The sequence below is a fragment of the Vombatus ursinus genome, unplaced genomic scaffold (genome assembly GCF_900497805.2).
Source record: "Vombatus ursinus unplaced genomic scaffold, bare-nosed wombat genome assembly UNPS02014780.1, whole genome shotgun sequence".
Taxonomy (NCBI): domain Eukaryota; kingdom Metazoa; phylum Chordata; class Mammalia; order Diprotodontia; family Vombatidae; genus Vombatus; species Vombatus ursinus.
The window spans coordinates 754582-826670 of NW_020954558.1; the positions used below are offsets into that span (position 1 = coordinate 754582).

The 72089-nt window shown below is 36.9% G+C and overlaps 2 protein-coding genes and 3 pseudogenes across 2 annotated transcripts; 1 reads left to right on the top strand and 4 right to left on the bottom strand.

Annotated features, from left to right (window-relative positions):
• Nucleotides 1–10844: 10844 nt before the first annotated feature.
• On the bottom strand, nt 10845–11900 carry LOC114046035 (olfactory receptor 52I1-like). Its single transcript, XM_027866255.1, has one exon. It carries the CDS (start codon nt 11883–11885, stop codon nt 10845–10847), a length of 1041 nt encoding a protein of 346 aa, XP_027722056.1. The 5' UTR covers nt 11886–11900.
• Nucleotides 11901–33835: 21935 nt separating this feature from the next.
• Nucleotides 33836–38781, bottom strand: LOC114046036 (annotated as a pseudogene).
• A 20-nt stretch (nt 38782–38801) lies between these two features.
• LOC114046037 (olfactory receptor 52I1-like) lies at nt 38802–44241 on the bottom strand. Its single transcript, XM_027866256.1, has 2 exons — nt 44199–44241; nt 38802–39871 (listed from the first exon to the last, which is right to left on the bottom strand). Exons 1-2 carry the CDS (start codon nt 44239–44241, stop codon nt 38802–38804), a joined length of 1113 nt encoding a protein of 370 aa, XP_027722057.1.
• Nucleotides 44242–46358: 2117 nt separating this feature from the next.
• On the top strand, nt 46359–46892 carry LOC114046082 (annotated as a pseudogene).
• A 12221-nt stretch (nt 46893–59113) lies between these two features.
• On the bottom strand, nt 59114–60093 carry LOC114046038 (annotated as a pseudogene).
• Between the last annotated feature and the right edge of the window lie 11996 nt (nt 60094–72089).

A 72089-nucleotide genomic window follows, 5' to 3' on the forward strand; every position in this document is an offset into this window, starting at 1 on the left:
TTTTTTTTTTTAGGCAATTTTGGTTCAGTGACTTGCCCAGGGTCACACAGTTAGTAAGTGTCAAGTGTTTGGTCTGAGGCTGGATTTGAACTCAGGTCCTCCTGACTTCAGGGCTGGTGCTCTATCCACTGTGCCACCTAGCTACCCCTCTAACATCTTTCTTGTATGACCAATGAGGCAGCTCTGTTGACTGGTAGTATCTCTCCTCTGTCCTAAGACCTCATTGGGAAATGGATGTATTGATGTAGCTGAGACAACAGACAGATTTCTGTGATCTACGCCACTGAATGGCTAGGACAGATACCTTCATCCTAGCATGCTGCCTCTTCCCCATTGTTCCTCTAAAGATATTTAAAATAAAACTATGAGTGAGGCATGGTTAAACAACAGTTCTAAAAAAATCTGGGGATTTCGTGGACGTCAAGTTCAATATGAGTCAACAGTGTAATATAGAAGTTAAAAAGGTTAATTTCATCTTGGGTTTCAATATGAGCGAGAATAGAGAATTATAGGAATAGGAAAGAGATAGTCTGACTGTAGTCTGCCTTTGTTAGACCTCATCTGGAGTAATTTTGTTCATATCTGAGCACCACCATTTAAGAGGGAAATCAATAAGCTGGAGAGTGTTGAGAGGAAGTCAAATTGAAGGTCCTTCAGTCCATGTCATCTGAGGTGAGGTTGAAGCAACTGGATATGGTTAACTTGGATAAGATAAGAAGAAGGAGGGATATGATAGCTGTCTTCAAGTGTTTGAAGGACTGTCAAATGGAGGAGCAATTAGAATGTTTTGTTTGCCCTGAAAGGGCAGAGCCAGTTGAAGTGAGGGGAAATTACAAACATCAATTTATCCTTGATAGGAGGAGAAACTCTCTAACAATAACAGGTAACCCAAAGTGGAATGGGTTCCCTTCATGTTCCTTATCTCAAAAAGTGATGGGTTCTCCTTTCTTGAAAATCTTCAAGTAAAGTCTGCATAATCACTTGTCAGGCATATTATAGTGGGAATTACTTTTCTATAAGACATCAGGCCCAGACAGATTTGCAAATGAAACAAAAAGACCATCAGCTTACTCAACTCTTTCTAAAGTTAAAAAAGTATTTTAAATTCACAAAATGAACAAATGCATCTGAGAAATAGACTAATATATTAATGAATGTTAACACAAAATGTTTAATGAAGCATTATATTTTCTATCATAACTATCTATCATAACTAAGCAGAATTTATGAATGGGACATAAATACTACTTGTGTGACCTTGGAGGATATGACTTAATTTTCCCAGGACCCAGTTTCCTTAACTGTAAAGTGAAAGGGTTGAACTAGATGACAGCTAAAATTCCTTCCAAGCATAAATTTATGATTCTATGGTCCTTAATAGAAGGGAAATAATCAATGTAATAATATATAGTACATGATCAGATGATAAATTTCATTAATAAGATAAAAAGAAAAACTAAATGAGCATTTTGTGAGATGCAGAGAAAGTCATAAAATATAATATTATTTATGTTGAAATGATAATATATATATACACATACATATACATATATACATATAAATATATATATATACATATATGAAAAGAAATATTTTTCCCAAAAATATGATTGGAAAGTATATATTTAAAACCATAAGCTAATACAATGGAAAAACATACAGAGCACTCTTTCTAAAAAGAACATATTAATCAGAGGTTTTGCCACACACCTAGCAAATCAGAAAAGTTAATAAAAAAGATGAGAGTTGTCATGGCATAATAGATATAGCTTTGAAATTGTAGCTAGAAGAGCTGCATTTAAATCCTACATTAGACACTTATTAGCTTTGTTAACCTGGGTAAGTCACAACTTCATTGGGTCTCACTTTCTTCTGTAAAAACAGGCATTAATAAACTAAAGTTCATTCCAACTTTCAATCTACAATCCTATGACAGGTTTATTAAATATAAAATGTCATGAAACTATAAATTATTCCAACTCTTCTGGCAAGCAATTTGAAACTATGCTAGGAAATTGACTAAAACATCCATACCCATTGCCTCAGAGATCCACTGCTAGACATATACCCCAAGTATATCTATTACAAAAAAGAAAGGTCCAATATATACTAAAAGACTTATAGTAATCTAGGTTGTGTCAATTAAGATTTAGGAGAGTGAGGGGAGAGGATAAGGAAGGGGTTCTTTTTTAAAAAGTGTGGATTATGGAGGTAGTGGTTAAAAGTAAACTAGATATGTGAGGAGGGGATGGGGCAAAAAAAAAGAGGCTGAGAAGGACAATAATGAGGAAATATTGACTAGAGGAAAATACACAAACAGTAATTATAACTTTGAATATGAATGGAATGAGCTCACCTATAAAATAGAAACACATAGTGAAATGGATTAAGACTCAGAATCCAACAATATGTTGTTTACAAGAAAAACATAAAACATTTAGAAGCGAGAGATATGCACAGAGTTAAAATAGAGGGTTGGAGTAGAATTTATTATGCTTCAGCTGATAAAAAAAGAACAACAGGGATAGCAATCATGATCTCAAACAAAGTTAAAGCTAAAATAGATTTAATTAAAAGAGATAAACAAGGTAACTACATTTTAATAAAAGGTATCATAGACAATGAAGGTATCCTAGACAATATTAATACTAAACCTATATGCACCAAATAATAAAACATCTAAATTTTAAAAAGGAAAGTTAAATGAATTATACACAGAAGTAGATGGCGGCACTATAACATTGGGGGACTTTAATCTTCCCTTCTCAGAACTAAACCAATCTAACCAAAAAACACATAAGAAAGAAGTCAAGGAAATGAATAGAATTTTAGATAAGCTAGATATCTGGAGAGAACCAAATGGGAATAGAATAGAATACACCTTTTTCTCAGCAGTTCATGCTACCTTTAAAAAGAGATAAGCTAGATATAATAGATATCTGGAGAGAATTGAATAGGAATAGAACAGAATAGACCTTTTGCTCAGCACCTTTACAAAGGCTGATCATATGTTGGGACATAAAAATTTTACAGTTAAATACAGAAAAGCAGAAATATTAAAAGCATACTTTTCAGCTCATAATGTAATATAAATTATATTTAATAAGGAGTCATAGAAATATAGATTAAAAACTAATTGGAGACTGAACAACCTAATCTTAAAGAATGAGGGGGTTAAATAACAAAGCATAATAATCAATAATTTCATTAAAGAGAATGACAATAATGAGACAACATATCAAAGCCTATGGAATATGGCAAAAACATTAATCAGAGGAAAATGTATATGTCTCTAAATACCTACATCAATAAAATACAGAAAGAACAGATCAATAAATTGGGTATGTAATTTAAAAAACTAAGAAAAGAATAAACTAAAAATTCTCAATTAAATAGTAAAATGGAAACACTAAAAATTAAGGGTGAGTTTAGTAAAATTGAGCTTAAATAACATTGAAATAATAAATAAAACTGGGAGTTAGTTTCATGAAACAAAACTATAAAATAGATAAACCATTGCATAATATGATTTTTAAAAAGAGAAAAGAAAGTCAAATCACTATTATTAAAAAGGAAAAGGGTGGATACACCACTAAGAAAGATGAAATAAAAGCAATTATAAGGAGTTGTTTTGCCCAATTATATGTCAATAAATTTAACAATTTAAATGAAATGGAAAATATTTACAAAAAATAAACTGCCTTGATTAACAGAAGAGGAAATAAAATATCTAAATGGACCTATTTTAGAAAAAAGAAATTGAACTGGCCAAAAATGAGCTTCCTAAGAAATAAGAACCAGGACCAGGTAGATTTATAAGTGAATTCTATCAAACATTTAAAGACTAATTATTCCTAATATTAATAATATGAAATAATAGGGAAAGAATGGGTCTAAAGAAAATCCTTTTGTGAAACAAATAAGATTTATAGTAGCAAATTTACAGTAGCATAGAAATGGAAAGTAGATGCTCATTAATTGAGGAATGACTAAACAAATTGTGCAACAGTTATCACCCCTATGCAGATAGTTCATGTATCTCTCTGCATAGATATGTATCTATCTATACTGAATAGCTCAAGAGAAAGACTAAGGATACATCTCCAGCACTAGCCTGTCCCCTGACCTACACAGTCCCACATGGCTTTTGGATGTGTCAAAATGGATGTCTCATAGGCATGCCAAACTCAATGTGTCTATTCAATCTGTTAGAAAACATTTATAATATGTTTATTATGCTCTAAGAAATGTGCTAAGCACTAAGGATCCCTAGCTTGTAAGCCTGGGTGACTGGGTAAACAGTGGTTCCCTCAACAGTAGTAAGAAAATTAGGAAGAGGGGAGAGTTTGGGAGGAAAGATAATAATCTGGGTATGTTGAGCTTAAAATGTCAGCAGAAAATCAGTTTAAGATGCCAAATAGTTAGTTGGAGATGTGACATAGGAGATCAGGAGAGAAATTAAGGATAGACAAGTAGATCTGGGAATCATTAGTATAGAGATGACAATTGAACCTATGGGAGCTAATAAGATCACCAAGAGAAATAGTATAGAGAGAGAAGAGAAAAAGACTCAAGGACCAAGTCAACAGTCAGTCAATAAACAAGCATTTATTAAGGCCTCACTATGTACCAGGCACTATGTTAAACACTGGGGGTACAAATACAAGCAGAAATAGATAGTCCCTGTTCTCAGGGAGCTTACATTCTAACTGGGGAAGATAATACATAAAAGGGAGCTAAAAAGCAGGTGTAGGATGGAGGGATAGGGGAAAGGCAATCCCCAGTTCTTTAGTCATGGGCTCTGTTTACTTTGTGGGGGGAAGCTAGCCTGAGCTTCCATCCTCTTAAGTCTTTTTATTGTTTTTACAGCTGAGTATGGGTACCTGCAAGCTCTCAGTTCTCCTAAAGTGATATGATCTGTGATGAGGATTGCTTACTGGTCTCCTGGTCTGAGCTCAGCAAGTTCTTACCCAGGTTTGGGTCTTTTTACTTGGTGGTATCTAGGAGTTTCAAGAGATAGTTGCTGGCTTGTTGCAGCCACTATTAGCCCACTGGAAGGTTTTACAACTTCAGAGGGACTGAACTGCAAGCTCACCTTGATCTGGGACTCCTGACCTGGTTATTCCACTGCAGACTTCCATGCTGAACTGGAGGTGTTAAGTGTGTTCCTGCTCTGCTTCTGAGATCAGAGCCACACAGCTAGTTTGCTTCTAGAACATGTTCCTTGCTCAGTATTAATATACACTTTTCTTGTCCATTCTCATGACCATAGTAGATAGACTCCTAGTAGATAAAGTTCTATGGAGATGAGTTATCAGTACAGCTTAGAGAAGAATGGAGATGATATTAGACTGAGCCTCTTCCTTAAGTTGAAGATTTTGGGAGAAACCAATCCATTGGGGGTGGACAGTACTTCTACTGGGAGAATTAGTCCAGGAATGGAGTGAACTTCCAGAGTGAGGAAAATTCTAAGACATAGTAGACAAAGTCCTATGTAGATACGTCTGTAGATAATGAAGCTTGGAGATGTCTAATTTAAAAAAAACATAAATGTTATTAATGTTTTCTGTTTCTTATATCACAAAAATATCCCATGTATCCCTCTCCCTCACCAAGAGTCATGCCATATACAAATAGTATTGTTAAGAGAGAAATAAGAAATCAGCAGAAGTGATGGATATATTGACAATGTATGAAAACATGTGCAATGTATAATACCTGTGGACCTCTCATTTTCACAGAGGGGCAGGTTAGGGGTTTCTTCTCATATTTCTTCTTTCAAATATTACTTAACCTTTATAATTTTGTTACATTTACTTTTGCATTTACTTTTGATTTTTTTTTGGTGTGTGATTCTTTCCATTTGCACTATTTTAGTTACTGTATATATTGTTTTCTTGGTTCTGCTTACTTTATTCTGCATCAATTCATATAGATCTTCCTGTGCTTCTCTGTATTCATCACACACATAATTACTTAGAGCACAGTAGTATTCTATTACATTCGTATAGCACAATTTGTTTAACCATTCCCAAAATGATGGGTATGTACCAATTCTTCACTATTACAAAAAGTGTTGCTATAAATATTTTGGGAGTATATAGGGATGCTTTTCTTATTGATAGTAGCCTGGGGAAGAATAAGGAGGAAACAGCCTTGTGGAACACTCAGTTATTGGCCATGGTTTCTAGCTGAAAAGGTAGAGGAAAGGGAAGTGATGAGGGATTTGAGAAGGAATGAAAAAGTATATAAAGGGTGCTGTGGGAAGTGGGATAATGAATCAGTTAAGGCTGTGTAAAAGGATTGCCTTACTACAGTAAAGGCCCACTGAGATTATGAACAAATTTGTAGTGGACTCAGTCAACATGGTTTTATGATTTTCTCTAGCTTCATTTAATACAAATGAAGGCAAAAGCAATAGGTATTGTTGATAGTAACCCAAAGTCAAGACTTGATAGGATACGACTGATAATAGGATACGGGGGTAAGACCCTGAAGAGAAAACAGTATAGAATTGAACTCTTTGACTAAGGGGGGAAAAGATGGAGAAGGGGAAAGAGGGTAGGCAGTGCATGAGGTGATGTCCAGAAAGAGAACTGAGGGGTTGAGATATTCCTGATCATGGTGAAGAGGAAGAAAAGGGTTCTGAGGTTGCAAGACAGAGGGAGAGGTGAAAAGAAATAGACACGTGATCAGATAAGAAAATTTCAGAGTTCATGAACATGAAAAATACAAAACTTGTAGGTAACAGTAAAATCAAGGGTATGATCCACTCTTTGTGTGGGTGAGGCAGAGTGAAGAAGTAGATCATGGTAAATTGATAAACTGGTAATTTAGGGTATTTGAGGAAGCATCTCAATATATGCATTGAGAGCAAGAATTGTGGAGAAGAGAAAGACTGCATACCATTAACTAAACATGTTGAGCAAAGAAGAGTGTCCTGAGGATTGGTAGATAACAGCTACCAACATCTTGATTAGATTTTAAACATGGAATGAGTAAACCTTAAAGAAGGAGAAGATACTGTGTAATGGTTTTTGAGGGAGAGTCTGGAAGTGACAACGGAGAGCAAGGAATATTGCAACTCCTTCAACTCGACCAGTCAGTCAAGGGGTATAAGGGAAAGTGCTGCAGGGTGTGGCTAAAGAAGTTGTCATCACATGGGAGCCAGTTTTCAGTAATAACAAAAAGTGCAAAGAACTTGGAAAGGAAAAGGTCTTAGATAAAATCAAGTTTAATAACTGTGGAGCAGGCATTCCAAATGCACAGTGGAAGTGGTCCAGAGAAGAACTTGTTATCTTCCTCCTTCTCCAAATCTCCTTCTCTTACCAACTTTTGTCTTCCCACCTCCCTCTGTCCAATATCCTCTCAGCCATCCAGGCTCATAATGGCATCCTCAAATTCTTATTCACACTCACCCTACATCTGGAATCTATTGAAACTTTTCCTTTCTACCTTCACATCATTTCCCATGTATGCTCTCATCTCTACATTTACATGAGTACCACCCCAGTTCAGGCCCTCACCACCTCTGGAATATTGCAATTTCCTTCTAATTGGTCTCCCTGTCTCATGTCTTCTCCTACTGCAATTCTTCCATTCAACTGCCAAAATTATTTTCCTTAAGTGTAGATCTGATCTTGTCATCCCCCTACTCAATCAATTCCAGCGGTTCTCCATTATGTCTAGGATCAATTATATAAATTCCTCTATTTGGCATTTAAAGCTCTTCACAACATGGCTCTTTCTTGAGTATCCAGTTTTTTTTTTTACACTTGACTCCCCTGCATGCGTTTTATTGGCCTACTTGCCATTCCACATGCAAGACATTCTGTCTCTTGTCACCAATTATTTTGCACAGGCTGTCCCCCATACTTAAAATGTTCTTCCTCTAGCTCTTGGTTACACTGGCTTCTGTAACAATTCAGCTCAAAACCTGCCTTATGCAAAAGACCTTTCTTTTCTCCTAAGTTGTTAACGCTTTCCCTTTTAAGAGATTACTTTTCATCTATTGTGTATATATTTTGCAACCTCTTAGTTATATTTATATTTCTTTCCCTAATTGGAATATAAACTACTTGAAGGCAACTGTGTTTGCCTTTCTTTGTATACCCAGTGTTTAGCTCAATGCCTGGTACATACTAAGTGCCTGATAAGTAATTATTGATGAATTTACCTAATCCTTGTCAGACTAAATTTCACTACATGGAGAGGATTGAGAGCTAGGAACTAGACCTGTATTTTCACTGATACAGGGTTCGCTCTAGTGATAAAATGTCCTATATGTCAGAATCTTCTCTGCCACTTAACCTTGTAGTATTCTAGGCAACTATCTAAGACATTAAATGACTTGTCCAAGGTCACACAGTCAACTACACCATGCTGCTTCTCATACTACATAAATGCAAGGAAGTATTCCTGCATTGCATGAAATGATAACTATGAAGAATAAACAGTATCATAAGAAGACTTAAATGAATTGTTGAAATGTTGAAGTAAATAAGATAAGAAAATTAATACCCAATTATAACAAGGTAACAGAAAGAAAAACAACAACAATGCCAACAACAAGATCAAAACTAAAGACTGTGAAAGTATACACTAAGATTATTCCCAAAGAAGGAATAGTAAAATGAATTTATACCTCAAGGATTCCATTGACAAGAATAAAGTTTTCATAAGCACAGAGATATTTATAGTAGCCCTTTTTGTGATAGCAAAGAATTGGGGAATAAGTAGATGCTTATTGACTGAGGAATGGCTACACAAATCATGGCTTATGAACGTCATTGATTATTAGTATGCTATAAGAAATGATGAATGGAATGAATACTGAGAAGCATTGAATGATATACATGAACTGATACAAAGTGAAGTAACCAGACCCAAGAAAACATACTCAATAAGTATAACAATGTAAATGGAAAGAACATGCGCATGCCCTGCGCACAACCAAATGTGAACATAGAAAAATAATAAATATTAAAGCATGACATGAAGGAAATGATATGATGCTCCCAACATGCCCCTTAATGGAAGTGAGGTGTGTGCATTGTATATGTTTTCATAGTTTTTCACTGTGTTGATAGGTTAGCTGATTTTTCCTTCTTTTTTGCCTTAAAAATGTTATTTATTTTATGACATAGCTCTTGAGGAAGGGTAAGGAGAAGGATACTGAGGAAAATTATGAAGATGTTAAAAACAAAAGACATTAATAAAACCTTTTAAAAATAATTATAGCTATAACTATGAAAGATAAAAATTAGAAAGGAGGTATATTACTATCAGATATGTAATTATACTATAAAGTAGCAATTAAAGCATAAGCTTACTACACTGAGTCAGCTACAGCCTTCTAACCATGATGTCTTCTTGGCACATTTCTTTTGCCCCCTGATATGCACTATTTCAATTTGATATCCCATCCTGACGCCATGCTGATCAATATATCACTCACTAAATCTCAGCAGTCCTAACTCTGACCCTGATTTTCTACCTCTTCTTCCGAGTCAAGGCTATCATTGCTTTGTGTCTCCATTTGACATCCATGTGACTTCATCTTTTTTCTGGCAACAACTACCCTATATGTGGGACAGTTAGTATACCGTTTATGAATTCTGGGAATCCTTATCCCAATTTCCGCTTTCACTGGTTACTCAGGTCCTTGGTAAGACTACATATCATCTCTCCCATTATCAGTAGGGCTGTGCTGCAGGAACGAGTTACTCATCTTGAATGGCAATGGCTCAAGTCTTCATTCCAGTGTTTCCGCAATATCAAGTGCAAATGATTAGCACCCCAGTTTCAAGTAATCAATTAACATCATTTTTTTGCTAAGGGATATTTGCTGAAAAGACATATGAAGAACAAAAGTATACAAACATTTTCCCCCATACCTGAAGGAAAACACTTTTCCCCATACCACTTCAGTCTGTAAGGAGAGTGGACTGAACTTTATTACAGTTTCTATATAATAATTACAGTACTTTTGATTTCAGTGGAGCAGATGGGAGAGTCTCTGTCATTCCCTCTTGACCACCTTTGATCCACTTCAATGCTGTGTCAAGCAGGTCACTTCAATCCTTACCAGGATGAGCTGTATATTAGATCTGGCATGAATTCCCTTCACACAAACATAGCAGATCACTTTTCTGACTTTTCAAGGCTTTCAAAACCACAACTTAATTCAATACTTCACCTAAGAATAAAAAAAATAGATAAAACAGAGACAGAAAAAATAGCATGACCAAGTACACATAGGCTACATGGAGGCAACATGAGAGAGGAGATAAAGGCCCAGGGCCTCTCTCTATACCCAGATGCCTATAGCAATCCTGATTTAAATGTAGCCAGACGTGAAAGAGATCTCAATCATTTGGCTAATGCCTTGTGTCAGCAAATTCAGTATTGGCTCAGCACTCAAATAAAAGGCTTCCTGCTCTTTTGCATGAGGAGACCAGGAATGGTATCTATGCTTGCTCTGAAGCTCACATGGGGTGATGTCACCAAAGCAGATTGATCATACTCACAAGGTCTAATCTCATTGACCAATCCCAGTTCCCCATTACATTAGAATGTTAGCCCCTTGAGGGCAGAGATTTCTGGTTTTTTTGCATTTGTATATTATAGCATTTAACAGTGACTGACACATAAATGCTTACTAAATGCTTATTCATTCATATTTAATGTTGAATTTCAGAAACTGTTAGGAAATGAGACTTAACCCTTTGCAGCAACCCTGAATCTATACTAACCATACCTTACCAATATGAGGCCAGCCTAGTTCTACTGATAACTTTTATATCAGGAAAGACATAATTTTAATATTTCTACTTACCCGATGGTCAAATCTCACATGTAGGTCTTATGTCACCCATAACAAACTCTTGCTTATCTCTTCTTTCCTTTTTGGAGTTCACACAGTAGTGACACAGGAGGCTGGTAGCCATTGTGTTCCATACACCCTGCCATATCTTCTTAGACCTCAGTCCATAGATGAGGGGATTTAGAGTGGGTGGGATGAGAAGGTATAAGTCAGCTAGCAGAACCTGAGTATGCACAGGAACCATATCTTGACCCCACCTAACCACATAGACAGATATCAACCCAGGTAGATAGAAAAGTGTCATGACTCCTACATGGGAACCACATGTACTAAGTGCCTTGTGCCTAGCATTTTTAGAGGAAAGATTAAATACTGCCTGAAGGATTAGACTGTAGGAGGCAGAGATGAATGTCACATCCATGCCTGCAACAGCAGAGGATCCTATCAATGTGTAGAGATTACTAAGTGTGTGGTCAGCACATGCCAAACTGGCCACAGCCATGTGCTCACAATAGGAATGAGGGACTGCATGTGAGCCACAATATGGCAGATGGCTCACCATCCAGCTCAGTGGGATCACACCAATGGTACCTCTTACCATAATTGCCACATTGATGCCCAGGATTTTCCGTGGTGTAAGGATGGTATTATAGTGCAAAGGTTTGCAGATGGCCACATAGCGGTCAAAAGCCATGGCTAGCAGTAGCCCTGACTCCATGACTGTGGCAGTATGGACAATGTACATCTGGGTGAAGCAGGCAGTGAAGCCAATGATACCATTCCCTGACCAGAAGACACTCAACATCTTTGGGGTCACAGATGTTGCCATGATGAGGTCCACACCAGCCAAGACACACAGGAAATAATACATGGGTTCATGTAGTGCAGGGTCCACACAGATCACAGTCATGATGAGGCTGTTCCCCACAAGGACCATTGTATACATGGTGCTGAGGAGGGCTGTTAGCCAGAGGTGAGTCTCCTCGAGTCCTGGGATACCCATGAGGAAGAAGGTAGCAGGAGGTAATGATGTGTAGTTGAAGTGTAATTGTAACATCATTGAGATTTCTTTCCTATTAATAAAGCCATAGAAGTCAATAGTACCCAGAGAAATAATGTAAGGAAATAAACCTTCCTTTGCTACCACTGTACATATTCTGGCTTATTATTGAATGTGTAAATATCTATCTTAGAACACTATACACAAGATTAACCCTTGCATTTGGGAATTTCAGACTGTGCCTGGCTTTCATATCAAAGTCCATAAAGAACACAAAGGAAAATCTAAATGTTTTCAAATGAGTTCAGTGTAAGAGAAAATGGAAACTCTCAAAAATGAAGTTATTTTGACACAAATGCAAATTATCACGGTGAACAAGAAAAGTTGAGTTATCTAAAAAGATGCTGTACGGGGTACTCACTGAGCAGCATGTTAAACTCTTCCAGGCAGTGAAAAATAGCTCATAAAGAAAAAGTAGGAGAAGATCACTGAAGCCTTTGAATGTTATAGAAATGGCTCCAAGTAAAAGACATTATATGCTGTGGCCTTCCCTATAGACACATGTAAGATCTAATGGAAATCCATTAACTTACTAGATATGATTTAGTCTAATCTAATTTATTTCTTGATTACTAGCCTATAGCTGGCATTTTGAAATACTTTAGGTTAGTCAATCTGGGGCCTGGAAAAGGTACCTGGGAATCATTGTAAACTTCTTTACCTTGGACACAAAACTAAAGTATTCTTTAGAATAGGGGCAGGTAGGGGTTTTATATCTAGATGTTAATTAGTGCAACCAAAATGGTTTACCAGGGTATGACCACTGCACATGCTACAGCTTCTTGGAGCCACAAGTGAGAGTTAAGTGAAACAGGTGGACACCAAGGGTGGAAAGCAGCCCTGAATAGGGCTCAGCAACCTTCACACCAGAGGTACTAGTCTTCCCTAAACACACCTTACACCCCAAAACACAGGTTCTCCATCAGCCACCTCCACATCACCCATACGCAGAACCATTAGTTACAGCAAATGGAGAAGTTTTGAATGCTGTGAATAAGTTCACTTACCTTGGCAGTGTACTTTCCAGGGATGCACACATAGATCATGAGGCTGACACATTCATTACCAGAGCTAGATCAGTGTTTGGGAGGTTCCAAAGGAATGTATGGGAGAGAGGAGGTATTAGACTAACTACTAAACTGAAGGTCTACAGAGCCGTTGTGCTGACCCTCATTGTTGTATGCCTATAAAACCTGGACAGTATACCAGAAACATGCCAGGAAACTGAATCGCTTGTATTTGAATTGTCTTAGAAAGATTCTGAAGATCACCTGGTAGTCTAAGATACTAGACATTAAGGTCCTTTGTTTAACTAAACTGCCAAGCATTCAGATTCTGTTTCAGAGAGCACAATTCTGATGGGCTGGCCATGTTGTTCGAATGCAAAATGTACTTTCACCAATAAAGACTATTTTATGGAGAACTCACACAGAGCAAGCCCTCACATGGTGGTCAGAAGAAGTGATACAAGGATACTCTCAAGTTCTCTCTTTAAAACTTTAGAATTGATTTGTGACATGGGAAACACTGGCACAGGACCATTCAGCATGGTGTATCCACATCAGAGAAGGTGCTGTGCTCTATGAGCAAAGCAGAATTGAAATAGGTCAAAAAACCCCATGAGATATGCAAATTTAGAGAATCCACCCCAAATGTTCACATGGATTATTTGTGCCTGACCTGCAGTAGAACTTTCTGAGCTCATATTGGTCTGACCAACCACAGTGAGACACACTGAAACGTGACTGTAGCATAGAGATGTCATTTTGGTCCTCTTCAAGAACGAAGGACAACAACCAACTAGATACAATAATATTATTTGAAGATTAAACAGATTTCAGGAACAGAGTTCCAGAGTTCCAGAGTTCCTTTGCCTTCCAAAGTGTGTTCTCATTTGTGGGCTTCAGAAGCAAGGCACCTTACCTCCTCCCACCTCAGGCCCCTGACCCCATCCTGCCTCCATTTGTCCAAAGATAAAGGGAAATCTGCTGACATATAAGCCTGTGGTAGAAATGCCTGTCAAAAGACAAAGAGTCCTGCAAGTGGAGATTACAGCAGCCCAATGCCCGAGCATCAAGAATAGTAAAGGAAAAGTTACCTTATTTTATAAAGGATTCCTAAATGGCAACACATGTACTGAGTCCACCAGAGAACATCCAGTGTTAGGTAATCAGAAGCTGAATGGGATCAGAAGAGTTTCAGAAAATCAAGATGGGGTCAGTCAGGAAGGGTAGGAGGATAGCCAAAGGCCTTAAAGACACTAAATTACTTCCTGTTAACCTAACTTTTCCTTGAACTTGAATCAAAAGAGAGAAAGAAAAGAAAGGAAGAAAGAAGGAAAGAAAAAAAGAAAGAAGGAAAGAAAATAAGAAAGAAGGAAAGGAGGAAGGAAAAAAAGAAGGAAGGAAGGAAAGAAGGGAGGAAAGAAAGAATTGAAGTATTCAAACAGCCTGAAAGAGTATGATCACGGAAAGTATGTCGTGGGTGTGAGAGAAGGGAGAATTCCTAGGGGAAAAAGTGGAAACTCACATTTAAATGCTTTCCAAATTCCTTCCCACATAGAGATCTGTGGCATTGGGTAAAGAATCAGGAGATTTAGCCAAGTTTACAAGGCTCTTAAACCCTATGACTTATTGCTCTAACACTTTCATTCTATGACTGAGGAAACTGAAATTCAAAGGGAAAGTAACTTGTCTAAGGTCATTATGGCTACTAATTGTTCTCTGTTAATCATAAATCAGATTCTCAGAGTTGAAAGGGCCATGTAGTCCAAACCTCTCATTTTTCAGTTGGGAAAATTGAGATTATCACCAGTCCTCTATTTAAATAAAAGCCTATTCCTTCTTACACTGTAATTGCTGTTCTTTCCCTGAGTCTCCAAACATTTCTCTGGAGAATCTATATTCACAAAATATTGGAATTAGAATAAAAGAACCTGGGTTTGAAACGTAGATCTCCTTCTCACTATTTAAGTGACACTGGACAAATTACCTCATCTCTCAGCTTCAATTTCCTCATCTGTACAATGAAAGCATCAGACTAGATGACCTTTAAGACCATTTTCAGATCTTCATCTATGACTTTAAGAGCTTTCTTGAGAGATAACAGTTCAACCCACCCCCAACAGTATTCAACCTTATCCTCAACAGAGGTACCCACCTCATTCATTGTCCTGCCCCACCTTTCTGCCAAGAGGGGTCTCCTACAGACTCCCTGTAGGACATGCTGGTCCACTCTGTGTGAAGGAAGATTTATATAATCTTTCCAAATAGTATTAGGGTGGGGTGAGGGATGAGTGGAACATAGATGGAGTCTGTACTCTTTACTTTTAGAGAAATCTCCATCTAGGAGGTTTGCTCTTTGTGTGACATGTAGATGCTTTTGGGAGACCCTTTCTCCAAACCATTATCCCAAGTTCCCTTCTCCCCAGAGAGCCCAATCACCATCCCCTAGAATAGCAACAAAGTCATGCCTTCAAAATATGACTCCCTAGAGTGTAGCTCCCTGGTCTCCCTGGAGTTCAAGAAATTAGCAGAAACTGGGTAGTAAGATGGAAAGAACTTTGGACAGAGAGCCAAGAGACCCAAGTTCTAATTGGGCCCTCATACTTGGGGCCCCATTCATCACTCTAGGTCTCAGCTTTCATCTCCATAAAGTCAGAGTTTGGGACAGATTACATGATTTCTAGGGTACCTTCCAGTATTAACCAGTTATATTGTTGGGCTCCTAGGTTAAGCTCCTTGGGACTGATTAAGTAGAGGAAGGAGAGCCCTGGGAATTCAAAGTTGGAGAGAGAAGTGAAGAGACAACCATCTCCCCATAGTACATCTCCACAGCTAATCACTCGGAACCTCTCCAAGACCCAGAAGAGTTCCTGCTAGTGATTGAAGTATTGCCTCTTTCTTCCTCAGGGGCTAATTTTGAAATTCCTGAGTCAGGGAAAGTATGGGGATAGACCTTTGTGGTCTGAGGAACTAGAGAATAGGGAGTGGAGCTTTCATTCTACAGTTCTACTCTCTTCTCTGCCTCCTCCAAGAAGATTAGACTTCAAAGAAGGAAAGAAATGAAAAAACAATACTCAAGTTGCTTCATCTCACCCACTCTATTAAAATTCTCAAGTGATTGAAAGAGGGTAAATATTTTCTTAGTCCTTTCCCATTGAAAAGGAGAAAAAAGAATGTCAGGGTACAGTACTGAAACACCAAGCAGGTAGAAAGAAACCAAACTCATGTAGTGGTTGGTACCTCTCTTTGGAGTACAAGAGATTGGCTTACTAAAGATCAGGGCTGGTACTGGAACTCAGGTCTGCTAATTCCAAAGCAAATACAAACTACAAGTTTTGTGTACACACACACACACACACACACACACACACACACACACATACACTCCTCTAATTAATTAATAATAATAATATTTATATAGCACCTACTACATGCCAGAAACTATGATAAACACTTTAGAAATATTATCTCATTTGATTCTCACAACAATGCTGGGAAGCAGGTGACATTGTTTTGCCCACTTTAAATATGAAGAAATTGAGGCAAGCAGAGATTAAGTAACTTGCCCAAGGATATATAACTTGCCCAAGGTCAGGCAAAAAATGTCTGAGGCCAGATTTGAATGTGGGTCTTTCTGACTCCAGTTCCAGTTCTCTATCCACTGTGCTACTTCTGCTAAAAAGGATTCTTAAAGGAATTTCTCCACAAACTTGCTATTTTTGAGAGGGCAGAGTCAAGATGGTGGCAACAAGGCAGGAATTCCCCTGAGCTCTCCCCATTTCCTCTCTAAATAACTTTAAAATTATGCCTCAAAACAAATTCTGGAATGGCATCATTTGCAAAAGGATAGGGTGCATCAATTCTCGATCCCAAAACAACTTAGAAGGTCAGCAGGAAGGATCTGTGACACTGGGGTGAGAATGGAGCTCAGTCCAGCAGAAGGCAACACTCTTGCAAGATAGCAGGGACTGGAGGACCTAATCCCTATAGCAGACAAGCAGCAAGCCTTGGGGGCAACTAAATCAGCAGCAACAACTTCTGGGGTTCACAACCCACAGACAATAATGGGGTTGGATGATATGTCAGAAGACTGTTACAGGGGTTCCTTTACTGACACTAGGTGCAGGACTCTGTTGCATTGCCCATATGCAGATTCAGGTTGAAGTCCTAGGTTGCACTCACAGGGCAAGGAGGAGCACTAGCACACCAAGGCTTGTAGCCACAGGTAAGGGAAGACCATGGTCACAATGCCAAAGCAGTAAGAGTGCTTGTGGTCACTCACAAATCAAAGTACAGGCCAAGAGAGCAGTGACCACGTTTTTTGTTAAAGCATACCACCTTGGAAGAACTGAAAACTTACATAACCCCAGGATCATCTCTAAAAATAGCTGAACAAAAAACCTAATGTTTCAGATAATTCCTCACCCACCCTAAGAGCAGAACACAACTTTACAAAAAGTTAAATGTCAATAAAAAGGCCGAAAGAATGAGCAAACACCAAGAAAAGGATTTAACCAAAGAATGTTACTATGGTGACAGGGAAGATGAAAATATAAACTCAGAAGAAGACAACAAAGTCAAAACTGCCACTTCTAAAGGCTCAAAGAAAATTTGGAATTGGTCTCAGGCCCAAAAAAAATTCCTGGAAGAGCTCAAAAACAATTTAAGAAATTAAATAAGACAGGTAGAAGAAAAATTGAGAAAAGAAATTACAGTGATGCAAGAAAAATCACGGAAAAGAGTCAACAGCTTGGTCAAGGAGGCACAAAAAATAGTGAAGAAAACAATACCTTAAAACTAGAATAAATCAAAGGATAAAAGAGGCACAAAAATCCCAATGAAAAATTTCTTAAAAAGCAGACTTGGCCAAATGGGAAAAAGTTTCAAAAATTCACTGAAGAAAATAAATCCTTAAAAATTACAATTGTGGGGGCAGCTAGGTGGCACAGTGGATAGAGCACTGGCCCTGGATTCAGGAGGACCTGAGTTCAAATCTGGCCTCAGACACATAACACTTAATAGCTGTGTGACCCTGGGCAAGTCACTTAACCCCATTGCCTAACCAAAAAATAAAAAAGAATTACAATTGTGCAAGTGGAACTAATGATTCCATGAAGCATCAAGAAACAATGGTTAGTTGTTGTTCTTCATTCTGGAAGAGGACCAAAATAGCATCATTTTGTTAGAGTCAAGTTACACTGTGTCTGACTGTGGCTAATCAGACCAACATGAGTTCAGAATACTCTACCACAGGTTAGACACAAATGCGATTTTTTGGGGTGGATTCTCTAAACTTGCACATCTCATGTTTCTTTTGAGCTACTTCAATTTTGCTTTACTTATAAAGCACAGCACATTCTCTGATGAGGGCACATCATGCTAAGCAGTCTTGTGCTAGTGTCTCCCATATCATGCAATCAATTCCAAAGTTCTTAAGAGAGACTTTGAAAGTGTTCTTGTACCACTTCTTCTGACCACCTTGTGAGCTCTTACGTTGTGTGAATTCTTTATAAAATAGTCTTTTTGGCAAGAGTACATTTGGAATTTGAACAATGTGGCTAGCTCATCAAAGTTGTGCTCTGTGCAGTAGACTTTGAATGCTTGGCAGTTTAGTTCAAGATAGGACCTCAGTGTCTGGTATTTAATTCTGCCAAGTGATCTTGAGAATCTTCCTAAGACAATTTAAGTGGAAGCTGTTCAGTTTCCTGGCATGGTGCTGTAATAATACAAAGTCAAAAGAATGAAAAAAATAGAAGAAAATATGAAATATCTCATCAGAAAAAACAACTGACCTGGAAAATAGATAGAGGAGAAATAACGTAAGAATTATTGGACTACCTGAAGGCCATGATCTAAAAGGGTCTAGATATCATCCTTCAAGATATTATCAAGGGAAACTTATCTGATATCATAGAACCAGAGGGTAAAATAGACATTGAAAGAATATGCCAATCACCTCCTGAAAGAGATCCCAAAATTATAACTCCCAGTAATATTTTAGCCAAATTTCAGTGCTCCCAGATCAAGAAGAAAATATTGCATACAGTCAGAAAGAAATTATCCAAATATGATGGAACCACAATCAAGAATCAGAAGGCTTAGAATATGATATTCTGGAAGGCAAAGGAGCTAGGATTACAGCAAAAAATCACCTACTCAGCAAAAATGAACATATTATTTCAGTGAAATAGAGGACTTTTAAGCATTCTTGATGAAAAGATGAAAAGACCTGAGATGAATGTAAGACTCAAGAGGAGAATAAAAAGGTAAACAGGAAAAAGAAGCATAAAGGATTCAATAATGTCCAAATGGTTACATTCCTACATGAGGAGATGATATTTATAACTCCTAAGTATTTTATCATTCTGAGAGCAGTTAAAAGGAGTATACATAGGCAAAGGGCATGGGCATAAGTTGAATAAGATGGGATAAGCTTTAAAAAAATAAAATTAAAGTGTGAGGAAGAGGAATGCACTGGAAGAAGGGGAGAGGTAGAATGAGGGGAAATTATCTCAAGTAAAAGAGGCATGAAAGCTTTGGCAGTAGAGAGGAAGATGGAGGCATAAGAAGGATGTTTGAATTCTCCTCGGACTTGGCTCAAAGAGGGGATTACAGATATTCTCAGCTGGGTATAAAAAACTCTTTTATCCTATAGGAAAAGAGAAGGAGAAAAGGATAAGAGAAAGAATGGTGGTGATAGAAGAGAGGGTGGATTGGAAGAGGCAGTAATCAGAAGCAAAACATTTTTGAGGAGGGATGGGGTGAAAGGACAAACAGAGTAGCATAAATGGGGGGGATAGGATAGAGTGAAATAGTAATCATAACTGTGAAATTTTTTATACAAGTTTATCTTCAAAGTTCAGAGTCTAATATTAGCCACAATATGTAGAACTAAAAAGGACCTGCCCCATTTCATACAAGTGTATAGGTATTAAGCAAAGTATGACTTAAATACAAAGTCCTAATCCATTAACTGAAACTGAAGATAGGAGTAAGCAAAAGAAAATGCTGAACACAATGGTTGAGAGAAGAACAAGAGATAAACTCAGAAGAGAATAATTCTGCAAGTGAAGTAGAACCTAAAAGAAAAGAATGGCTTGACAACAAGGGCTATAACGGTATATATTAGAAATGAAACAAGTAATAAAAATGTAATTTTTAGTGAGACATGAACTATGAGCAAACGTATGAAAGGAGAATTAATAGTTTCAAACATTACATGGTAAACATTGTCTAAGAAATGGATAATCAATTATGGTAACATAATACTAAACATTGGTAAACAAATTGGTAAACATTAGTAAACAAATGGTTAATATAATGGTACACATTATCTAAAAAATGAAAATTAGAAAGGGTCCAACTGAGAGCAATGACTACATGAGACAGTGAGAAATATTACAATGAAATAAAATATTGAAAAATTCAAAAGAATACATTCAAAGTTATAATTACTAGTTATGTATTTTCCTCCCTCCTGTTTTCTGCACTGTTTATAATTTTCTCACTCTCTTTTTATCCTATTACTCCTCAGATATCTAATTTACTTCTCAGTGCTGCCTCTCTTATCTGCGCCCTTTCTAAGGGTCCCTCCTTTATATTCTCTCCTTTCCCTCGTATTTCTTAATCTGCATTCCCTTCTAAGAGTCCCTCCTTTATCACATCCCCTAACCCTGCTGCTTCTTTCTAAGTTAAGAAGACTTGTATACTCTTCAAGATGCATATGTTATTCCCTCTTTAACCCAGTTCTGATGAGAATAACCCTACCCTCTTCTGCCCTCCACTATAACAATTCTTCCATTTACCCCTTATTTATATGAGATAATTACTCCATTTTACCACTTGGTGCTCAATTTTATTTTTTAGGATTATCTTATCATATTCAACTCAAACCCAAATATATATACATATATGTGTGTGTGTGTGTGTGTGTGTGTGTGTGTGTGTATATATATATATATATATACTTTCAAACTACTCTTTTAATGATAAAATTCTTAAGAGTTACAGAACACATTTTCCTATATATGAAGTAAAAAGTTTGACCTTATTAAATCACTCTAATTGGTGTCTCATGTTTACCTTCTTATATTCCTCCTGATTCTTATAGGTCAAATTTTCCATTCAATTCTGGTCTTTTCCTTAAGAAGACCCAAAAGTCCCTTAATTCATTAAATATCCTTTTTCATGGGGGATTACACTCAACTTTGCTGGGGAAGTTATTTTTGGTAGCACACCCACCTCCTTTGCTCTTCTGAATATCCTATTTCATGCCCTTCAGTCTTTTAATGTAGAAGCTACTAAATCTTGCATTATTCTGACTGTAGCTCCAAAGTATTTAAATTGTTTCTTTTTCAGTTGCTTGTAGTGTTTTTGCTTGACTTGGGAGCTTCAAAATTTAACTGTGATGTTCCTGTGAGTTTCATCTTGGGATCTTTTTTTTTCAGGTGGTGATAAGTGGAATTTTTTTTCAATTTCTATTTTACCCTTTAGTTCTAAAACTTCAGGGCAATTTTCCTTTATAAATTCTTGAAGTATAGTGCCTAGACTTTTTTTTTATCATAACTTTCAAATAGTCCAACAATTCTTATATTGTCTCCTGTTTGTTTTCCAGGTCAGTTGTTTTTCTAAGGAGATGTTTCACATTTTTTAATTCTTTTTATTTTGTTTTGTTTCTTGGTTTCTAATTTCTAAGGAAATATTTTCTTCCAGAAGTTTTTAGATATCTTTTCTGAACTGGTTAATTTTTTTCATACTTTTCTTGATATTCTTGCATTATGCTTATTTTTTCCTAATTTTTCCTCACCCTCTCTTGTTTGATTTTTATAATCTTTTTTAAAAGTTCTTCTAAGAACTCTATTAGGCTTGCGAATTTTTTACATTTTTTGTTTGCAATAGAAGTAGCTATTTTGATTTCACTGTCATATAATTTTGAGCCCAGGTCTTCTCTATCATGGTGTTTAAAAAGTTTGAGAAACATAATTTCTGGGTAATTTAATCATTTTATTAATAATGCCATCATTTTTAATAAAAGGTAAATGATATTCTAGAATGCCAAGGACAATCATGATGGCAGGCTCATAGCTTATATGCTCTTACAAAGGTGTGTGTTCAAGAGGGTGGCAATAAACTCTAAATAAAAAGTAAGGGGAGAATGAATATTACAATGAGGAGTTGGACCTATTTTAGTTAACTTTGATTCTGTCATTTACTTCTAAGTTACCTCCAGCCTTAGGTAATCTATTCAAAGAATTTATCCCCCACCCAAGACTGAGCAGAAAGAAATTTCTTTCTTTCTTTCCTCCCTTCTTTCCTTCCTTCCTTCTTTCTTTCCTTCCTCCTTTCCTTCTTTCTTTTTTCTTTCCTTCTTTCTTCCTTTCTTTTCTTTCTCTCTTTCTTTCTTTCATATTTTATTTTTACCAATTAAATGTAAAAATAATTATAACATTCATTTTTAAAATTTTGAGTTCCAAATTCCCTCCCTTAATGAGAAGACAAGTAATTCAATATAGGTTATAAATGTGTAGTCATGAAAAGCATTTCCACATTAGAAATGTTGTGAAAAAAAACAGAAAAAAACCCTCAAAAAAAATAAAGCTTAATAAATATGATTCAATCTATATTCAGACATCATCAGTTCTTTCTTTGGGGATGGATAGCATTTTTCATCATAAGTCCTTCAGAGTTGTTTTGGATCATATGAGTCTTTCCAGGTTTTTCTAAGAGCATCCTGCTCATCACTTCTTATAGCACAATAATATTCCATCACAATCACATAGCACAATTTGTTCAGCCAATCCCAACTGACAATCATCCTTCCAATTTCCAACTCTTTGCCAACAGAAAAGAGCTGCTATAAATATTTACATACATACAGGTCCTTTTCCTTTTTATTTTTTTTAATCTCTTTTTGAATACAGACCTAGTAGTGGCACTGCTAGGTCAAAGGGTATGCATGGTTTTATAGCCCTTTGGGTATAGTTCCTAATTGCTCTAAAGAATGTTTGAATCAGTTCACAACTTCACCAACAGTGCACTAATGTCTCATTTTTCCCACATCCCCTCCAACATTTGTCATTTTCCTTTTCTGTCCTATTAACCAATTTAATAGGTATAAGGTTGTACCTCAGAATTGTTTTGATTTGAATTTATCCAAGCAATAGTGAGTTAGAGCATTTTTTTTCATATAGCCATAGATAGCTTTGATTCTAAACAACAGTAACAAGGTCTTTCCCCCCTTTCTTTTGATATCTTTAGGAAACAGACCTAGTCCTGGTATTGTTTGGTCAAAGGGTTTGCACAGTTCTCTAGACCTTTAGACCTAGTTTCAAATAGTTCTCCAGAGTTATGAACTGATTCAACCATTCTATAGAGCAATTTGGAATGATGCCCAAAGGACTATAAAACCATGCATATCCTTTGACTTAGCAATACCACTACTAGGTCTGTATCCCAAAAGAGATTAAAAAAAAAGAAAAGGACCAATAGGTACAAAAATATTTATATCCACTCTTTTTTGGTGGCAAAGAATTGGAAACTGAGGGGATGACAATCAATTGGGGAATGGCTGAATTATGGTATATGACTATGATGGAATACTGTTGTGCTATAAGAAACAATGAGCATGATGCTCTCAGAAAAACCTGGAAAGACTTACATGAGCTGATGCAAAGTGAAATGTACTGTGTACAAAGTAATAGCAATATTATAAAATGATCAGCTGTGAATGACTTCACTATTCTCAGCAACACAATGATCCAAGACATCTCTGAATGACATATGATGAAAAATGATCTCCATGCCTCAAAAAGAGAACTAATGGTGTCAATATAGAATGAAGCATACTTTTTTTAACTTTCTTTATTTTTCTTGATTTTTGTTCTCTAGAATGGTTGAATCAGTTCATAACTCCACCAATAGTGCATTAGTATCTCAGTTTTCCCACATCCCCTCCATCCATTTTTCCTTTCTGTCACGTAAGCCAATCTGATAGGTGTGAGGTGGTATCTCATTCTAATGTGCATTTCTACAATCAATACTGATTTAGAACATTTAATGTGTCTATTGAGAGCTTTCATTTGTTCTTCTGAAAATTGCCTACTTATATCTTTCAACCAACTGATAACGGTTGGGGAATGGTTCACATTTTTATAAATTTTCTCAGTTCCTTACATATTTGAGAAATGAGGTCTTTTTCAGGGAAATTTACTATATTTTTTTCTCAGTATCCTGTTTTGGTTTCTAATTTTCAATTGATAAACTAGTTAATTTCATGTAATCAAAATTATCCATTTTACTTCACATGATCTTCTCTACTTCTTTTTGGTCATAAAATCTTCCCTTATCCATCTATCTGCCACATTTGTTTTTCCATTCATCCTTCATGATATCACACTTTATGTTTAAAGTGTATATCCATTTTGATCTTATCTTGTTATATAGTGTGAGATACTGGTCTATGTCTAGTTTCTGCCAGACTAATTTCTGGTTTTTCCAGCAATCATTGTCAAATGGTGAGTTCTTAGTCCCCAAAGCTTGGATCTTTGGGTTTATCAAACACAAGATAACTGCGGTCATTCCTAGAACATATCATAGGAATTCTATTCTACTGATCCACCACTCTATATCTAAACCAATATCAGATCATTTACATGATTATCCATTTGTAATATAGTTTGAAATCTAATCCTGCTAAGCCACTTTCTTCACTTTTTTCATTGATTTTCTTGATAGTCATGACCTTTTGTTCTTCCAGAGGAATTTTGTTATTTTTTTTCTAAGTCTATAAAGTAGTCCTTTGGTAGTCTGATTGGTATGGCACTGGATATGTAAATTAATTCAGGTAGAATTTTGATCTTTTTTAACATTGTTTTAGTCAATCTATTAACGACCAATATTTCTTCAGTTGTTTAGATCTTTCCTTCATTGCATTAAAAAAAAAAGTTTTGTAACTGTGTTCATATAGCCCCTGGATTTATCTTGGCAATTAGTGGTTATTTTGTATTGTCTGAAGTTATTTTAAATAGAATTTCTATTTCCATCTCTTCCTGCTATGTTTTTTTGGTAGTGTATAGAGATGTTAATGATATTCATTCACTTCACATATAATGTCAGTTTTAATGGCGTACAAGTAACCAAAATGGCTCATAATAATGCAGCAAATATTTCTGATAAAAGTCTGTACACTATATAATATACAAGAGGAATATAAGACCAACAGTCATTTCTTTTATATACAAATAACAATAAAAACAGTTTAAAAGGATTTCAAGTTATTCATTATTTCATCTACTTTTTTTAGTTGATACTCTAAGATTCTCTAAGTATACCATCATATCACCTACGAAGAGTAAGAATTTTGTTTCTACGTACCTACTCTTTCAATTTCTTTTTTGACTTTACTGCTATAGCTAGCCTTTCTAATACAATATTGAATATAGTAATTATAATAGACAATCTTACTTTACCTCTCATTTTATTAGGAAGGCTTCAAGTTTATCCCCATTACAGATAATGCTGTTCTTGGTTTTAAATAGATACTACTTATCATTTTAAGAAAACTTCCATTTATTCCTATGCTTTCTAGTATTTGCAATAAGAATGGATATTGTATTTTGTCAGATGCCTTTTCTTCATCTATTGAGATAATTGCATGATTTCAGTTGTTTTTTATTATTGATATGGCCAATTATCCTTATAGTTTTCTTAATATGGAAGTCATTCTAGGAAATTACTGCATTCATGGTATAAATCCTACCTGGTCATGGTGTATGGTATTTGTGATATATTGCTATAATCTTCTTGCTAGTATTTTATTTCAAATTTTTGCATTGATATTCATTAAAAAGTTGGTCTGGAGTTTTCTTTCTCTGTTTTTGCTCTCCCTGGTTTAGATATCAAAATTATATTTCTGTCATAAAGGAAATTTGGTAGGACTCCTTTGACTTTTTTTGTACTTCAGAAAGCCAAGATGGGGGAGTAAGCAGGAAATTGCCTAAACTCTCCCATATTCACCTCCAAATAACTATAAAATAGTGCCCACAAAGAATTCTAGAACAATAGAACCAGAAAAAAGATGGGGTGAAACAATCTTCTAGCCCAAGAAACTTGGAAGGTCATCAAGAAAGGTCTGGTTCACTTGGGTAAAAGGGGAGCACATCCTAGGACAGGAAGCATCCTAGCAAGCCAGCAGCAGGTCTTGCCTTAGTAAACCAGAGGGAGCCTTAGAGCCAAAGTGCAGCACCAGGTGAGCAGGCAAATGCTAACACCAGGACCCCACACATGCTTTAGCACATCAATCTCGAATTTGTTAGTCATGGGCTCTGTTTACTTTGGGGATGAGGAGAGGGAAGCTAGCCTGAGCTTCTTTCCTCTTAGGTCTTCTATTGTTTTCACAGAAAAGGCTGAGTACAAGCAAGCTTTCAGTTCTCTCAAAGTGATGTCATCCAGGGCAAGTAATGCTCACTGGCTTCCTAGCTTGAGCTCTGCAAGTTCTTCACCCAGGTTTGGATCTTTTGACTTGGTGGTAGCTGGGAGTTCAAAGAGACAGTTTCTGGACCTAACCACTATTAACCCACTGGAAGGCTCTGCAGGTTCAAAGGGCATGAATTGCAGGTTTACCTTTGGTCTGGTACCCCAGCCCTGGTTATTCCATTGTAGGCTTTCATGCTGAGCTGGAGGTGATAAGTGTGTTCCTGCCCTCCTCCTGGGATCAGAGCAACACAGATGGTTTCCTTGTTCCTTGCTCAAAACATAGCTTTGGCCCATACTCATGATCCTAGTAGATATAAGTCCCTGGTAAATAAAGTTCTGAGGAATGAGTCATCAGGACAGCCTAGAGAAGAGTGAAGATATTGTTAGACTGGAATTCTTACTTAAATTGCAGGTTCTAGGAAAAATCAGTTCATCAGAAAGTGAGGCCTGAGGGCTGGAGATTACTTCCACTAGAAGTAGTTCAGTAGTGGAGTGAGCTTTCATGGTGAAGAAGATTCTAAGGCATAGAAGACAAAGTCCCATGGAGATGAGTCAGCAAAGCAGCCTGAAGAAGACTAATTTTTAAAAATAAATTTTATTGATATTTTCTGTTTGTTTTACAACCATTGTATCATATATATCTCTCTCCCTTACTTCCCCAAGAGTCATGCCATATACAAATAGTATTGTCAAGAGAGGAAAAAAGAGTCTGCACAACTGATTTACATACTGACAACATATGAAAATGTGCAATATGTATCACTTGTAGAACTCTCATTTCCACTGATGGTAGGTTAGGAGTTTCTTCTCATATTTCTTCATTCAAATCCCCATTGATCTTTATAATTTTCTTACATTTACTTTTAATTTCAAAGTTTGTGGTTCTTTCCATTTACATTGTTTTAGTTATTGTGTATATTGTTTTCTTGGTTCTGCTTATTTCACTCTCTATCATTTCATATAGATCTTTCTATGCTTCTCTGTATTCATCACACATATAATTTATTATAGCACAATAGTATTCCATTCATGTATCACAGTTTGTTCAACCATTCCCCCAATGATGGGCATCTATCAATTCTTAGCTATCACAAAAAGTGTTGCTATAAATATTTTGGGAGTATATGGGGACATTTTTTCTTATTGATGGCAACCTGGGGAAGAATGAGGAGGACATAGCCTTAAGGGACATCCAAAGTTATTGGCCATGATTCCTAGATGAAAAGATGGAGGAAAGGGAAGTGATGGAAGATTTGAAAAGAAATGAAAAAGTATGTAAAGGGTACTGTAAGCAGTGGGATAACGAATCAATTAAAGCTGTGTAAAAGGTTTACCTTTCTGTGGTGAGATCTCAGTTGAGATTATGGAACAAAATTTTAGTGGACTTAGTCAAGATGTTTTCATTATTTTCTCCAGCTTCATTTAGCATAAATGAAGGAAGAAGTAATAGGTATTGGTAGTAATCCAAAGTTGAAACTTGGTAGTACAAGACTGGCAATAGGATAAAAGGGCAAGACACTCAAGAAAAGACACCATAGAGTTGAACTTTTTCACCAAGAGGAAAAGATGGAGAAAGAACTGAGGGGTTGAGGTACTGCTGATCATGATGAAGAGGAAGAAATGAGCTTTGAGGTTACAAGACAGAGGGGAGGTGGGATGAAAATAGGCTGTGATCAGATAAGAAAATTTCAGAGTTCATGAACATGGGAAAGGAAATATTTGTAGGGGATGTTAAGATCAAGGATATGACCATCTCTTTGTGTGACTGAGGTAAAGTGAAGGAGTGGGTCATGGGAAATGAGGAAATTGAGGAATTGGAGGGCTGGAGGCTAGAGCTAAAAAAACTCCTCCCAAAACCCCCATTTAAAGAAGGTTCGGAAATCTAGCCAACTCTTCATTTTGCCCCAGTTGTACTCCTTGTTTCAATTCCACCATTATTGTCAGGTACCTTCTTCCTCTCAACTCCCCAAGTTTTCAGCTTCTGTTTGTGTATAGTTTTCCCCATTAGTTTGTGAGCTCCTGGAGAGCAGAAACTGTCTTTCTTTTTCTTATTTATGTTCCTATCACTAAACTCAGTGTCTGGCACATAACGGGGTCTTACTAAAATTTTTTTCTATTATATTGTATTCAATGTAAATGAAGTAGGAAGTAAGTCATAGAACAAGGAAATATTATTTACAACAGAATGGAGAGACTTTAAGAAGTTCAGGACGTGATGGCAACAAATTCTCATATAAGAGTTAATTAAATGGTTTTAAACTTGGTGGCTACTCAGTCAAAATAGAACTATGTCAAAACAGAACTGCATAGAATGTGAGGAATGAATTCTCAAAGGTAATAAATTTTAAGTACTTCAGTTTAGGACTTGATGTGTATTTGGGGAAGCTTCAGGGATCCATAGGATAAAATACAAATTCCTCTTTTGGACATTTAAAGACCTTCACAATCTAGCTGCAACAATTCTTTCCAGACAGATTTCTCATAACTCTCCCTCACACACTCTAGGTTCCAGTTCAAACTAGCCTTATCACTTTCCCTAATATACAGCATTCTATTTTTCGTCTCCATTCCTTTTGAAAAGACTCTATCTTATACCTAAACTATTCTTCCTTTCAATTGCACCTCTTAAAATCTCTAGCTTCCATTAAGGCTTAACTGAAATGCCAACTTCTACAAAGGCCTTTCCTGATATCACTGGACACACATAAACACACCCTCCCAAACACAAACACTCAAATTTACTTCATATTTACTTATTTTCTTTTTACTTAAGAAATTAGATTTATGGGCCAAAACCACATATGCATCTTGGATGGGGTCAAGTACACTTCATGATGTACTTTGCTAGTCAACAATCAAACTAAAACATGCTCCCTCCCACTACCCACCCACCCCCTTTCACAAAAAAGAGCCTAGTCATTCTCTTTCAAGAAATGATCAAGGAAAACTGCTCTTATATTCTAGAAGCACAGGGTAAAATAGAAATTAAAAGAATCTATGAATCACTTCCTAAAAGACATCCCAAAACAAAAACTCCCAGGAATAGTATAGCCAAATTCCAAACCCTCCCCTGCCCCAGATCAAGGAGAAAATACTGCAAGCAGCCATAAAAGAAACAATTCAAGTACTGTGGAGCCACAGTCAGGATAACACAAGATTTAGCAACTTCTACATTATAGGATCAGAGGGCATGGAATATGACTCCATTTGAGGCTTGCCTGAGAAAAATACTGGAGTGATTTGCTATTTTTTCCTCCAGCCAACTGAGGCAAACAGGGTTAAGTGACTTGCCCAGGATTACAGTGCTAGAAGGTGTCTGAGGCCAGATTGAACTCAAGTCCTTCCAGGGCCATGTGTGTATATATGTACATACATATATATGTATGCATATGTGTGTATGTATATATTTGTATGTCACATTTGCCAATTCTAACATGAATCATCCTTGGTAACATGATAATTCTTGCTTATACAGATTGTGAGTTATCTCATTGGCTTTTGGATTTTCCATTTTAGCTATGAGATCAAGATGTTCCATAGTTCATAACTATGAATTATAATTTCCATTAGATTGCAAAATCCTTGAGAGAAGGGACTATCTTGTACCTCTTTTTTTAATCTACTGTGCTGAGTACAGCATCTGGCAAATAGTAGGTGCTTAACAAATCTTTATTGATTGATTAATGGTGTACATGTAATTTACCACCTCTCCTCCAATAGAATGAAGGTTCATTGAGGAAAAAAACTATTTATTTTTAATCTTTCTATCCTCAGTACCTAGTACACAGTGCTGGCATATAGTATGTGTTTAGTAAATGTTTATTCAATTAAATGGAACTGAATTAAATTGAGAGGGATAGTTGAAACAGATCTGGTGATTCTGGAACTAGGTCCACAGAAATTTGGGACTTGATTATTGGCAGATGTAGCAGAGAAGTGAGGAGACAGGAGAAGATATTAGGGGAGCCTACCTACCAAGTTAAAGCCTTTCTATCAAGTGAAAAAAGTGATAAGGGTTATGGCTGGGTCTAAAACATGACTGTTGATGAGCCAGAATAGAGAGGAGGGAAATGAAATGAGAAGAATGGAGAGAGAGAATGTGGCAAAAATGAGCAACACTTAGGAGACTTCTTTTCAGAGAGATTTGGAACACTGTCCCAAATATCATAATCATAGCTCAACATTTCTACATTGCTTTAAAGTTTACATTTTCTATGCAGCAACCCTGTGAAACAGGCAGTACAAGTATTACCATCTCCATCTTTATGGTATGGACATAATTTCAGATTAATTGGGCATAAAAAACCCTCACCAGCTGTGTCCTCTAACCTTGGTAATCTAATGATGGGTACTTAACTGTTTTGTGTGTGTCATGGACTCCTTTGACAGTCTGATCAAGTCTATAGACTCCTCAGACTAAAGTTTTTAAATAACATGGATCACCTGAAATCTATCCCATAGATCCCTTGTGACCTGATGTTCAAAATGTAGTGGAGTGCACCTTTATTTGACATCTCACTACTTCTTTTTTAATGTCAAAATTTTAATGTTTCAATCAAATACAATTAAGTTGAAATATAAATATAAAAATATAATCCCTACTTAGGTACTGTTGGTTTTGAGCAAACAAAATAGCATCTTTTCCCTTTGGGCTGTCTGCAAATGCAGTGCTTGTTGAGCATCAGTTTTTATGTAAGTTAACATTAGAGTGTACCTAGAAAATTATATATAGTGTAGAATATTTTCATTTGGTTTGGATATTTTGTACCAAGAAATGTATCAAAATGCAAATGAATTTATGTGGTATCTCTGATCTTTTCATGAGCCTTTCCATAAACATTGTACATCTGGCAAGAAATCATACAGTGTAACTATAAGTTATTCAGAAACACTGGTGAACAAGAACTGCATTTTGACATAGCAATAATCATTTCAATGGGGAAGAAAATCTTAATAATTATACCACCAGTAGTGTGAGACAATCATTCTTATTTGTTTGCAACTTTTTTACATCAGTTGTTAAAAATGAAATAATTTATATTGTTATTTTTACCAGAAAGAAGCTCTTTAGTATTAGTATCATACTTGTTTACTACTGTACAAAGAATATTTTGGTATTAATAAATTCCAGTGAATCCATAAATAATAATAGCTTGCATTGAGGAAAAAGCAGGGTTCTTTTGCTTTTAAAGCTATTACCGTCTGAGGTGACTGTACTTATAAAGGATACTGTTTTAGTTAGACTAAGGATATAGCTTTAATCACCAAATTTTATCTCTTGCATTTGTTTGGTTGGGAGCTGGAAAACAGTAATATGTATGTGGTGCTGCTACAGTGCAGTATTGGTGTCACTTCAGAAGCACTAGTGTTTTTAGTAGTGTTCATTGTGTAACTGTACATCTATTTAGAAAACATCTTGATGTATTTCAGAATTGGCATTTCAGATTTTAAGTTTAAATTGTCAGGTTATTTTTTTCTATATGTAATCTACTTTTCCTTGGTTACAATTATCTTGTCCTCTGTCCTGGAAGTAATGGTATGATTAAGGAACAAGAGATAAATCTGGACGTTAAGACCGATAAGACAAAGAAAATAAGTTTATTTTAGCATTTTGCTTATTTTCTTAAAATTAACAAGTTTTAACCTTACAAGGTTTTATATGTGACCAAAGAAAATGAACTTTAAAATGTTCCTATACCTTAATGGATTTATTTTGCATTTGTATATTTAATAAAAACTATCATAAAGTATGTGTGGTTTATGTTAATGGTATCTTAAGTTGGTACATTAAGCTATTAATTTAAAATGCAGTTACTTCTTATTTGGTTTGTGGATTATCAAACTTTTCCATGTTATTTTTTATTCTCTCCCCATGTTCCCACCCAACATTTTGGCTGTGTCATTAATAATAAACTTCTTCACTCAAGATCAGGCAGAGAAAATACTACCTCCAACTTTCATGTTGTACACTAACTACATTTCCTTGCAGTATTTGGAGCAGTGAGTTTCCCTTGTCCTGTGTTTCTGTTATACAGAAAATTGTGTTTCCTTGCTGTTTAAAATAATGTAGTTAAGTGGATTCCACATGTTAATAAGTATAAAAATGACATTCAAATGGAAAGTTATATATAACAATGAATATTTAGGTGAGCTTGGTTAATCAATGGTATTACCTTCCTTTATTATCCTGAATAGAAGAGACAGCATATTTTCTAATATGTGAAAGCAAAATTAAGATTTAGAACTGTCTGATGTTAGAAAGGTTTTTTTAGGTTCTGCTTTTATTAAAATTGCAGAATATGATTTCTCATGAAATTGCTATGCTATTTCGGTACTCCTGAACTTTCACTGTTCAAAAATGCCCTTGCTTTTAGTAATGTGTATTGGCATTTATAGTTTAAGAAATATAAGTTCCTAAGACTTTTGCTTGGATATTAATAGGATACAGTATTTTTAATATTCCTTACTACTATTATAAGTTAACTTTCTATTTAACTGAAATGACATTAATATAATGTGTTTTGTGTCATGGAACAGGTTCTGTGGTTTATTGTTCTTGAAAACACTGATAATCATTGTGAAGCACTTTTTAAAAGTACTACACTTATTCCAATAGCAAGATGTGCTTTAGTGGTTGAACTATTTGATAGACAAAGTTTTGTTTTGTAGTTTCTCAGTGGTAAAGTACAATGGAAACTAATTATGCTTTGGAGACACATCAATACCCTATACAATATGGTATCATTGCCTATAGCCAAATAAATATAAATTATCTTAAATACTGTTGTCTTCCTTGTCTAAAGTTCATGTGAGAGTTTTTGGTATTCTCAAGAGCATGATTAAAAACAGGTTACCACTTTAATAAATTGGTTTGAGAAGGGATATTAAATTAGGTTAGATTTTCTTAATTTAGTTGAGTCTTAATGTATGAGATTCAATCACAGTTGTTAAAATCAACAATAAGCAATTAGAGTTAAGATCTTTAAAGAAAACTGATATTCATATAATTTTAAAGGTTAAAAATATAAATGTACATGAAAGGAATTCAGATGAGGCAGTACATAGAAAAAAACCAGATGAATTATGTAGCAATCAGAATGCAGACCATTAAAAGCAAGTAAACCAGGATCAATAAAAATCAAGAACCAAGGAACACATAGGAATTTCCAGTCTTCCCATAGTCAAGCACTACATGGTGATGTCAAGGACCGAAGTAGTTTCTATTCTTACTAATTAGCACTATATAGGGGTCATGACAAAAATCTAAATGATGTTGACTACAATCATACAATACAGTATAACATAAAACAAAGGGACAATTACAGGAAGAGCGTTTGTATGCATCTAACAGTCCCAAGTAAGAACACAAAATGAAAATTGTCAAAAAAAAAACCTTTAGGGATATATCTGTATAGGCATGTTTTCATTTGAATTGATTACACTAGTAACCATTTCTGATGACTATATAAAATTTCAGAAAGGATCGTATTTATGTGTAGTAAATTGATATCTTTGTTTAGATACAGATCTCGATACTGAGTCTTGCTCACAGATGTGCAGCCAGTTTGTCTCAGGAATCATGGAGATAATTATATTGCGTTATAGTCTGTATAGCCCCAAATCTTTTTAAATCCCCAAGGCTGTCAATTGCCTGCTGTGGTGACACTGGATTAGATACTGGATCAGTAGGAAGCAAGCTGCTACAAGACAAGATCACTCAACTCCTCCATAACAATGTATTAAGGTTTTCCCAAGCTCCTGCAGGATTCCGCAGCATTGGTCTATGTCAGGAGTATCTCCATATGGGATGGGATGGTGGTGAATGATGATTCCATGCTTCCAATAGAAGTCTAAGAGGTTTGGTAACTGATATTTTGACATTTCTCCTCTTGTATAGAACATAATATATCTTGTATACCATAGTTCTTTAGTTCTTCCATGTCCTTTTGGAGATTTCTCCTAACATATTTAAATTTACAACCTGGAAGAAAACATCAACCTAGAAACTGAGAACAATTCACAAGGGAAAAGGGTAGCCATGATACCTGAAATGGTGCCTGTTCATTTTCAACTAGTTCTTCATCTGATGACTCAGACTCACTCATCTGCATTGTACTGGGCACCCTCACAGTAAGCTGCTGGGAGCCCAATATCAGGCATGCAACTCCAAATCCTTTCCCTTGGAGTGTCCACCTTCTGCTGCTTTCCCAGAGCTCATTGATACCTTCCTTCTGTGAGGCAGGGAAAGGGCATATCCTAGCATATCTCACAACTTCTAAGAAAAGAGTACATTTGTCTCTCTGGGTTTTCTTCCCTCTTCCTCTTTTTGGAACAGAGCTGAGGAGAGAAAACGGAAAGGTAGCTTAGAGTCGAAGTGTTGGCATGCCCATAGGTGGAATCCCTAGGACTGTACTTTTTCAACCAGAACTTCCCCAGAAATCAGTAACCCACCTCGGGAACTTCCTATTAAATAGGTTGAAATTGGGATACAATTGATCTCTTTGCAATATGTTTAGTAGCAACCCTATGGTTTTACAACCTGTCATTTAACATGCTTTTAAATGGTAATATTTCTTTTAATTTAGATATTTTGAGGATATCATGATTGTATTGGTGTGTGGGCATTCCCTCTACATACTGAACTTCCAACTACTCCATAACTCTCATGTGGTTGGAATATTACTTGTAGTTTCTTTCCCCATAAATCCTCCATAGATGACTGACAGCACAATGAAAGCCTCTCTCTTATCATTTTATCTCAAGGGCACCAATTTACCACCTACCCTTCTGGAAGGAGCCTTTCCAGATCCTGCTTAATTCTAGTGCCTTTCCTCTGTTGATTATTTCCAATTTATCCTGTTTTTAACTTTTTTCATAGTTGTTTGCCTGTTGTCTCCCCCATTGGACTGAGAGTTGATTAGAAAAAACAACTTCTTTTGCCTTTCTTTGTATCATCAATGTTTTACACAGTTTATGGCATATAGTAAGAGTGTAATAAATGTATACTGACTGATTCAGGCCAGAGTTATAAATAGGGCTGAGGGATCAGAATTTTTTGTCCAAAGAACTAAAGTTTAGAAGGGTGAAACTCTTTCCCTTTGCAGCATATTCCTATACTTTGAGGTCCACTACCAGCCTTGCACACATAGCACTATTTGTGGCTTAACAATCACTTGTCCTGCCAGGGCACTACTCCTCTCTCCCTGGACCTGGTAGCTAACCAAAAGCAGGCTTCAGTGGGACATTTTTGGCAAGTCATAAGATAAAGGAGATGAACACTTCTCTTCTCCTCCCTACTTATGTTTCCCTTGCCTACTGTAGCTTCATACTACATCTACCAGGAGTTAGGAGGTTAAGAGCATAGGCCTGAATCTCAAGGGATAACCTACTTACCTACCACAACTACCAGCCCCAGGACTGCACCTTACCAAATTGGATTGTATAGGTCAGGTATTTACTCAGAAGTTACCATTTAGAACCATCAGCATTGGTAGATTCCAGGTAAGGTAGGATCCCAAGGCTTTCTAGAATCTCATGGGATCTAGAATCCCATGAACTGTCTAACCTACTTCTTTCCCAGTTAGAAGCCTTGTAGTGTGTTGATCTCTATTTCTTACCCTACTAATCCTGTGATATTTGCTCCAGGCACTGAAATTGCTAGTTACTTACATAACAGAAAAGAAATTAACAGATGAATCACTTTTGCTATCTAACCAGGCCTTCTTCTATTATAGGCAAATACATACACAATAATGTCACATTTGCCAATTCTAACATGAATCATCATTGGTACATGGTCCTACTTGCATATACAGACTCTGAGTTTTTTCATTAGCTTTTGGATTTTCCATTTTAATTCTGAGATATTATATTCCATGATCCACAAACATGAAGTGTCAACAAGAACAAATAATACTTGAAAAGATGAATTTTTCTTAGAAAGAGAAAATGGGAACCATAAAAAGCGATGTGCAGATTCTTAAAAGCAATGGAGTCTCACCTCAGAGTCATGTCAGCACCTAGCTTTTTGTCCTTCCTCAACATCTGCCCAAGATATACTTAATACAGCACTAATTCAATAAAGTTTAGATTGAGCTATGTGAAGTTTTGTCCACTTTGCTTTCTCATTGTAGATACTTAACTGATCACACTAGATTGTACTGATGAGTCACTGAAGTTAACATCTATTAATTGTGGTGTATCAGAATTGATAGAAAACTTTCTGAATGTTTTTTCATCAATAAAGAATTTTCATTTATTTTTATACTATGCAAAAGTTCTACTTAACATAAATAAATACCTTTGTTCAAATCACAATCACCAACAAATAAACAAAAAAGATTCAAACTCAATACATATTCCAATCTCTTAAGGAATGTGCTGAAACTTTAGGATAAAGCTTTAATCTTTACTATTATTCAAAAACACCAATCAGATATATGGACACTACTGAATAGTCTGATTAAAAGCAAAGTTTGTCTTTATTGAAATGAAATAAAACCTGAGAGAACAAATGCCAACTACTTTGCAGGTATTTTCCCCCTACCTCCCCAGTTAGAGAGTGATTGAATTTTTTAAAGATAATGCATTCCATGGTATTTGCCTCATCAAGTGAGATTCTAGAAGTTTAATAGGATTTCAAGACAAAAAGAAGGCATCCAAGTACTTCATCTTCTTGCTATGGCAACACAGGGATCCCCTCCTGTTCTGTATTCTCCCAATACAACCTACAACCCTGAGGTCATGCTAAATGGTGAGTCAGGTACAACCATCTAACCATTCTGTGTTTCCAGGGCATTGCTCATGCCTCCTGATATGCACTATCCCAATCTGATCTTCCATCCTGAGACCATGCTGTATTAGTGATAGCTCACTAAATCTCAGCAGCCTTAACTCTGACCCTGATTTTCTACCTCTTCCTCCAAGTCAAAGCTTCCATTGCTTTGTGTCTCCATTTGACATCCCTATGACTTCATCCTTTCCTGGCAACAACTATCCTATATGCATAGCAGCTAGTCTATCCTTTATGAATTCTGGGTATCCGTATCTCAACTTCCACATCAATGGCTAGTTGGGTCCTTGGCAAGGCTGTATCTCCTTTCTCCCATTATCAGTAGGGCTGGGCTGCAGGGCTGAGTAATTCTTCTCTAATGACAATGACTCAAGTCCTCATTCCAATGTTTTCCCCAATATCAAGTGCTAGTGATTAGCATCCCAGTTTCATATAATCAACTACCAACAATTAGTTTTTACAAAGAGATATTTACTGAAAAGATATAGGAAGAACAGAAGTATACAAACATTTTTCCCCAGCATCTGAGGGGAAACATTTTCCCCCATACTACTTCAGTCTCTAAGGAGAATAGACTAAACTTTATAACAGTTTCTATATATTCATAGTACTTTTGGATGTGGCAGAGCAGAATGGCAGAGCCTCTTTGATATCTTCTTAGCCACCTTTGATCCACTTCAATGCTATATCAATCATGTCACTTCAATCCTTACCAGGCTGAGCTGTATTTTAAATCTGACATGGGTTCCAGTTTACACAGCCCCAAAAGATCACTTTCCTGACCATTCAAGGCTGTCTAAACCCCAACTTAGTCCAATACTTCACCTGATATTTTTTTAATTAGGTAAAAGAGACAGAAACAACAGCAGGGTTATGTGTGCACAGTCTTCGTGGAGGCAACATTAGAGGGCCCAAGTCCTCTCCCCCCATCCAGAGGCTTACAACATTCCAAATCCAGATGCAGCCAGGCAGTTCTCAATCATTTGACTAATGCATTATTTATTACTTGTGTAATACTCAGTATTGGTTCAGAACCCAAACTAAAGACTCCTTCTCTTTTCCATGAAGAGACCAGAAACAGTATCTACGTGTGCTCTGAAGTTCACTTGGAGTAATGTCACCAGAGCAGATTAATCATACTCATAAGGTCTAGGCTCATTGACCAATCCCAGTTCCCTGTTACATTAGAATGTTAGCTCCTTGAGGACAGGGATTTCTCTTCTTTTATAATTGTATCCATAGCATTTAACACAGTGTTGCCTCAAACAAACGGAGATCTGGGAAAGACCTTAGCTTAAAAAGGCCAAAGTCTCCCACTGCATCCAGGTTCATCTCCAGTCATCCTGATCTATGTCTTGCCACTGGATTCAGATGACCCTGGAGAAGAGAATGAGGCTGATGACTTTGCACAGCTCTGCCTCATTTACATCTAACTCATTTACTAGTCAAGACATCAACCTCCGATGTCATTGGTACCCTTCAAGAATGAAGCACAAATAACAGCAATCCGTATGAGTAGCAACCCTAATGTCTGCATGTCCTAACTATGTCAGACCAGTCCAGTCCTACTGATAATTAATGTTTCTGTCAGAAATTAATATAATTTTAATATTCCTACTTACCCCATTGTCAAATCTCACATGGAGATCATATGTCACCCATCACCAATACTTGCTTGGGTCGTCTTTCCTTTTTGGAGTTCACATAGTGGTGACGTGGTAGGTTGGTGACCATTTTGTTCCATACACCCTGCCATATCTTCTTAGACCTCAGTCCATAGATGAGGGGATTCAGAGTGGGTGGGATGACAAGGTATAAGTCAGCTAGCAGAACCTGAGTATGCACAGGAACCATATCTTGACCCCACCAATCCACATAGACAGATATCAACCCAGGTAGATAGAAAAGTGCCATGACCCCTACATGGGAACCACATGTACTAAGTGCCTTGTGCCTAGCACTTTTAGAGGAAAGATTAAATACTGCCTGAAGGATTAGACTGTAGGAGGCAGAGATGAATGTCACATCCATGCCTACAACAACAGAGGATCCTATCAGTGCATAGAGATTACTAGTTCTGTGGTCAGAACATGCCAAATTGGCCACAGCCATGTGCTCACAATAGGAATGAGGGACTTCATGTGAGCCACAATATGGCAAATGGCTCACCATCCAGCTCAGTGGGGTCAAAGCAATGGTAGCTCTTACCACAATTGCCACATTGATGCCTAGGATTTTCCGTGGTGTAAGGACAGTATTATAGTGCAAGGGTTTGCAGATAGCCACATAGCGGTCAAAAGCCATGGCTAGCAGAAGCCCTGACTCCAGGGCTGTGGCAGTATGGACAATATACATCTGGGTGAAGCAGGCAGTGAAGGCAATGGTGCCATGGCCTGACCAGAAGATACTCAGCATCTTTGGGGCAACAGATGTTGCCATGACGATGTCCACACCAGCCAAGACACACAGGAAATAATACATGGGTTCATGTAGTGCAGGGTCCACCCAGATCACAGTCATGATGAGGCTGTTCCCCGCAAGGACCATAGTATACATGGTGCTGAGGAGGGCTGCTAGCCAAAGGTGAGTCTCCTCGAGTCCTGGAATACCCATGAGAAAGAAGGTGGCAGGAGGTAATGATGTGTGGTTGGAGTGTAATTGTAACATCATTGAGGAGATTTCTTTCCTATAAATAAAGCCACAGAAGTCAATATTGCCTAGAGAAATAATGTAAGTTGGGAAAAAAAAGTGGAGTTATGTAAAAAGATCAATGTGGCTGCCTCACAGGGTACTTGTTGACCAACGTGGTAAACTCTCTGAAAATAACTCATGAAGAAAAAGTCACAGAGCCAGAATATTTCAGAGGCAGGACTTGAACTCAGGTCTTCCCATGTTTGAGTCCAGCTCTCTAGCAAATTTCCTCATGGATGAAGTATTACATATAGTTTGGTTTCTTAGTCTAATATACTTACTTTTATCACATGCTGTTGTTTTGTTCAATGAATGTTTCCTGTATGCAGTGGTACTAGTTGCACGAAATTCTAATATGGAGGAAGGTAGGTGGCACAGTGGATAGAGGGCTTCGCTGAGGGTCAGGAAGTTGAGTTCAAATCCTGCCTCAGACACTTACTAGTTATGTGACCCTGGGAAAGTTAAATTCTTTCATTCTCAATGTCCTCATCCTTAAAATGAGAAAAATAATAGTACCTGCCTCCCAAGGCTGTTGTGAGAACTAGTGAGATAATGTTTAAGTACTTTGCAAACCTAAAAGACCTATATAAATGCTAGTTTTTTTTTCTTGATATCAATGCAACATATTATGTATTGATATGTACATTGTGCTTTGAAATTGAAATGATTTTTTGTGACTAAATTAGATAGGAATTATCTTGTTAATGACATGACTAGAGGATGCAATAGGCCTACCAAGGCCCCTGAACAATTGGCATAAATTTCTTCTGCCTGAGGTGAATACTGACTGGGATAATGTGAGATAACAGGAAACATGGAGATCTTGCTTGTCTTCATTGCCATATTTCCCTCTCCTTCCTATTTGCCTCTAAAGAGTCAAATTGCCTATACCCTCCACCCACTTAATTTTGCTAAGACTTTAATAGCAAGGCCACATATTCTTTTTCATGTGAACCAGATCCAGGGTTGGGAAGTAAATTCAGTAATATGTGCAAGAAGTAAGCACTGATCAGGAATCAGGACAGCAAGTGGATTTGTGACCATTTCAGAGCAGAATTTGACTGGAAATCAAAGTAAATCTGATCAATGTGATGAAGAAAAATGACGCCCAGACTAGACCAATGTTATATCTTCTGAAATGAGGAGGCAAGTGGATCACCTGAGCTCTAGCTTTGCTCATCCCTTTCCATCCATCCTTAGGGGATTAACTGGGTAAATGTGACTTGGGTTGGAAGACCAAGACTAGAGGTTGTATGAAAAGGCAAAAAGGAGTTGATAAGGACCCTTACTATATCCACTGGTTTACCATGTTTTATTGCTTTGATTATCTGTTTATTCTAGCTATTCCTGGAAGCTGACATAGTGCAAAACATACCAAGGAAAAGGCCAAAGGGGAGGGAGAAGTTTTTCTAGAATGGTATGAATCATGATCTGATTGATTAATCTATACTAAAATCCTACAGTAACAAGAGGGAAGTGATACCACCCCCCCCCAAAAAAAAGAATAGATTCCTTAGGTTAGAATTTCCAGGGTTTTCTATTCAACCCTTCTAATGAACATTTCATTTATAATTCCTCAGTCCTCCAACTCAGTGTCCATCTCTAAAGTCAGGCTATAAACATTGACCATCACTTCCAAAATTTCACTATTAATTTCCTCTAAAACAATATATTGCAAGATATTTTATTTCACTGATTTAAATAAGTAACAGTTGAAATAAACATTTCTATCCTCCCATTTCCAAGTCACTGTCTTCATTTGATAAGTACCGAAAGATTTTCTTTAAAGTTTCTCTTTCCCTGAAAGAACTTATCATCTACACCATCAAATTAAACCTCATAGTATATAGATCATAGACATGTCAAAGGCTTTATTTTATTTGAGAGGATAAGATGGTGGAGGGAAAGGGATTTCTTAGCCAATTAGCCCTAGCCTTTGAGAGAAGACTACAGTAATGTGCTCAATTCTCGTTTTTCTTTGTCAAGGGGAATAGCCCTTGGATTAGAAAAGAAGACGATCATAAAAAACTAATATTGAAGTGGTGTAAAAGATAAGAAAAATGATATTTAAGAGTTTTTAGCTGTCCTTAATAAAAATAAGTCACTTGGCCCAAGTGTATTAAATTCTTATGTGCTGAATGGACCAGCAAAAGGGATGGCTGATTCATCATCAATAAAATCTAAAGAAGCATGGAGCAAAAGAGAGATGTCACAGAATGAGAGAAGAACAAATTAACCAATTTCTAAAAAGAGGAGAGAATTAAATCTTCAAATCATAGATCAATGAACTTGCCTTTGATTCTTGACAAAATTCTCAATTTTGTTATTAAAGAGATGGTCAGTGAACAACTAGAAAAGGTAGGAGCTATTTAAAAAAAAAGACCTAGCAACCTGATCAAGGAAATTTGGGGATACAGTTTATGGTACCTACATTTTGGCAAAAAAATACTTTAATCACATTCTTATGGAAAGAGATGCAAAGAGGCTAGATGATAGGATGATTAGATGAATTTGGAACTGATTGCAAGCCCAGTCTCAAAAAGATATCTCTAATGGAGTATCCCAGGCCTCTGCATTAGGCTCTACAATGTTAAACATTTTCTCAGGGATTTAGATAAGGCATAGATGATCTTTTTTTGTTTGTTTTGTTTTGTTTTCAAATTTGCACGTGACAAAAAGGTAGGAGGGAAAAATAACCTACTGGGCGACAGATTCAGCCCAATATTCCAGCCTATCCAGATCCCCCTGGATCCTAATTCTGTTAATAAGAAATATGGCAGTGTTGAATGTAAACCCTTATATGTGGGTTCAAGAAATCAACTTCATACATACAAGATATAGGAGGTCAAGTGAGACATCAGTTTGTTTCATGTTGCTGTCATGGCTCAATTAAGGTGTCTCCTCTTCCATTACACTTTCCTCAGTCACTGCAGGTGCAAGTTTCATGCACTTTTCCCAGAAAGTTTTTGGAAAGGAAAAGCTAGAAGCAGAGAGATCAGGTAGAAGATTATGATAATAGTACAACAGTGAGATTTAATAAATGCCTGAAACATGACAGTGACTGAGAATGGAGAATAAAGGACAGATAAGGGCTAGTATTTATGTAGCACCTTAAGGTTTGCAAAGCACTTTAGAAATATTACCTCAGTTGATCTTCATAATGGCCCTTTGAGGTAATTGTTATTATCCCCATTTTACAGATGAGGAAAAAATATGTTTAGAAATTTGCCCAGGGTTACAAAGCTAATAAATATCTGAGAGAAGATTCAAACTCAAGTCTTCCTGACTCCAAGTCCAGAACTCTATCCACTCACTATATCACATTGCCTGCATAGAAGTGATACAGATATATAAGTGATAGAACCATAGAGTGACTGGGGAGAAATGTGATCTACCCTGTGCAAAGTAGTCTGCTAATGCAATGGGGAATAGATGTAAAACTATCAAATTCCTTATCTCTACATAAATAGCTTCAGCAGCTCTGAGAATCATGGCATCTTTAGCCAAGCCCAACTTGTTTTTAAATGAGTCCCTTTAATAAATTTCAACAAGTTTTAATACAGTTTCTACTTGAAAACTTCTAGTGAGGAGATCCTGAGGCATCTCATTCTACTTTTAGACACTTTGAATTGTTAATAAGTTTTTCCTATGTGGAAAAAAAATGCATCATCAGATCATTGCTTTAGTTCTGCTTCTGGGGCCAGTCCTTCCTCACAACAAACCTATGAAGTGGGACATGAAAATATTAGCTTTTTAATTTGCACAGTGAACTCATGCGGTAAAGAGTCAGGATATTTGGCCAAGATTATAAGGCTATCAAACTCTACCACTTACACCTCTAACATCTTCATTGCATGACTGGGAGTGACTTAAGCCATTTGGCTGCTAATTGTTCTCTGTGAATCATAAATCAGATTCTCAGAGCTGAAAGGGTCCTCTAGTCCAAACCTCTCATTTTTCAGTTAGAAAAATTAAGATTATCACCAGTCCTCTTTATTTAATAAAAGCCCATTCCTTCTTACGCTGTGATTGTTATTCTTTACCTGGGTCTCCAAACATTTTTCTGGGGAATCTATATTCATAGAGTATTGAAATTAGAATAAGAGAATCTGGGTTTGAAATGTAGATCTCCCTCTCACTATTTATGTGACACTGGGCAAATCGTCTCACCACTCGGCTCTGGTTTCCTCATTTGTAAAATGAAAGCAACAAACATGACCTCTAAAACCATTTTCAGATCTTCTTCTATGATTCTAAGAGCTCTCTTTGGAGGCTGCAGTCCAACCCACGACCCAACAGTCTTTACTCTTATCCTCAGCAGAGGTACCTACCTTGCTCATTTTCCTGCCCTACCCTCCTGCAAAGAGGTGTCTTCTACAGACTTTCTGTAGGACATGCTGGTCCACGCTAAGTGAAAGAAGATTTATATAATCCTTCCACATACATTAGGATGGTGTGAAGGATAAGAGGGATAGGGACTGAGTCTATACTCTCTACTTTTAGAGAAATCTCCATCTAAGAGGTTTGCTCTTTCTGTGACACATGGATACTCTTAAAAGACCCTTTTCCCTAGGATACCCAGACAGCCCAATCAGTATCCCCTGGAACAACAACACAGCCATGCCTTCCACATATGGCTCCCTAGAGTCTAGCACCCCCTTTTTCCCTGGAGTCCAGGAAATTAACAGAAAGAAACTGGATATTGAGGTACCCTGGACAAAAAGTCAAGAGACCCAGGTTCTAATTCTGGCCCTTATACTTGGAGACCCATTCCCCAGTCTAGCAGTTTCCATCTCTGTAAAGTCAGAGTTTGGGACAGACTGCGTGATTTCTATGGTACTCTTCAGTACTAACCAGTTATGCTGTTGGGCTCCTAGGCTGAGCTCTATGGGACTGATTAAAAAGAGAAAGGGAAGCCCTTGGAATTCAGAGTTGGAGAGAGAAATGATGAAACACCCATCTCCCCACAGTACATCTCCACAGCTAATCACCAGGAATCTCTCCCAGGCCCAGCAGAGTCCCTAGTGGTAATTGAAGTTTTGCCTCTTTCTTCCTCAGGGACTAATTTGGAAATTCCTGAAGCAGGGGAATTGTAAGGACAGACCTTTGTGACCTGAGGAACTAAGGAGCAGGAAGTGGTGCCTTCATTTTCAACTCTTGCTCCCTTTTCTGTCTCCTCCAAGGTGATTAGACTTCATAGAAAGAAGAAGTGAAAAATATTACACAAGATCCTTCATTTCACTCTCCCCATTAAAATTCTCAAGTGACTACAAAAAAAAGGTAGAAATCTACTTAGTCCTCTCCCATTGAAGGGAGGGAGAAAGCATTGCAGGGTGCAGCTCTGAAACACCAAGTAGTTAGATAGAAAACAAACTCCCATAGTGGTTGGTGCATCCTTTTGGAGTCCAAGAGATTGACTTGCTCAGGATAAGGGTTAGTAGAAGAACTCGTCTGCTAATTCCAAAACAAATACATAATAGGGGCTTTGTATACACACATACCCCAAATTAATAATAATAATATCAATAATAAAAATATATATAGCACCTACTATGTGCCACTCACTATGTTAAACACTTTAGAAATATTAATCCATTTGATCCTCACAACCACCTTAGGAAGCAGGTGTTATTGTTATCCCCATCTTGCAGATGAGAGAACTGAGGTAAACAGAGGTTAGGTAACTTGCCCAGAGTTACACAACTAGACAGTGTCTGAGGTCAGAGTTATTTTTTTTTAGTTTTTTTTTTTTTAGAGCACTGAGGTATGAAATCATGTTTTATGACAAATGGAAAGGTTGAGGTGAATGAATGCCATACATTTAACTGATATTTTGAAAAATCTAATTTGAACTAGGTACTATTTGCATATTATACAAATGAAGTACTGTTATTATACAAGGATTCCTATTGTTGATAAGATAGTTCTTAATATCAATGTTGCAGTATCTAGATCTTCAGAATAACAGGATTTATTTTCCTCTTGTGGCATACATTGTTTTATTGTTAAGAATTACTATACAACATTTATTTATTTTTTTAAATTTATTTTATTTTTAATTTATAGGATAAAACAAGAATTTCCATAACAGTATAATAAAAAAGATGATTGATGCAAATCTATTATGTACAACTTGCTATTCCTTTTAAATATATAATAAAGTTATCATGTAAATTTCTTTTTTCTTTTTTTTCCTTTCCTTCCCCCCACCCTAAAGATGGCTACCACTAGACATAAATATGTACATATTTGTGAAATTATTCTTTGCATACTTCTATTCAGCAGTTTTTCCTCTGGATGCGGTAGGGTCTTCCTTTATAGGTCCTTTGTAGTTGATTTAGATATTTGTAATAATCAAAATGATTTATTTGCTCAAAGTTATTCTCAAAACAATATTGCTGCTTTTTCCGCCCGCACCCCCCTCCACCTCTACCTCCCAAGCGCCGCTCTGGCTGCATTTTGTTCACACCGGGCTCTGGGCCCCAGAAGCGCTAGCACCACCACCTTGGCCTTGCTCCTTCCCCCGCCATGATCATCTACCAGGACCTCATCAGCCATGATGGGCTGTTCGCCAACATTTACAAGACCCTGGAGATCGCAAACGGGCTGTACCTGGAGGTGGAGGGGAAGATGGTAAGTGGACAGAGGGTACCATTGATGATTCACTCATTGGTGGAAATGCCTCTGCTGAAGGTCCTGAAGCTGAAGGAACAGATGCCACTGTAATCACTGGAGTTGACATAGTAATAAACCAGTATCTGCAAGAAACTAGTTTCACAAAAGAATCCTACAAAAAGTGCATCAAAGACTACATGAAATCAATCAAAGGCAGACTTGAAGAACACAAGCCAGATAGAGTAAAACCCTTAATGACTGGAGCTGCAGATCAAATATATACTTGCTAATTAAAAACAAAACAAAACTATCAATTCTTCATAGGGGAAAACACAAATCCAGATGGCATGGTGACTCTCTTGGACTTCCATGAGGATGGTGATTCCATATATGATTTTCTTTAAGGAAGGTTTAGAAATGGAGACATGTTAACAAATTCAACTGATTACTTTGAATCACTTGTCATCACAACTGGCTGCTGCTTTTTGTCATCTGTACAATGCTAGGACTTGGACAAACTTGGACTGATGTCATCTTGAGCTTTATTCATTTATTTGTTACTTTGATTTATTTGGAGTGGAGGCATCGTTTTTAAAAACATGTCATGTAGGTTGTCTAAAATAAAACACATTTAAACCCATTTGAGAGAACTCCTCTTAGTCTAATGTTTTTAAGCTCAAATTACATTAACTTGCTACAGTTGCACCTCAAAGATCATTGTAGAGATCATTGCCTAAGTCTTAGGTTACTTTTCAGCATAAGACTCATCAGACAGACTTTTCTACAGTTGACTGCTTACGAAAAAGGGAAGAGATGCCCACAAATGTGCCAACAATATGAAGTAAACCTTTCTGCATTTTCATTTCATCTACAAGATGAAGTAGAGTTAACTCTGGAAGAGATTACATCCAAATTGAATAAAATAAAACCATGTAAAACTAAAAATATATACATGTTGCTGTTACTGTATACATCATTCTCTTGGTTCTGCTCATTTCACTCTTCATTATTTCGTGGAAGTCTATCCATATTTTTCTAAGATCATCAAGCTCATTATTTTTTATAATATAGTAGTATTCCATCATAGTCATACACCACAACTTGATCAGCCATTCCCCAATTGATGAGCATCCCCAAAATTTCCAGTTCTTTGCCACCACAAAGAGAGTTGCTATAAATATTTTAGAATATATAGATTGTTTTCTTTTTTCCCTAATAATCTTTGAAGAAGACCTAGTCAAAGGGTGTAGGCAGTTTAATAACTCTTTGGGCATAATTCCAGATTGTTCTCCAAAATGGTTGGATCAGTTCACAATTACGCCAACAATGAATTAGGTTCCCAATTTTTCCACATCCCCTCCAACATTTGTAGCTTTGCCCTTCAATCATTTTAGATAATCTGATAGGTGTAAAATTATATCTCAAGGTCGTTTTAATTTATATTTCTCTAATCAATAATGATTTAGAGCGTTTTTTCCATATGACTATAAATTGTTTTGATATCTTTTTTTGTAAAACTGCTTGTTCATATCCTTTAACAATTTATCAGTTGGTGAATGACTCATTCTTATAAATTTCAAAAAATTCTTTATATAGCTGAGATATAAGACCTTTATCTGAGAAACTATCTCAAATTTCCCCCAATTTTCTGCTTTCCTTTTGATCTTGACATTTATTTTATTTGTACAGACCCTTTTAAATTTAATGTAATCAAATTTTTCCATTTTACACTTAATTCTGCTCTCCATCTCTGGTTTATTCATAAATTATTTGCCTATCAATAAGTCTGATAAGTTATATGTTCTATGTTCTTCAATTTTTCCTATAGCATTTCTCTTTATATCTAGGTCATTTATCCATTTTGACCTTATCTTGGTAAATGGTGTAAGACATCGGTCTATGCCCAGTTTTTGCCATACTGTTTTCCAGTTTTCCCAAAAATTTTTACCAAATAATGAATTCTTATCCTAAAATCTTAAGTCAAATTAAGTCATTTGTGAAATACAAGGTTATTTTATATTTATTTGCTGCTGTAAATTGTATGTCTACTTTCTTCCATTGATCTACCTTTCTATTTCTTAGCCAATAGTAGAGAGTTTTGATAATTACTGCATTATAGTATAGTTTAAGATCTGGTACTGCTGAGGCAGCTAGGTGGTGCAGTGGATAGATCATCAGCCCTGGAGTCAGGAAGACCTGAGTTCAAATCCAGCCTCAGACCAAACACATAACACTTACTAGCTGTGTGACCCTGGGCAAGTCATTTATCCCCAGTTGCCTTAAAAAAAAAAAAATCTGGTACTGCTAAACTTCCTTCTTTATATTACTAATTTTAAAAAAGTTAGTTCCTTTAATATTCTTGACTTTTTGTTCTTCCAAATGAATTTTGTTATAATTTTTTTATTTCAGTAATTTTTTTTTGGTAATTTAATTGCTATGGCATTGAGTATATAAATTAGTTTAGGTAAAATTGTCATTTTTATTATATTGACTCTGCCTACTTACCCATGTACAATTAATATTTCTCTGATTTTTAAACCTGCTTTTATTTGTATAAAAATCTAAGGCCAGATTTTTACTTAAGTCTTTCTGACTCCATGTCCAGTCCCCTATCCATTGTCCCAATTTTTAAAGAAATTTCTCCACAAACTTACTATTTTTGAGAGGGCAAAGCCAAGATGGAAAAGAAAATGCAGGGACGCCCCTAAGTTCTTTCAAATTCCCCTTCAAATAAACTTTCAGGAAAACAAATTCTGGAGTGACAGAACCCACCAAAAGATGGGATGAAACAATTTTCCATCCCAAAACAACTTAAAAGGTTGGCAGTAAAAGCCTGTCACATTGGGGTGAGAATGGAGCACAATCTAGCAGAGTCAACACCCCAGCAAGACAGCAGGAAGGCCCAAGCCCCTGTGCAGAACACCAGCACTGGGGGCAATTGAATCAGTGTCAGAAGATTCTGGAACTGTAAGCCCACAGACAATAAGGGGGTCAGACAACTAATCAGAAGGAGATTACAGGGGTCCCTTTGCTTACATTAGGTTCAGAACACTGTTGCAATGCCAATATGTGGAGCTGGGTCAAAGTCCTGGGTCTTAGTCCCAGACTGATGAAGAGCACTAGCACACAGGCTTGCAGCAACAGGGAGGGGACCCTGGCCACAGTTCCAGGGAATAAAAAAAATGTTTGTGGGCACTTACACATCAGAGAACATGCCAGGAGAGCAATGACCACACCTCTTGTTAGATTATACCACCTTGGAAGAACTAAAAACTTATACAACCCCAGAACTGAAAACTTACATAACCGCAGTAGCTCTGAAAACAGCTGCCAAAAACAAAAAACAAAAAAAAAACCTTGACACTTGGGACAGTGCCCTCTCCCCTCTAAGAGCAGAGCTCAACTTTAACATAAAGTTAAAAAATAGGCAGGAAAAATGAGCAAAGAGAAGATCAAAACACTAACTCAGAAGAGGACAACAAAGTCAAAATGGCTATATCTAAATCCTCAAAGAAAAATGTGAATTATCCTCACATATAAAAACTATTCTGGAAGAGTTCATAAAAAATTTTTAAAAATCAGAGGTAAAGGAAAAATTGAGAATAGAAATGAGAGTGATGCAAGAAAAACATGAAAAAAAGAGTCAACAACTTGGTAAAGGAGTCCCCACCAAAAAAAAAAAAAAATAGTGAGAAAATAACACCATAAAAAACCAGAATAGGCCAAAGGGTAAAAGAGGTATAACAATATGATGAAGAGAAAAATGCCTTAAAAAGCAAATTGGGAAGTCCAGTGCCAAGATGGTGGAATAAGGAAGGAATTCTCTGAAGCCTTCCCAAATTCCCCTGCAAACAACTAGAAAAATGCCTCAGAATTGATCTAGGAGCAGAGGAGCAGCTTAACAGCCTGGCAGGAAAGGTTTGCCTCACTCGGGTTGTAGGGGAGTGAGGTTCAAGTGCAGCAACTGCAGCAGCCAGCCTCACAGCAGGGGACTTGCAGCAGATTTCAAGCCTGGGGCAATCCACCAGTGTGGCTCCACCACCCTCCAAACCAGAAGTCTCCTAGACAAGTGAGTAGTCTGTGTAGCACAGAAAGGTCCAAATCAAGCGACCCCACCCTAAGCACAAGCCATTAGCAATGCCTTAACCCCACTGCTGAGCAGTAGTGAAGCTTCACCATGGGGCTGGCAAACAGTAAGACCCCACCTCTGGGGCCCTGCCATCAGAGAGATCCCATTTCCATAGCAACCCAGCATCAGGGCACCACCCCAGGGGCATACCGGCAACAAGATCTCTCCTTCAGGGACAGTTACCAGAATGCTTCTGTTACCATAGCCACCATCAGGATAAGACAAGATTTAGCAGCTTCTACATTAAAGGATTGTAGGGCTTGGAATATGATATTCTAGAGAGCAAAGGAGCTCAGATTACAACCAAGAATCACCAACCAAGCAAAAATGAGTATAATCTTTCAGGAGAAAAACAAATAAACATTTAATGAAATAGAGGACTTTCAAAGCATTCTTGAGGGAAAGACTTGAACTGAATAGAAAATTTGACTTTCAAATACAAGACTCAAGAGACGTATACAAAGGTAAAGAGAAAAGGGAAATCATAAGGGATTCAATAAGGTTTACATTCCTACACGGGAAGATGATATTTGTAACTCCTTAGTATTTTATGACCATCGGGGCAATCCCACTGCTAGTTCTATATACCAAAGAGATTTAAAAAAAAGGAAAGGACTTATATGTACAAAAAATATTTGTAGTAGCTATTTTTGTGGTGGCAAAGAATTGAAAATTGAGGGGATGCCCATCAATTGAGGAATGGATGAACAAGTTGTGGTATATGAATGCAATGGAATACTACTGTGCTATAAGAAATGATGAGCAGGCGGACTTCAGAAAAACCTGGAAAGACTTGCATGACCTGATGCAAAGGGAAATGAGCAGAATCAGAAGAACATTGTACACAGTAACAGCAACATTGTGTGATAATAAATTTTGATAGACTTGGCTCTTCTCAGCAATACAATGATCTAAGACAATTCTGAAGGACTCACAATGAAAAATGCTATCCACATTCACAGAAAGATTTGATAGTGTCTAAATGCAGATTGAAGCACACATTTTTTAATTTCTTTTTTTATTTGTGTTTTCTTTCACAACAAGATTAATGCAAAAATATTTTGCATGACTGCACATGTATAACCTATTTCAAATTGCTTGCCATCTCAAAGAGGGGACTGGGGAGGAAAGGAGGGAGAGAATTTGGAACTTAATTTTTTTGAACAAATGTTAAAATTGTTTTTAAATGTAATTGAGAAAAAACATGAAAATCTCAAATTGGTCCTTTAAAAAACTTACTATTTTCATTTTTTCATTGAGTGTCTCCCTGTTTAACATCAGCCTGTGTATACAAAGAAGAATTAACTATCATAAGCTCCTAAAAATCAGGAGCATCTTGATGCCTAGATAAAACACAAACAACAAACTATAATCCAAAAAGTCAATAAGTATATAAGAGAAATAACGAAGTACTAAAAAAGTGTCTAATAAATGTTTTATAAATTTATTTGGAAAACTTTTAGCTAGAGAATCAAGGAAGGCTTCATGGATGAGATGGCAAAATTTCAATTAAAAGAAATACAGGAAAGGCATTCCAGCCATGTAGAGTTGTGTAAATAATGATAAATAGCAATAAATGTGTGGAAATGCCCCTGAGATTAGTATGTCTGTTTTATATGAGCTATCTTACCAGGCAGATGCACTAGATGCAGAGTAAACCTGTTTGCTAAACGGAACCAATCAGGACACTGCAATGACTCAAAGTTTTGCTCACTCTCAGAAGTCTTTGCTGGTGTTTGCTGGCTGACCCTGTTGAACTGTGTACCCCACCCCCCAAAGCGGCCCAAACCAGACTTGCAGTCAACTGTTACTGCAAAACACTCTGCTTCTGTGTCCACCTGTTCCTGGGAAAGATTGTCCATTCTTTTGCCCAACCTCTCCCTGAACCTCCCCTTTGTGGTTTTCAATCATAAATCTCCCCGGCCTCTCCTGGGCTATGGCAAAAGCTAATCCATAACTCATATGTACTCTAATGATGTTTATTAAAGGCTATGAATTATTGTGGGTAGTTAGATCTTGATTCAATAGCAAAGGCAGGGATAGCAATGCTGCCAGGGCTATTTCTATAAGTGCTTCCAGATGATAGGCATACTCAATTATACCTGTAAAGTTTCTATTCCTCTATTAGCTTTTCCCATGTTGACACAAGCCCCATAATCTGTGTGAGAGTCACAGGATAAATCTTCAGCAACAATTCCATTTGAAGTTAAATGGCTCCTATTTATATAAAGAAAAAAACCCTTTACGAGACCTGACCAATTAGTGCTCCTACATTTCCAAGATCACCTGAAAAGTCAGGGACTTAATGATAAAGACTGATGTCACAAACAGCCTCTGTTTGAAGATCTTGGTGAGTCATGGCAGAGAGACTATGTGAAGTTCATAGAATACAAGAAGGATTTTATTCCTACAGAGCCTTGCACAGTTTACCATCATCTTTGGGAGACTTTTTGAGAGAACTGAGTCTAACTTTTGTTTTATGGAGAAGGTATTTTGTCAAGTCAAGTCAATAAGCATTTTAAAGCATCTATTCTGTGCCAGGCACTGCACTAAATATCAGGGATACAAAAAATGGAAAACAACAACAATAACAACAAACCAGTCGCTGTGCTTAAGGAGCTAATGTGGGAAACATCATTCAAAAACTATGTACAAACAAGATATATACAAGATAAATTGGAAAAAATCAGTGCAGAGAAGGCACCAAAATTAAGGAGTAGAAAAGGTTTCTTGTAGAAAGGAGAAGTTTATCTGAGATGTGAAGGAAGCCAGGGAAACCAGGAGACAGAAATAAGGAGGGACAGAATTTCAGGTATGTGAAATAATCCGTGAAAATGTATCATGTCAGGAGAGAGGTATCTTATGCAAGAAACAGAAAGAAAGCAAAGAAGACATCCTAAGAAGAGACTTTAACTGACATCCTAAATTGTTGATTCCAGACATTTTAGAAGAGATAGATGAATATTTAAACAATAAGGCAGTTCTAAGAAAGATTACAACCAGAGTTATCTCTAACCAATACTGTAACTTCTCTTGTTTTACATTTTTGCTATCACATACAGAAGGTAGCAAGAAGCCTGGATGTATCTGAGGAATCACCTAAACAACCCTGCTACAAAACTATATACACAGGATATATAAAATACAAATAATGGGGGGGAGGTAGAGCACTAGCAGCCGGAGAAATCAGGACAAGTTTTGTGTGGAAGGGGATGCTTAAGCTTAGTTTAGAAAAAGGCTAAGAATTCTTTTTTTTCTTTTTTTAATTTAATTTCGATGAACAAAACTATATTTTCTCTTCCTTTCACTCCCCCATAAAAACAAACAAACAAAAAACAACAACAAAAAACCAAAACAAAACTTTGTGCTAAATACGCCTATATGTGTCAGGCAAAACACATTCCCAAATTGACCGTGTCCAAAAAAAGATGTTTTGTTCTACATTTCATCACCTTACTTTCAAGAATTAGGTGACATTTTTTGTTTAGTTGTTTCTGTTGTGTCCAACTCTTTGTGACCACAATTGGAGTTTTCTTGGCAAAGATATTGAAGTGGTTTGTCATTTCCTTCTCCAGTTCATTTTACAGATAAGGAAACTAAGGCAAAAGGAGTTAAATGATTTGCCCAAAGTTACACAGCTAGTATGTGTCTGAGGGCAGACACAGTTTTGATCACAGAAATGAAAATTAGAACAACTTTAAGATACCACCTCACACTTATCAGATTGGCTTACATGACGGAAAAGTCTAATTTTCATTTCTCTAATCAATACTGATTTAGAACATTTTTCTGTATGGCTATAGATAGCTTTGAGTTCTTCTTCTGAAAACTGCCTGTTCATATCCTTTGACCATTTATCAGTTGAGGAATGGCTTGTATTTTTTTTTTTACAAATTTGGCTCAATTTCCTGTATATTTGAGAAATGAAGCCTTTGTCAGAAAAATATGCTGGAAAATTCTCCCAGTTTCCTGTTTTCTTTGTAACTTTGGCTTTTGCTAATTAGTTTTGTTTGTGCAAAATCTTTTTAATTTCATGTAATCAAAATTATTCATTTTGCTTCCCATGATCCTCTCTATCTCTTGTTCAGTCATAAACACTTCTGTGATCCATTGATATCACATGTATGTTTTCCCATTCTTCCTTCATCTACTTATGATATCACCCTTTATGTCTAATTTTTTTTATCCATTTTGTCCTTATCTTATTATATGATGTGAGATACTGGTTTATGTCTATTTTCTGCCAGACTGATTTCTATTTTTTCCAGCAACTTTTTTTTTTTGGTCAGATGGTGAGTTCTTATCCCCCAAAGATTGAATCTTTGGATTTACCAAACAGAAGATTACTGTGGTTGTTTCCTACTGTGTATTGTGTACCTAATCTATTCCATTCATCCACCATTCTATTTTCTTAGCCAGTATCAGATTGTTTTCGTATTACTTTGTAATATAGTTTGAAATCTAGTACTGCTAGGCCATTTTCCTTCACATTTTTTTCATTGATTCTCTTGATACTCATGATCTATTGTTCTTCAAAAGGAATTTTGTTATTTTTTTTTCTAAATCTATTAAGTAATTCTTTGGTGGTTTTATTGATATAGCACCAAATAAGTAAATTAACTTAGGTAGAACTGTGATTTTAAAAAAAATCAGCTCAGCCAATCTATAAGCAATTAGTATTTCTCCAGTTGTTCAGATCTGTTCTTTGTGTAAAAAGTGTTTTGTGATTGTTCTCATAGAGTCCCTGGGCTTCTCTTGGCAGTTAAATGCTCAAATAATTTAGATCATCTGCAATTATTTTAAATGGAATTTCTATTTCTATCTCTTCCTGCTGTGGTTTATTGGTAATATGTAGAGATGCTGATGATTTGTGTGGGTTTATTTTATATCCTGAAACTTTACTAAAGTTGTTCATTATTTCAACTAGTTTTTAGTTGATTCTCTAGGGTTCTCTAATATCATCTGCAAAGAGTAATAGTTTTGTTTCTTAGGTGCCAATTCTTTCAATTTCTTTTTCTGGTCTTATTGCTATAGCTAGCATTTTTAATACAATATTGAATATAGTAGTGATAATAAACAACCTTGCTTCACACCTGATCTTTCTGGGAAGGCTTCAAGTTTGACCCTATTACAGATAATGCTTGTTCTTGGTTTTAGATAGAGATTACTTATCATTTTAAGGAAAGTTCCATTTATTCCTATGCTTTCTAGTATTTTTAATAGGAATGTGTTGTATTTTTTTTTTTAGGCAATTGGGGTTAAGTGACTTGCCCAGGGTCACACAGCTAGTGAGTGTCAAGTGTTTGGTCTGAGGCCGGATTTGGACTCAGGTCCTCCTGACTTCAGGGCCAGTGCTCTATCCACTGCACCATCTAGCTGCCCCCTGTCGTATTTTTCAAAAGCTTTGTCTGCATCTATTGAGATGATCATATGATTTTTGCTGTTTTGTCATTGATATGGTCAACTATTCTTTTAGTTTTCCTAATATTGAACCAGTCCTGTATTCCTGGTATAAATTCCACCCAGTTATAGTTTATGATATTTGTCATATATTGCTATAATCTCCTTGCTAATGTTTTATTTTAAATTTTTGAAATCATATACTTTAAGGACATTGGTCTTTAGTTTTCTTTCTCTGTTTTTATTCTCCTGTGTTTAGGTTTCAGAACTATATTTGTGTCATAAAAAGGAATTTGGCAGGACTCCTTCTTTGACTATTTTTTAAATAGTTTATATAGCATTGGGATCAACTTGGCCTTAAATGTTTGGTAGAATTCACTTGTTAATGCTTCTGGTACTGGGGATTTTTTTCTTAGGAAGTTCATTTATGTCTTCTTCATTTTTTTTTCTAATACAGTTAATTAAGTTTTCTATTTCCTCTTCTGTTAATCTAGATGTTTTATATTTTTGTAAATATTCATTCATTTCATGTATATTGTCAGTTTTACTGGCATAAAACTGATCAAAATAGGTTATAATAATGCATCAAATATTTCTGATAAAAGTCTGTATGTTATATAATACACATATGGAATATCTAAGACCAATAGTCAATTCCTTGATACATAAATAAAAAATATGAACATTTCAAAATGGTTTAAAACTCTCATAAAGTATGTAAAAGCTTGCTCCAAATCAATAATAAAAGAAATGCAAATGAAAACAACTCTAAAATTTCACCTCACCTCCAAATATTGGCAAAAATAACAAAAGATGGAAAAAAAGATATAAAAGGAGCAGCAGGATGCTTGGCACGCTAATATACTGCTAGTGGAGCTATAAATTGTTCAATTATTTTTAAAAATACTTTGTAAATATGCCAGAAAATTCATTGAAATACCAAAGTATTTATAACCATCCTTTTGGATTTGGGACACTACTGTTGATATAGTGGGTGCCCATCTATTGTGAAATGGCTGGGGAAAAATGTACTACATGATTACAATAAAATATTGCTCCATAAAAAATGGCATATGTGAGGAATTCAGAGAAACATAGGAAGACTTGTGTGAACTGATTCAGAATGATGTAAATAAAACCAGTAACACAATATACACCCTGCAATAGTTTTAGAACAACCTTAAAAATTCTGTGGGATTCTTGTCTAGTTCTCTTCCTTTGTCTTCCTGCCATGCAAAAAATATTCTCCATAGATGTATGACCAAACACAATGGAGAACTTTAATTTAGCATCCTAGGGAAATATTGTTATAACACATAAGTTAGCCATCCATCATCCATGATGATCATGTATCTTCCATAATATCTCATGCCATTTTTATCCCAGTCATCATTGGTGACATGGTGCAGCCTTATTATATGTATTGGGTTATTTGTCATTTTTATCTTGAGGTCCTAATCTATCTATTAAGTGATTGCTCGTGCCAAGCATTGTGCTAGAGATACAAATACAAAATAAAGACCCTTCTTGACCTCAAGGAGTTCACATTCTGATTAGATGAGAATGCATAAAGGAAGGTTTAGTTCATAAGAGATGGAAAGGCCAGGTTGTTCTTTCAGGCGAAGTAGCTAATCAAATGGTAATACTCAAAGGATCTTGGGTAGCTATGACATGGAAGATGGTACATGACCAACAGGGTTGGAGGTCCAAGGGATAGAGTGGACTGGGGCTCTGGGATACCTCTAACAGATAGGAAAGGTAGGTGGCAGTCAGAATCCAATTGAGAGTAGACATCTAGTACCTCATGGGAACTAGGCAGTGGGGTTGGTTTGAGGAAAGGAAGGTCTTGGGGCAGCTAGGTGGCACAGTGGGTAGAGCACCAGCCCTGAAGTCAGAAGGACCCGAGTTCAAATCCAGCCTCAGACCAAACACTTGACACTTACTAGCTGTGTGACCCTGGGCAAGTCACTTAACCCCAATTTCCTCAAAACAAAAAAAAAAGAGGAAGGGAAGGTCTGAAGCTTCCTGGCATGGCTGCTAGTGGTAATTCTGGCATTAGTTGGCAGGCTTCTTATTGGAAGGTAGGACTCACTATCCTTTTGGTGAGGGTTCATCTGTTTCACAATGACTTCACAAGCCATTTGTCATTTGCTCTGTTTCTTTCTCAGTCTGCTAGAACTAAGCAACACTTGATCTTTCCATTTAGACCATTTAGTTCATTTAGATCATTTGCAATTAGAACATGAGCTCCATGAGCATGGGTTCTGTCATGATTTTTGATTTGTATCTCCAGCCCTTAGCACAGTACTTGGAACACAGTAAGTTCTTAATAAATGCTTTTCCATTCCATACCATATGCAAAAGATCTACAATGTCCATTTGAGTAGAATATGCCTATACTGGGCAGAAACCACTCAACAGCTTTTCTTAAAAACAAAGTTTTTAGTGGCATGGAATAACACCCTACAGGACAGCAGTTCTCAATATGGGCCCATGGACCTCCTTAAAGCATCCATGGAGAGGTTTCAAGATATCTGTGAATGTGAAATGGCAAAAAAAATTACCTCTTTATTTTAATATAATTGATTTCCTTTGTAATCCTATGAATGTTGTTTTATACTTTTAAAAACCGTATTCTGAGAAATCATCCTTAGGTTTACCATACTGTCAATGGAGACCTTAATGATTCCCCATGCCCCCAAAAAGGTCAAGAATCTTAGCTGTCTGGATATGACATAAGAGAGCTATTTGGTAGCAACAAATTTGGCATGTTACCTACCTCTCAAGGTAGGAAGTTATTAGATAAACAAAGATTTATCAAGTTTTTCTCTTAAACTTCTGCCAGGGGTATTTGTTATTTTTTTTTTCAAAACAGATTTTTGATGATAAACAAGCTTTCAAAATATAGGAGGAAATTATAATGTTAGAATTTCAGGTACCCACAATGGCAAGTCAGAAACCTTGGGACAGTTTTGTACACCTCCAACCACACTGCATGATTATCATTCTTACCTATATAGAAGACCAGCCCCATTCAGAAAGAATAATGTGAAAGCAACTTTACAAAATCCCTGCTTACTCCAGTGCCTACACTCCTACTGTGGATGTTTCCCATTACAAACACCTACTTAGGTCTGCCCTCCTTTTGGGAGTTCACAGAGTGGTGTCCAGGGAAGCTGGTGACCAATGGATTTCTCAACCGCTCCCAGATCCTCTTAGTTCTCAGACCATAGATGAGAGGGTTCAAGGTGGGTGGGATAACTAGGTATAAGTCAGCTAATAGCACCTGGGTATGCATAGGCACCATATCCTTCCCCACCCAGTCCACATAGACAGAAATTAAACCAGGCAAATAATAGAGGGCCATGACCCCCACATGGGAGCCACAAGTGCTAAGTGCTTTGTGTCTAGCATTCTGGGAAGATAGATTAAATACAGCTTGAAGGATCAGAATATAGGAGGTAGTGATGAAGGTCACATCAATGCCCACAACAATGGAGGAGCCAATTAAGCTATAGAGGCTAATGGGCATGTAGTCAGCACATGCCAGCTTAGTCACAGCCATGTGCTCACAATAGGAATGGGGGACCATGTGGGAGCCACAATAGGGAAGATGACTCACCATCCAGCTCAGCGGTATTAAAGCAATGGTGGCTCTCAACACAATGGCTGCATTAATGCCCAGAATTTTCTGTGGTGTAAGAATGGTATTATAATGGAGGGGTTTGCAAATGGCCACATAGCGGTCAAAAGCCATGGCTAGCAGTAGCCCTGACTCTATGACTGTGGCTGTATGTACAAGCAGGCAGTGAAGCCAATGGTGCCATTGCCTGACCAGAAGACACTCAGCATCTTTGGGGCCACAGATGTTGCCATGATGATGTCCACACTAGCCAGGACACATAGGAAATAATACATGGGCTCATGAAGTGCAGGGTCTACCCAGATCATAGTCATGATGAGGCTATTTCCCATAAGAATCATAGTGTACATGGTGCTAAGTAGGGCTGCCAGCCACAGGTGGGCTTCCTCAAGGCCTGGGACACCCATGAGGAAGAAGGTGGCAGAAGGCAATGATGTGTGGTTGGACAGTGGATCCAGCATCACTGGAAAGACTTCCTTCCTGTAGGTAAAACCAAAAAAATATACTTATTTGGTCATAGTCTAGAAAAATAATATGAGGTGGGAGGGAGGGAAGTGAAAATACCTTTCCTTTGTTTTGAACATGCATTTCTATAGCATTGTTCTATGTCTAAACAATTGTAATAATAATAGGATTTGCTTTTTTCATGACATTTTAAAGTTTGCAAAGTACCTTACATATATTATCTCTTTTGAGTGTCACTTATTTTCATGTTATAGATCACAGAATCTTAGTATCATAGATTTAGTGCTAGAGGGAACCTCAGAAATCATCTAGTCCACATCCCTTTTTTAAAATAGACATCTAAGGAAACTTAGATGATAGGAAATTAAGTGACTTCGCCAAGGTCACATAGCTAATAAGTGTCTGAGGTCAGATTTGAATTCAGAAAGATAAGTCTTCCTGACTCCAGGTCTGGTACTGTTTTCACTTCACCACCTAGCTGGCCACATACATACATACATACATATACATATACATGCAACATGCATACATGCATAACCTGACATTTCTATATTTATATATACATTCATGGGGCAACTAAGTGGCTCAGTGGGTAGAGCACCAGCCCTGGAGTCAAGAAGACTCATCTTCATGAGTTAAAATTTGGTCTCAGATACTTATTAGATGTGTGACCCTGGGCAAGTCATTTTTCCCAGTTTTCCTCAGTTTCTCATCTGTAAAATAAGCTGAAGAAGGAAATGGCAAACTACTGTACTATCTTTGCCAAGAAAACCCTGAATGGGGTCATGAAGAGTCAGACACAACTGAAATGACTGAAGAACAAGAACATATACACACAAATACACATATGTGCATCTATACATATGTGAATGTAAGTATGTGTGTATATGTGTGTGTGGATTTCCATGGCCTAAATTTCTTCACAGGAAATCAGCTGCAAGTGAAAAGGAAGCTCCCAAAAGTGAAATTATGACAAACACAAATAAGTTCAATGAGGAATAAAAAAGGGAACTGTCCAAAGAAACAAAGGAGGATGCACATGGTACACATTATCCAGTATATGTTATTCTGCATAGTGAAACATCAAGTAGATATAGGTAAGAAATGGCAGATCGCTGAGGCTATGTGGGTGGCAAAAGGGTGGCTTCAAGTCGGAGATATATGTACTCTAATTGGCAAGCAGCATTCCATTGGGAGTGGAGAAAAATCATTGGTAACATTTTTTCATTTCCTTATCAACTGTAACTTACTCTTTTTCCCCTGTATCTCCAGGGAAGTAGAAAGTATGACACTATGTTTTGTTTTTTGTTTTTTGTTGTTCCTTTTCTTTGTATTGCTAGCATTTGACATGGTGCCTGGCACATCGTACATGGAGGCAGCTAAGTAGCACAGTGGCTAGGATGTTGGACTTGGGAGTCAGGAATACCTAAATTCAAATCCTTCCTCAGAAATTCCTAACTATGTGACCCTGGGCCAGTCACTTAAAATCTATTTATTTCAGTTTTCTCATCTTTAAAATGGGGATGATAACAGCACTTACCTCTGGGGTTACTCTGTGGTAAGTGCTACTATAGTACTGCATTGTATTTATAAAGCACTTTGCAAACCTTAAAGTGCTATTTAACCACTAGGTACTGTTAATGAATGCTTATTGACTGATCAATCAGCATAATATCCCATGTCCTTGTTTGTCCACAACAATGGAGGATCCAATTAAGCTATAGAGGCTACTGGACATGTAGTCAGCACCAGCACATGCCAACTTGGCCACAGCCATGTGCTCACAATAGGAATGGGAGACCATGTGGGAGCCACAATAGGGAAGATGACTCATCATCCGGTAATTTCAGTCATGTCCAACTCTTTGTGACCACATTTGGAGTTTTCTTGATGAGGATACTGTAGTGGTTTGCGATTTCCTTCTCCAGCTCATTTGACAAATAAAGAAACTAGGACAAACAGGGTTAAGTGACTTGCCCAGGGTCACACAGCTAGTAAGTAGCTGAGGCCAGATTTGAACTCAGGTCTTCCCGACCCCAGTCCTGGGATTCTATCCACTGCACCATCTAGTTGCCCCTAATATATCGCAATACAACAAAATACTACAGATGTCATCGGGCTAGGACAACAGTGTCACTATTATACCCTGTGTTCTGAATACTATGCCTCTCAATGTAATCTAGAATCACAGAAGCTTTTTAGATAGCTACATCACATTTCTCTCATATTCAGCATGAATTTTGCCAAATTGAGGCCAACTTCACCAGCCCAGAGTTTCTAGGAGCTCCTCATTTTCCTTAAAAGAATAATATTAACTTTAAAATATAGTTCAATAATAACAGGCCACCTTATAAACTATGAAGCTTGATATAAGAGTACTTTTCTTGCAATACACCTGTGAGGTAGGACATTAAAAAGTTAGTTTCTTAAACTCCACAGTGGAGATAATGTGACTCAAAAAGGCTTGTATTGACTTGGAATCACAAGAGCTGTGTTTGAATCTCTAATCTGTCATTTTTTCCTGTGTAACCTTGGGCAAATCACTTGACCTCTCTACCGCACTATACTAACTGCCTTTTAAGCTGCTTTGGTTGTGTTTTACATGCTCACTTCCCTTGATAACCCCTGCTCTGTCCGAGTGAGTCACATTATAGTGAAATAGTGAGCTTTCCCATTCTTTTTAGTCAGGAGCTAGCACTGTGCAGGAGTCAGTCACTGATAGGGTTAAAGGACCAATAGAAAAACTGGTATCTGAGGTAGATGTTTTCTATTGTCACTCTCATTTCCTTGAAAAAGTGAATCAAATAAAAAATGACACTGTAGCATCCATTGGAAAGTATATTCTAAGACCCACATGGCCAGGAAAGCCTGATTCATAAATGAGATAATCATAGAAACTAGGACTATTTCCTACATATTTTAAAGACGTTTAGGGATTCTTGACCCTTTTCATGTAATTGACTCTACTGGCAGTCTGGTGAAGCTCACGGACCCCTTCTCAGATTTCAAATAAACAAAATAAAATGCATAGGGTTGCAAAGGGAATTCATTATATTGAAATGCAGTTATCAAAATATTTTTAAACCAAGTTGAGGAGAGGAAAGAAGTTAAAGGGTGACATATTCTGGTTCAGTCAAAGAATGAAGTTTCTTTAACAGAGTTGTGTAACCAAGAAATTAACTTTTGAGAGTGAATTCCCATAAGTTAAAGAATTCAAGCAAATATTAGGTAGCCACATATCTAGAAAAGTTTAGAGGGAGTTCTTACAATAAGTGAAAAGTTAGAGTAAATAACTATAAAGGGCCCTTCAAACCTAGGGAAAGAACCTTGGAATCAAAATGAGAGCTGCTTAAAGTCACCTTGCTTATTAGTGCTTACAAAGAAGTCCCTGCCACTCACCAGTGCTAATCCCTTCACTTTACAGATGGGACAGAGGCCCAGAGATGAAAAGTGATGGGGCCAAGAATCCATGGCTAGAAACATCACTGTATCCCAGAAATATAAGGTCAAAGGTAACATCTAAGATGCCTCCAAACTGAGATCCTATTCAGCAGGACCCCAGACCTTCAACCCAGCTACCTACCTCATACAATAACCACATCTCATCTTCCTAGAAAGGAACTCCTTGTAGGAACTCCACACTTGCTACCGTGTGGAAAGAAGAATTTGTATCAGTCATCTAGAGGCAAATGAGGCAAAAGTAGGGTTGAGACAGGGCTTAGGCTCAGTGAAGCTTCCATCTAAGAGGCTTATCCTCCCTGTTACACTCATTGGCCCCTAGGGCACCTCTGTACCACAAATACCTGGCTTGTGACACTGGTTCCCCTTGTCTCCAGAGAGCACAACCCCAGATAGAACATCAACCCTACACTAGCCTTCTCTTCAGGTCCTGGCTCCTTCTTCTCCCTGGGGGCCAGAAAACCCAGAAGAAGAAGAAATAGGGAGATACATAAGAAAAAGTGCTGCACTGACATGGCCCCAGCATGGACTTGCTGCATTTTCTTAACCAAGTCCCATCCATTCTCTGGGCTTCAGTTTCATTTGCTGTAAAATGAGGCATTGGGAGGTGATCTCTTGGGTACCTTCTAGCTCTAATCAGGTATGATTATTTGATCCTAGGCTGAGTGCTACAGGACTGATTAAGCAGAAGAAGGAGAGCCCTGGGCATTCAGAAGTGAGGAGAGAGGTGATAATATCCACAAACCCCTAGCACAAATGGAGAACTAATAAACCAGAATCTCTCAGGCCCCAGAGCACTCCCAGTGATCAAGGAAGCATTCTTCCCTTTTGTCCTCAGAGCTTGATCTGAAAGTTTCTACAGCTGTACAAGCATAGAGGCAGACTCGATGGATCCTCCAGGCTGCAGGTTCCCCACCCCTGCTCTACTGGTTTGAACAACACAACAGTGAGGGATGCACCACTCATCCTGAAGTCCTGCTCCCTCAGTCTCCTCCAAAATGGTTAGACTTTAGAGAGGGAAAGAAATTAAAATTTCTGCCTCATGGGCTTCATCCTACTTTCCCCATTAAGGTTTCAGAGTAGTTATGATGGGGTTGGAATCTGAGCCCCAGAAAGGAAAAACTCTGGCCCCAGAACATTTCCCACCCTTGGAGAGCCCTCATGGACTCTGTACTTTCCCACATGGCCAAATCTCTGGTGGCTATGGTCCCATCAACTGGTCTTTCATTGTGGCTACACCCAATCTCCCCTCCATTGTCTTGCCTTCCTATGGCCCCAGGACACTTCCCACCCTTGGTAATACCATTACATCATGGACTGCTTGGCCACTCCTAGATCCCTCCCACAATCTTTCTGCATATAAAGTCCATCTTGTCTCCATTAAGATGCTCAGATTCTTAAAATCTAGCCAAGGCTTAGATTCTTATAATCTAGCCACTGCTTACCCATTTTCAGACTCCTTAAGAGTCTTCCCAATACGAAGGATGTTCTAATAAACTTTGTCTTTGGCTGAAAGAAGGCTTGGGTCAAATTCTTTCAGGCAGGACCCGCGTGTTGTGATTTGGGGTTCCAGCACCCCTGAACCCCTAAACTGCATCAGTTAGAAAGTATAAAATCTCTTCAGTGCTCTCTCACTGAGGCTGGAGGCTTGGCAGCTTTGAAACACCAAGGATTGAGAAGCTAACACTGAGAGTTTAGGTCCTTTTTATGTCAGAAAAGAACAAGACTGACTAATTTAGAGGAAAGGCTGAATCTAGAAGACAGGTCTTCTAAGTCTCAAATAAAAAAAAAAACAATAACACCCCCCCAATCCAATTTAAATATTTCTTAAAGGAATTTTCCCACACACTTCCTGTGTTTGCTTATTCACTGAATGCCTACTAGGTTCAAGGTCCAAAGATAAAAAAAAAAGTCATTGTAAGTTTCTTGAAGGCATGGGAAATCTAGATAGAATACAAACTATAGTACAAAAAATAATGCATGAGAAATAGCAATAAGATGATAAACCAGCTACTTATTAAATTCTGAATTATTTTGAATTATTCTTGTTTGATGCATCAGAGAGATCTATATATAAAGTGCATGATACTTGATCTGGACTTCAAAGATCAATAGAATTTCCTTTTTTAATTCATTTCTTTGGAGTTCCAAACTCTCTCCCTCTCTCCAGCCTCAACCCCATCCAATGAGAAGGCAAACAATATGATATAAATTATAGATGTGAAGTCTTGCAAAACATATTTCATTATTTAGCCATGTTGCAAAAGGAAAAAAAAAATAGATAATGAAAATAGGTTTCAATCTGCACTCAGAGATCATCAGTTTTCTCTCAGGAGGTAGATAGCATTTTTCTTCATTAACACTTTGGATTCATGGATCATTGTATTGATCAGAGTAGTTGAGTTTTCCACAGTTGATCATTATCATATTGCTGTTACTGTGTATAATGTTCTCCTGATTTTTCTCACTTCACTTTATATCACTTCATATAAGTTTTCCCAGGGTTTCCTGAACCTATCCTCCTTGTCATTTCTTAGAGCACAACAGTATTCCATCACAAACTTATATCACAACTTGTTCAGCCATTCCCCAGTTGATGGGCATCCCCTCAATTCCCAAATCTTTGCCATCACAAAAAGGGCTACTATAAATAATTTTGTACATAGAAGTCCTTTTCCTTTTATTTCTTTGGGATATAGGCCTAGTAGCAGTAGCAGTGGATCATAGAATATGCACAGCTTTATGACCCTTTGGGTATAGTTCCATATTGTTCTCCAGAATGGTTGGACCAGTTCACAATTACACCAGCAGTGAGAATGTCTTAATTTTTCCTTGCCCCCTCCAGCACTTGTCATTTTTCTTTTCTGTAATGTTAGCCAATCTAATAGGTATAAGGTGGTAGCTCACAGGTGCTTTAATTTGCATTTCTCTAGTAGTGATTTTTGGATTAATTTGTTATTCATTTTTAACTTAAATACAAAATAAGAAAAGATAAAAAAGAAACAATTTCCATGTACACAGCAGAACATAACAGAGGATTCAATATAAAACAACAAATTTCCATTTCAAGAAAACATACATAATAAATACTGCATTGTGGCTTGAGCAGCAAGGGAATCACATTGTTTTCAAAGCTATCTAACTTTTCTTTACTTCCTTGTGGGTTTTTGTTTCTTTGGTTGTTCGCTGAGTACTTTTTACTTTACTTTTCCTCTCCCTACCCTCCACCCATTCTAAAGAAGGCTACAATTAAATGTGGGTATATGTGCATATACATAGAGATCTATAAATATACACATATAAACACATATACATTCATATACATATATGCGAGATCATACTATGTATATTTCCACTTGCCATCTCTTTCTCTGGAGGTGGATAGCATCTTCCTTCATAGGTCCAAGGCTTTCCATCTTTTTTTCTAAATCAACTAGCTCATCATTTCCTACATCCCAACAGTATTCCAACACAATCACATCCTAAGAGATTGTCCACGAAAGTTTTTTTCCCCCAATTTTCTACATTCCTTCTCCTTTCGATTACATTGGTTTTGTTCAGGTAAGAAACTTTTAATTTAAAATAATCAGAATTATCCATTTTACACTTAAACAATAATTTGGCCTTATTAAATACTTTAAGGTCTGATACTGCTGAATCTTCTTCCTTTACATTTTTCCCCTGGTTTCTTTGAAATTCCTGACCTTTTTTTCTTCCAAATGAACTTTGTTATTATTTCTTCTAACTCAGTAAGATAATTTTTAAATAATTTAATAGGGATGGCATTGAAAAATTAAGTTAGGCAAAATTGTCATTTTTTATTATGTGGGCTTTACCTACCCATTTACAATAAATATTATTTCAATTATTTAAATCTGACTTTATTTGTATGCAAAGTATATTATGTTTATGTTCATATAATTCCCGTGTCTGTTTTGGCAGTTATACTCTCAGATATTTTATACTGTCTGGTTATTTTAAATAGTCTAAAACAATATTGAATAATATTGGTGACAGTGTAGTTTCCCTATTTCCCAGTAGTAAAATAGATTAAATCTATTTTAGCTTTAATTTTTTCTGAGATCATGATTACTACCCCTGTTCTTTTTACATAATAAATTCTACTCCAGCCCTTTATTTTATCTTTGCATCCATCTCTCATTTTTACTGTGTTTCCTGAAGGCAACAAATCGTCAAATTCAAATTTTTAATCTGCTATCCATTTCTGTTTTATGCGGAAATTCATCCCATTCACATTCTAAGCTGTAATTACTCCCCCCACCTCTTCCTGTATTTCTTTACTAACCTTCTCACCCTGTTTACCATATCCCTCCTCATTCCTCTATTTTACTTCTACCAGATACCTTGCCAATCTATTCCTCAATCTACCCACCCCTCTAAGAGTCTCTCCCGTATTCTCTCTCCCCACCCTATCCCCTTGCCCTCTTATTTATTTCTGAATTTATAAAACTTATACCCTGCTAAATATATATGTTGCTCCCTCTTTAACCCATTCCTGATTAGAGTAAGGTTCCAGCACTACCTGCCTTAACCCCTACTAGCTTCTTCTATATCAATTCTTCCTTTCATGCCTCATTTTTATGAGTTAATTACTCCTTTTTATCTCTCCCTGTGCAATTTTTTTTTTTTAGCATTGTCCCATCTTATGCAGCTCAGACCAAGCTTTTCTTTCAAGGTATTCAAATAATGATGACAGTCATAAGAGTACTGAAAACATTTTCATATACAAAAAGTAAACAATTTGACCTTATTGAGTCCATTATAATTGGTCTTTAATATTTACCTTATATTTCTCCTGGACCTTGTATCTCAAATTTTCCATTAAGTTTGCTGTTTTTGTCACAAATATATGAAAGTCTTTCAGTTTGTTAAATATCTGGTTTTTTTTTTTTCATTCAGGATTTTACTTATTTTTGCTGGGTAAGTTACCCTTGGCTATAATCTCAGCTCTTTTGCTCTATGAAATACAGTATTTGAAGACCTACAGTCCTTCAACATAGTAGCTGCTAGGTCTTGTGTAATCCTTATTATAGCTTCATAATAGTTAAATTATTTTTCCTTGTTGCTTGTAATATTTTCTCCTTAACCTGCAGGCTTTTAAATTTGGCTATGATGTGCCTGTAAGTTTTCCTCATGGAATCTCTTTCAGGTGGTGATTAGTGGATTTTTTCTCTTTCTGCTTTGCCTTCTTGTTCTAGAACTTCAGGGCAATTTTCCTTGATCATTTCTTGTAATATTCTATCAAAGTTTTTTGTTAATCACAATTTTTAGGTAATCTGGCTATTTTTATATTATTTCTCCTCAATCTGTTCTCTAGATCAGTTGTTTTTCTGATGAGATATTTTTCATTATTTTGATTTTGTTTTATTATTTTTTCATGTCTTACAATGTCATTAGATTCCCCTTGTCCAATTCTAGTTTTCAAGGAATTATTTTCTTCCTTAAGTTTTTGATTTTCTATTTCAAGTTGGTTGACTTTCTTTTCACAATTTTCTAGGATTGTTTTTTTTTTCTATTTTTCCTCAGTCTTTCTTATTTGATTTTTAAAGTCTTTTTTAAGTTCTTGGACATTTATAAAAATATTTTTTGTGCTTGGAATCATTTGATGTTTCTCACTGAAAAAGGAGTTACTTTTTAAGCTCCACATCTTCTTCTGAATATGAGTCCAGATCTTTTCTATCCCCATAGTAGCTATCTATGTTTCCTTCTCTTTGGCTTATTCATTATTATTTTTATTTTGTTTCATTTTGTTTTTAGCAGCTATTAATCTAGTCCCAAGGTGGGGGGAATGATGCCCCAAACCTCAGGTCCTTCTTCTTGTTATTTTCTGAGCTCTGTCCCAGGGCCCAACCTTGGGCTCTCCTTTCCTAAGTCAAGGCTAGGGCCCCCAGTCATGCTGTCCTGCAAATGGTCTTGCTCCCTGCAGTCCCTTTAGTGGCTGCAAACTACAGCTGTCCTTTCTGCCCTGGAACTGAAACCAGGGATTCTGCTCTCCTGCAAGTGACCACAGCCAGCAGGGTCCCCCCCCCCCCTCCTCCGCACTCACAAGGCATGTGCTAAATCCTTTTTCCCTGCAGCCACAGCCAGGGTTATATCTGGTCAACACAGCTGTTCTTGGCATCCCTTGACAGAGGAAGATCATTCAATCTTCTCCTACTTACCTGACAGACCCCTCCACACTGTTGCTGAGGTAACAGTTCCTAAGGCTGAGGCTGCCTCCCCACCCATCTGCCCTCAGAGCTCATCATTGGTCTGTTCAGTAGAATAGGCCTGGAGGTGTTTGCACTTCACTAAGGCCAAACCTCTTGTGTCTTTCATGGGGTCTTCTTAAGTTGTCTTAAGAGGAAAACTATTTTTCTTCTACTTTTCTTTATTTCTGCTACTCTATGTTCCCTCTGAGATGATGTTGTGTCTTCTTTCATGGAGGAAATTTGGAGAGCCAAAAGTTTTCTGACCTATTCTGCCATCTTCCCAGAATCCTCTCCTCTAATAGTAATTTAGCCTTTTTCATAAGACCACTGATAGCTTTAATTTCTTTTCCTGAAAAGTGCCTGGTCACATTCTTTGACAATTTATTAATTGGAGAATGACTCATGTTTTTATAAATTTGGCCCTGTTCACTACATTTTTGTGAAATGTGGCCTTTATCAGAAAAAACACTACAAATTTTTTCCCGTTTTCTGCTTTCCTTTTAATTTTAATTGTATTAGTTTTGTTTCTGCAAAAACTTTTCATTGAATAAAATAAAAATTACTCATTTTACCTCCTGTTATCATCTCTATCTCTTATTTAGGCATAAACTCTTCCCTTATTCATGGATCTGATAAGTTTTTTCCCAATTTGCTTATAATATCACACTTTATGTCTAAATCATATACCTATTTTGAACTTTTTTTTTTAATACAGTGTGAGATGTTGGTCTATGTCTAGTTTCTGCCAGACTGATTTCCAGTTTTCCCAGCACTCTTGTTCCGAAAGCTTGAAATTTTGAGTTTGTCAAATGCTAGATTAATGTGAAAATTTACCTCTGCATATTGTCTATTTAATCTGCTTGACTAATCAATCATTCTTTCTTCTTAGCTAGTGCCAGATTATTTTGATGATTACCACTTTGCAATATAGTTTGATACCTGGTACTGCTAGGTTACTTCACCTTCCTTCACATTTTTTCATTAATTCCTTTGGTATTTTTGATCTTTTGTTCTTCCAGATGAATTTTGTTATAATTTTCTTGTTTTAAGGAATATTTTTGGTAGTTGCATTGGTATGACACTGAAAAAGTAAATCAATTTAGATGGAATTGTCATTTTTATTATGTTGGTCTGGCCTACCCATCAGCTATTAATATTTCTCCAATTGATTTAGATCTCTATCCAGTGGTATAAAAAGTGTTTTATAATTGTGTTCATATAGTTGTAGGTATGTCTTGGAAGGTAGATTCTCAAGTGTTTTATATCATCTATAGTTACATTAATGGAATTTCTCTTTTTCTCTCTTCCTGTTAGATTTTGTTATAAAAATATAGAAATACTATTCATTTATGTTAGGTTTATTTTATGTCCTGCAACCTTGCTAAAATTGTTAATTGTTTCAACTGTGGTATATGGGTGTTCAAGGAAGACTAGTACCTTTGGAGTGAGGGCTTGCTGAGCCCTTTCCAGGAATGCTTTCTACTTTTGATGTCTACCTTTCACCCAACTCTCATTTGTGTCTCCAAGAAGCTAAAACATGTGCAGAGGCCACATTCTGAGTAAACTGTTTCAGCAGATGGGCTAAACCAGGTTGAAGGTAACCAAAAACGCCCATTGATGAGTTAGTGGGGTTTCTACATTAAACATGGGACTTCTCCCAGCAGAATGGGTAGATGTGAACAGTTTGTTCCAAAAGCCATGAAAGTTGCCAAAGCAGGTGCTGTGGAGCACTTAGAGCTTGGCTGGACATCAAAGACACCAAGGTCATGCATTACATCTTGAGCCATTACCAGTTGTCTTGATTTTTGTCTTGCCACTGGACTTCAATGACTCTGGAAGAGAGAGTGAGGTTAATGACTTCTGACAACTCTGTCTCACTTAAATCCAATTTATGTGCAAATCAAAAAATGTAACCTATATCATTTTACCATTTTTATCTACCTCAAAGACCTATAGCAACAGGCAAGTGATGAAGCATCAGGTGTGGATACACTGGGAGGTGTAGGCACAACCCTGCACTAGGTGGCCCAGGTCATATCGTCATCTTCTCACTAAACTGAAACAGCAGTGGGATTCAACAGCCACCTGGGTGTCTGAGCAGTCATTTTTAAGGACTGCATTGCTCACCTCCTATCATGAGGAAGGGACTAGAAAAGGTGCCTTAAAAATTGTCTGCTTCACCCAGCCTTGGTCTGCTTGCTGCTGTAGTCAAAACACAAAAGAAGGTACAAAAACTTTTATGAAGATGATTCCACTCACTATTGGTACATGGAATATGTGTGTGCTTATGGACAACAAGAAGTTCAATAAACCTAAAATAC

What these genes read in the sequence shown, in the direction of transcription:
- LOC114046035 (XM_027866255.1), bottom strand. Translation starts at nt 11,885, where the DNA reads ATGATGTTACAATTACACTTCAACTACACATCATTACCTCCTGCTACC.
- LOC114046037 (XM_027866256.1), bottom strand. Translation starts at nt 44,241, where the DNA reads ATGTCCTACAGAAAGTCTGTAGAAGACACCTCTTTGCAGGAGG. An exon ending in AGACACCTCTTTGCAGGAGG is followed by an intron (nt 39,872 to 44,198) that starts GTAGGGCAGGAA and finishes TTATTTCTCTAG; the next exon opens with GCAATATTGACTTCTGTGGC.